General features: G+C 48.4%; 1 protein-coding gene across 1 annotated transcript; it reads left to right on the top strand.

The window, feature by feature from the left end:
• Positions 1 to 12,874: 12,874 nt before the first annotated feature.
• On the top strand, positions 12,875 to 56,879 carry PTMS (parathymosin). Its single transcript, XM_069650654.1, has 5 exons — positions 12,875 to 13,259; positions 44,910 to 44,984; positions 46,162 to 46,231; positions 49,712 to 49,785; positions 54,765 to 56,879. Exons 1-5 carry the CDS (start codon positions 13,215 to 13,217, stop codon positions 54,822 to 54,824), a joined length of 324 nt encoding a protein of 107 aa, XP_069506755.1. The 5' UTR covers positions 12,875 to 13,214; the 3' UTR covers positions 54,825 to 56,879.
• The last annotated feature ends 15,210 nt before the right edge of the window (positions 56,880 to 72,089 follow it).

Below are 72,089 nucleotides of genomic sequence, written 5' to 3'. Positions count from 1 at the left end.
TTTGTATTTCTCATATATTTCTTTTCCAGCTTTTTATTGAGAATTATTCAGAGTACTTTTATCTGGAAAAAAGTTTAAGGCCAAAGATATGAGCCTTACTTAGAATTTGTATATTCTAAATTAAATTATTCACCAAGAATCTGATAGTTTTTAAATGTTATTTCTGGAAGATTTAATTTTTCAATTGTTTCTTTCAGTTCTTTGATCTCTTCTAATGCTTTCTCATGTACTAATGCTGAATGATTAATAATTCTAATCATCATGTCCGTAGAGGTCTTTGTGAGAAGTGTTTCCCAGTCTTGTAATGCTTCTGTGTCTTCTTCCTCGAAGGACGGGAAGATACAGATCCGAAGACCTCGTGTATTCTTCCCACCTCCATATACATTCTTAAGGTTTTCATCTCCCACCATTTTGCTAATTCTTTTTTTGAGACTGCTTCTAGTCTCTCAAACAGGTTTCTTAATGAAGTTGAGGTCTGAGACACTCTTACATCTCCTGGTGTTTGTCTGTGTCGTGAGAACAGCTCTTCTGCTTCTACTTCTCTTCTTTCAAACATGACCGACATTTTTTTATTTTTGATTGATGTAGGATTTAGTTTGCTGGAAGACAAGGCTCTGCAGTTCTACCTCCGGGAGTAGTATCTACCAACCAAGCCAGTGGTCACGTGTTGCTGGCCACTGGTCGCTGTGAGCTGGGACTGATTCAGGCTATTGTGTGACACGCTGGTGAGCGCACTGCGGACAGACAGCCTTCAGCGTGGTAGTGCTTACTAGAACTCAACAAGCCTTTGGTCTATCAAATACAATTCATAGTGACAAACCACAAGTAAGTGCAGAAACGCCCCTTATTCTGTGCCTTATAGATAAACTGCAAAAGGCAGCAGAGGATTGGTATTGGTTGTAGTATAGTACATTTGTGCTGACTGCATTATTATTCTCTTTACCTGTTTTTGTGCGGGTTATTCTCCCACTGGATCACTGCCAAATGTTTTACCGCATGGCTTTCTCCTGGGCACTCTGTTTCAGTTCTTGTGACGTCACGGCTTGGGAGGATTCAGGTATTCAAGCTGTGCTGCTTCTGCAGGTACGTGTGCTTAGTCAGAGAGTCCGAGTGAAAGAGAGAAAGTAGGGGGTCAAGAGAGATAGCTGTAAATCGAAGGGAGGGAAGGAGATACACGCAGTGCGAGAAAGGACGGGAGTAAGAGAGAGAGCTAGAGGGGATGTGAAAGAGAGGGAAGGGCACCTGAGAGGAAGGGGCAAAGACACATGCACGGAGAGATAGTATGGTGGCATCTTGTCAGAAGTGCGTTGGTGCATTCATCTTTTTTGTCTGCGCCTCCAGGCCTTTCCATGGAGAGATTGATTTGCATAATGGAGGCTGGCTACACATGTAAAGGTTTGGGGGTATGGGCACTGTAGGGATTATGGGAACATAGAATTGAGCCTACACCAGCCTGCAGCGCTTGATGTGGATATGGACTGGTGTGGGTGTATTGGAAAACACCAACATCTTTGAGTCCTTGCACAGTCGATCCTCAATTGGGAGCTTTGTTGTTGGCACTGGGCCTCCATTTTGGGTGGTGAAATCTACCATATCTTGCCCAGCCCAGCCAACCTCCTACCTCCTCACTCGGTGTAAAACTCAAAATGGATTCCAGGCCAGTAGAGCCTTAGCCATGCACCTCTTGTCCTGGACAACTTCTTGGTGACGGTCTATCATGAGTTTTGTCTGGGTTGCCAGGCCTGTACAGACCAGCCCGCCAGAGGGGAAGACATTCTCCTGTAACATGGCTTGTAGCTCCACCTTTTGCCCCATTGAACATCTTGGCAAGGTGTCCTAAGCACTCCCCTGGAGAAGGTGTCCTGTGGGGATGGAGGAGGACTGTCCCATGGATATATCTATAGGTGCTGTGTCTTATGATTGCATCCTGTTGTGTATGAGAGTGTAACTGAATCCCATCGGGTGGGGTAAAATGGTACAGATAAATATCTTTCTGAAATCATATGTCATGCCAAAAGAATATCGCAACCATGTACCTTGCTGTGATTGTCTATTGACATCTCCAGCAGCTGCTCAGCAATGGCAACAGGGCAGATTCAAAGGTTGCATGTGCATTTCGGAACAAAGCTACTGGAACACAAAGTTGCACCAGGCAAAGGTGCGCTATTAACTGTCTGCACCTCTCGTTCAACATATTATAATGTGTTTACCCTGGCAGCTTGGTGGCAGTAACTAAAATCTAAATATAAGCCATATCTAGTTATGATATGTTGGCTACACAGGGTTGTCAAATTATACAACACAAGGATTAGAGGTCATATTATCGGCCTGGAGCTGACTCCTTCATGACAGGGCTAAATGTGTATTTTAATTTTAAATTTCTGGCTTGGGTGTAACCACAACAAACAGTTGGGACCCAGTCCAGGAGGTTTTTTTGATTCACCTGCAGAGCGGGAACCCTCCTCTGGGAACAGGTGCTTCAAAGATCGTCTGGACATGACAATGGCCCTTTCACACCAGGGTGGTGGCTACTGGAGTTCTCTTGAAGTAGGCAAACAGAGGAAGCAGGCAGAGATGTCATTTAGGAATCAACAGGGGTCGCAACTACGACCCCTGAGGTCTCGCCTGCCTTGCTACCCCTGAACAAAAATAATTTTTAAACTTTTTTTTTAATTGAGGCTCCGGGCTGTGACTAGTAACATGTGGCTCTTTGTTTCTGGAGTGGCTGGTTTTCTGATAGCTATAGCCGATAAGATAGCTCAGTGGGTTGAGCGCTCGCTGCTGCAATGTGTGTGTGAGGTTTCCAGGTTCGACTCCCTGCAAGGTCAACTCAGCCTTTCATCCTGCTATGGTTGATAAATGAGTACCAACACAGATTGGGTGATATTAACAATAAATATGGTGATCCATTCTTGAATTAAATGTATATCACTTTACAGTGATATCATAACCATATTTTTCGTAATGTACTTAGAAACAATACTATGTGATGCCACTTCTTGTTTTGCCATGGGTGTGTGAAAGGTTGTGTTCCACCACTTCCAGTTATGTCATCAGAGGTCAAGGGTCGTGTGATGTCACATCCGTTATCCCTGGCATTTTTGTGTAATGACATCCCTGGAAGGGGGAACAGTTAAAGTAGGCCAGAGGAAAGGTTCAGACCGCAGAGGGTGCACCATCTTGGATTTGCTACCGTTCCCCGAAATTCCTGTCTCGTCCTTCCCACTTCCTGCAGACAAGGCACTCTGGGTATGACAAGGACATTTGCTAAAGGAGCAAGGATGGGACTCCTAACAACAGGTTTGCTGTGAACCAATCTCATGTAGCATCTTGCCAGTACAGGGGAGGGGAGACCCTCTGCTTAGTTAATTCATCTTTGGACTTCAAGACAAGATTTACCTGGACTTCTGTTCGGTAACAGTCTATTCCAAAGCCCTCTGCCATAGAGGTGAAGACAGAAGGCTCCAAAGAAGACAAAATCTCTTCTCCCTACCCATCCCAAAGGGCACATTTGGGGTGAAGCTGCTGTGTGGAAAGGCATACTGCAACGGATGCACTGGTCCACAGAACCTTGCCACTGGAGGTGATAAGAAAACTGCAAATGCCCTCAACCAACCTTCTTGTTTGGGAATGGCAGTAGGAAAGACTTGCCTTATTGTCCTATTAGGATATTTATTGTAGCGTGGACATAGCTTTGTGAAGCAACAGATCACATTACAAGTCATAGGGGAAGTACACAGTGAGGGAAACAGAGAGATACCGGGCTGCGTCTCACAGCAACCAAAGAACCATGGAAGCAACCCCTGGCTATCCCTGCATATCTGAATGACCTTGACATTGGTTTGGGTACCATCTATGCTGTCCAAGCTCCACCGGCTCTACATCTTCAAGTTCTGCTTGATGTCGATGCTGAAGCACTGCCATCTCTGCATCTTAGACCCGCCGAGTCTTGGAATCCCCAACTAGAAACTGCCTGCTTGGTTACCAGCTTCTTCAAACTCCAAGCTGACGCCCTGCAGTATCCCAGCCCTGTGTTCAGCCAGCCGTGCCAGCTCGCTGTAAGCCAGTGTCTGCTTCTCCACACCTGAGGCTGGCAAGTCTTCCAGTGCCATTGACCTGATATTGTTTGCCATCCTCAGCGTCTTTGACTCGCAACCCATGACCACTGTCGAACAGCACTGCCTCACTGGAACCTGTCAGCACAGCTCCTTGACTTGACACTGGCCTGGTGCCAAAAGCACCCAGACTCCCAGTTCAATGCCAAAAAGGGCCTGGGTTATGCTGTTGGGCCCAAAGACAAGAATATAAGGTATATGAAGTTGCCCTATGCCACTAGTCCACCATAAAAATCCCCACTGACTTTTAAGCCCCCCATCTTTGCCTTTCACTAAACTTTTAAATGCTGCAATCTTTGCCGGAGCCACCCTGTCTACAAACTGGGAGTGTGTAGTATTCCATCTTCTATTATGTTGGCTATGACGTACCTGCATGCCGCAAGGATAGGAATGTTAGTATTTGAAATACTAGGAACGTGAGAGGGTTAGGAAAGAGACAGGGATTAGAGTGTGAGCGGCATAGCAGGGCGCCGGTTTATTGTAGTTAAACACTTTTTATTTACATTAAGTTGTTTCCCTGACATACTTCACTTGGCGACGAGGATTGCCGGCGTCCTTAGGACCCACGGAGACCCGAAGAGGGAGAAGTAACCGAGAGCAGCTGCTCCGAACCCCCGCACAACGTTGTGCTTGGCTTGTGCTGATAGAGAGCAGATGCTCCGAACCAACGTTTGAAGTCACGTTGGTTTGTGCCGTTTTGTTTTTATTTAGTATCTGCCCAAACATGATCTGATTGGCTGTTGGGCCAGCCCCAACACGGATAAACACTGTGTTTCCTGAACATAAGAGAAAAGGACCGCCACACATACACGGATCACGTGATTCGCCCCTTGTGATCAAACAGAGTGAGGAGTAAACACTAGACTCCTCATCCTCTTCACAGTACTATTGTTTTTTTTTGTTTTGCTTAAAAACAAAAGAGACTGAAGTTGAAAAGTTAAAGAAGAAACAAAAGCATAAACCGGAGCAAGTTCATTCTAGTTACTTCCAACACTCACATAATATTAAAGAATAATGCAAGGCATTAGCATACAACCCCCAGCATGTTTCCTCCCAAATGCTGGACAGCCTGTTGTAAATTGGTCAGAATGGAAGGAATTCTGCTTAAACTATGTCCAAACAATTGATCAAGAAGGATTAAATCCTCATAAGAAGAAATTGCTGTTGCTTCATGCCTTAGGATTAGAAGGACACAGGAAATACAGAGAATTTCCAGAGTTGCCAGTGGATGAAGCGGGGGATATTGATGAACATGAAAAAGCTATAAGACAACTAGACAAATATTATGCCCCGGAGACTAATGTAGCTATAAACAGGTATAATTTCTACACCAGGACTCAAAAGGACCATGAATCCACAGAGGATTATGTGTCAGCTTTAAGAGTGTTGTCACGCACATGTCGCTTTGGCAATGGCATCACATTATATGAACTCATAAGAGATCAAATTATCATACACGCAAAAGATAGTTTGGTCCAAGACAGACTTTGGATGGTAGGAAACCCATCTTTGCCGGAAACTATGGCCATTGCCAAGCGAATAGAACACAGCCACTTGTGTTCCAAAGAAATGAAAAATAAGAAACAGGAGGCTGTTATGAATATGCAGCAACAGAATGACAAACCATCTCTAGACCCAGGAGAACAGAGTATGGTCAATGCAGTGAGAACCAGAGAACGAACAGAAAACCAAGCTGTCAAGAACAATAAGTCTAGAGGATTTGAAAACAAAGGACAGTCAGTTAGAGGGAAAGGGTGGGTAAAACCCGAAACCAGGCCAAGTACCGCACAATCCAGAGAAGGCGACAGATGCTACAACTGTGGAAGGTTAGGACATTTTGCCTATGCTAAACATTGTCCTGCAATAGGACAGAAATGTGGAAATTGTGGAGTAAAGGGACACTTCGCTGTCACATGCAGACGAAAAAAAAGAATTTCCGTCATACAAGATGAAGATGAAGATTCAGATGAAGATAGAGTATTTACCATTCGTGAACCACCTAAGGGAGATTTCAAATGCCCGAGTTTCATTGTAACAATTGACAATTGGAAACTCAAAGTAAACGTAGACAGTTGTTCACCATGGACGATTATCACAAAGAAAACATGTAAGAATTTAGTGGCATGTGGCCTTAAAAGCAAATCAAATTCAATTAACCAGATATAAAAAGTGGATTCGAGGGGTCGAAAATCAAGATGATTGGCTGGTTTTCAAGCATCATAGAATTCAAGGACAGGCGAGCAGAAGTTAAAATATACGTTGCAAAAAAAGGAGTTAACATCATTGGCTGGAGAGATCAAGCTGGCCTACAGATCAGATTAGATCCTTGTGAAGATGAAAAAGTCTTGATTGTCAATACCAGTCACAAGCAAAGAGAAGAAACCAGAATTCAGAGAAGAACACAACAGAAGAAAATAGGACTATCAAAATACTTTTCTCATAGAATTTGCTTGAAGGAAGGAGCTGTGCCTGTCAGACATGTGAAGTCTAGACCCATACCTTTTGCCATAGCAGACAAGGTTGAACAGGAACTGGCGAAGTTGAAAGCAGAAGGAGTGATTGAAAAGATTGGATCGTCGGAGTGGGCAAGCCCCATTGTGGTTGTAATGAAGAAAAGTGGAAAATTCAGAATTTGTGTAGACCTCAGAGATGTGAATAAGAACATCATAGTTGACATTTTTCCACTTCCCGTAATATCAGAAATGCTAAATCGCATAGGTAGTGCCAATGTGTTTTCCACCATAGATCTCTCTAGTGCATATCACCAGATATCCCTGACAGAGATTGTAGAGACATAACAGCATTTGTCACCCCACATGGTTTATATAGATACAAGCGCATGCCGTTTGGATTAGCATCTGCCGCGGCAGTTTTCCAGAGGGTCATGGAACATGTGCTGAAGGGGTTGAAGGGAATATTTGTATATCAAGACGACATCATTGTATTTGGCGAAGGTCGAGAAGAACATGATATGAGGTTGAAGGATGTTTTGTTAAAATTGGAGAGTGTGGGTTTGGAAATTGAGAAGAGTAAATGCAAATTTGGCATGAATGAAGTTCGTTTACTTAGGACACACAGTCAATGGCAAGGGTTATAGACCAAAGAGTGATGCTATTAAAGCAATCAGGGAATCGCCCAACCCCAAGAACAAGGATGAACTTAGGTCATTCCTAGGCCTTTGCGAATATTATAACAAATTTGTTAAAAAGTTTGCCAATATAACAGAACCATTGAGGAAATTGTTAAAGAAAGAGGCCAAATTTGTGTGGTTACGATTGTAATGAAGCAGTAAATTGCATAAAGAGAGAAATATGCAATTCCACAGAATTGGGTGGGTATATTTTTGGTAGGTCAACCAAAGTTACAGTGGATGCTAGTGGGAATGGCTTAGGAGCAGTGTTATCGCAAATAGAGGAAGGCGGCAAAGAAAAGACAATATGTTATGCCTCCAGGGCGATTTCAGACACAGAAAGCAGATATTCTGTAATTGAGAAGGAGCTATTGGCATGCTCATGGGCTGTTAACTATTTTAGAAAGTATCTATGGGGTTGCAAGTTTATCATACAAACAGACCACAAGCCACTCGTTGAGGTGTTGACTGTGAGAGGAATGTGTAAAGTATCACCGTTGGCTAGATTAAGCATCAAATTACAGGATTATCATTTTGTGACAAAGTATGTCCCAGGTAAGAGAAATGTTGTTGCTGACTATTTGTCACGTTTACCATTAAAGAATGTAGATTTGGAATCAGATAGCAATGAAGAAATGGTGGCGGTTGTTCTTGAAGTAACCTCGAAGGAAAAATGGTTAAATGAGATCACCAAAGACATGACGCTACAAAAAATTGCAGAGTTTACAATGTTAGGTTGGCCAGATAAGAGATCAGTAGATGGAGAGTGCATGAAGTTTTGGGAAGTGAAGGATGAGTTGTCCATGGAAGAAGGATTTTTGATGAGGGGAAGCAAATTTATACCTCCTAAAGTGTTACATGATGAACTCATAGAAAAAGCACATCAAGGTGTCACGGCTCGCTCCCTTCGCTCCCGTTCCCGCCACTTGGGGGCATGTTTTGGGGTTTCTTCCCTACTGGACATTTCCTCCGAACCTTATGCTACAGTGTCCTGATGAATTGGGAGCGCTAAAACCTTATTTCCCAAATTACTTCCCTTCCGGATCCATTCCAGGTTTTTGGCAGCCAGCATGCTACTGCTACTCTAATCAAATGACTATGCTTCCCAGAATGCCTGGCTCACTGCCTCACTTCCTCCCTTGCAGGACAAGGCTGGGTGGAGGATAGGCAACACCTGTGGCTGCAGGTGCAGCAGGCGACACGCCTGAGGGGTGTGCTCGTTAAGCAGCTTTAAAAGCCTCAGTCTGCTTCAGTCCAGCGCTGGTCATTGTTGCAGCGTTCCTGTCTTGACTGGTCCCTTGTTCCTGGTTCCTAGTTTTTGTGCCCAGTTTCTAGTTAGTGTTTCTTGTTCCTTGTCCTGGAATTCGAATTTGTATGCCTAATTGATTTCTGCCTTTTGGAAATCCCTTTCTCCCTTTCTCTGTCTGCAGGCAGCTTTTCTCTGAGCTTTCCTTTTGCTGTAGCCCAATTGCCTGTGTTCACTGTTTCCTAGAAATTGTCCTTTGCTACTGAAAGACTTGTTGCATTAATCTTTCCTTTACAGGTTTAGTTTCCTGCCTTTTCACCTTGGATGGGTGGGAAGGTTTCCCTTTTGGTATCACTGCTCCTGATCCTTGCCTTCTATTGGGATCCATGCCATGTTTTCCTTTACACTTTTACATTTATTTCCTATTTATTATTAGGTGTGGAAAGCTGTTATAACTAGCTCCTGTGTGATTATCTTTTGTTTTCCACACTGTACTATTCCTTCTTGCCTCTTGACTTGGGCTTAGGTATTTAGTCATCCTCACTCTTTGCCTTTACTGCCTTCTGGGTTCTTGTTTGATTTACAGGGTTGTGGGTTAGTACTGACTTTTGAGTGGTCTTTCCGGTCCTCATGAATACGGACATCCAAGTGGTCTTTTCGGTCTTCGTGAGTACTGGCATTCATGTGGTCATTCCGGTCCTTGTGAGTACTGTTTCCAAATCCTTTATTCAGTACCGTCTAGAGTGTCAGCTTACAGATTCTGTCCCTGCTTGCCCTCTACGTGGGCTTAGCGCTGTCAGTATCTGTAATAGCATAGTGGGTAAGGAGTTTGCCGACTTTCCTTTCAGTCATAAGGAGGTTCTAAGTGCTTACCCTACATTCCTTTTCATATAGTGGTATACACGAGTCTTGGGTATTGAATGCACGTTGTTATATTCAAGGTTGTTTACTGTGTATTTTGTGCACATTTCCCCTGCCATATCCATCGCCTTCTTCCTTTCCTGACACAAGGTCATCCGGGAATCACGGGGACGAAAAATAATGTACGGTCTGCATACTGGTGGCCAGGAATGGATATTTTGATTGAAAGATTTGTTAGAAACTGCTGGCCTTGCCAGAATAGTGATAAAAGTTGTAAAAGTTTCAAATCAGAGCCTATTGTCATAGATAAAGGAGAGGCTCCATGGATGAAGTTAGGTATTGACATTGTCAGGCCATTTGCAAGACTAATAGGGGAAAAAATGTTTTTGATTGTGTTGATTGATTATTATTCAAGTTGGGTAGAATTGAAAGCTGTCAAAAAAGTTGATTCGGGAGAAATTATCAAATTCCTTAAAGAAATTTTCAGAAGGGAAGGTTTTCCCAAAGCCATTATCAGTGATAATGGTGTTCAATTTAAAAGTAAGGAAATTAGAGAGTTTGCCACTACATCTGGGATTGATTGGAAATGTTCTGCCTTGTACCATCCCCAAACCAACGGGTTGGTGGAGAGATGTAATAGGATGGTTGTGGAGACAGTGGAGTTAGCTTTGAGAAACAATTTACCTGTGGATGAAGCACTCATGGAAAGATTGTGGAGCGTAAGAATGTCAGTCAAAAGAGGTTTGGAGTTTTCTCCTTTTGAAATGATGAGGGGCAAAGCTCCCAACACTCTACTCACTCCAGAGTGGGTAAATTACCAAAGAACATCAGGACACAAGGAAATAAAAAAATGTAAATACCATGAAGTTAAAAAAAAATGTCTGTGGGTTACAAATGTAAGGTTGAAATTTCACCAGGTGATATGGTAAGGATAAGACTAGGTCATGGTGTTAGAAAAGGTGAATCTAAATACAGCAAACCGGTTAAAGTTATACAAGTTCTAGGTAAAGCAATAAGAGTAAGTGGTGGATCAGTATAGAATATTGACAGAGTGAGCAAATGGAATTGGAATTTAAGAGATGGCAGAAGGATTCATCCCAGGCAAGTTCAAAGATTTAGTTAATGGATGGGGAATGATGTAGGAGATGGTGTAGTTTGCTGTATACGTAGTGTTTTACCTTTACATTGTTTTATACTACTTTCACATTTTTTGTCTTCACGTATCCTGCTTTAACAGTTTCTGTTTTCTGCACTGTTTCAATTACAATATTAAAAAGGGGGAGGTGGTGTAGTATTCCATCTTCTATTATGTTGGCTATGACGTACCTGCATGCCGCAAGGATAGGAATGTTAGTATTTGAAATACTAGGAACGTGAGCGGGTTAGGAAAGAGACAGGGATTAGAGTGTGAGCGGCATAGCAGGGCGCTGGTTTATTGTAGTTAAATAAACACTTTTTATTTACATTAAGTTGTTTCCCTGACATACTTCAGAGTGCCCCTTCATTTTGAAGTTTGCTTTCTCTGTGTTTTACCTCTGAGGTGGGCCAGTAGTGATTTATGAATTGTGTGCATTTTTATTAGTATAACGACCCTATTTGTGTAGGATCTTGGTTGAACATCCTCTTACTTTGGTGTTACCAGGCTAGTATTGTTTGTGTTGCATCTGTGCCATCTTGCACCCCTCCCGAAGATGATAGCGTGCCCCCCATCCCCGGCACACATTCCCATAAGAGGTGATGTAGGTATGCCTGTTGGTGTGGGCTTGTCTCACCGTTTTGATTGGGATCACTGATGGTTTAGTAGTAGTGCCGGGCTGAGTGCACCAGTTGGGCACTGCTCACCCCTGAACTCCTGCAGAGCAGTAGTCATTTTGCCACAGAGAGCGCCCCCCATGTACTGCCTGTACTTGCTCGTCGCGGCCAGGAGGAGGCCACCCTGAAGGACTGCTTTGGTTGCTGCTTTGTGGATGGAAGGGTTGCCAGAAGGTCAGAAGGTTCTCTCTATGTCCCGCTTGCTGTTGTATCCTCGGTAGCCTAACAATGCCATCCTACATAGAATTTCCTAATGCTGGTGTTTCTATTGTGGGTTATAAATAAATACAGAGTGGACTCTTTATCTCTTCTTGGGTACGTCACTTGAGTGCTTTAACCATGGGTGTAAGGTAGTCCTGCAAGGGATGGGTCGTCTGGAACTTAAGGTAAGGTTGTGGACCAGCAAAGACCCCTCGCGTGACTACATAGGACAGTAAGGGAGAGAGAGAGAGAGAGAGAGAGAGAGGAGAGAGACAGAGAGAGACAGAGAGAGACAGAGAGAGAGAGAGAGGGGGGGGAGAGAGAGAGAGAGTTGTGAGGGAGGGCAGAGAGAGCGAGCATGACCGTGAATTGAGAGAGCGAGAGGGAACCAGTGAGTCGAGGGGTGGGGGGGTGGGGAGCGAAGGTGAGATGGAGGCACAGAGAGCGAGTGAGACAAGGAGAGTGAGAGAGAGAGAGGGGGGCAGAGAGAGAAAGTGGGACGGGACAGAGAGAGAATAAGAGTGAGTTGATGGAGATGGGAGGGATGGGCAGAGAGAGATAAGTAGAGTGAGGGGTGAGAGAGTTGAGAGACAAAAAGCGAGAGGGAAACAGTGAATGAGTTGAGAGAGAGGATGGGCACAGAGCGAGATAGAGAGAGCGAGAGGGAGAAGGAGAGTAAGTTGAGAGAGAGTTGGTAGAAAGAGAGACTTGGCGGGTTGAAAGTTGAGAGTAAGAGAGACTGACAGTGGATTGGGAGGGAGAGCAGAGAGAAAATGAGAGTAAGTTAGGAGAGAGGGAGGGAGGGAACAGGGATAGAGAGATGGAGAGAGGCACACAAGGAGGATTTGGAGAGTGAGAAAGAGAAACAGATAGCGAAGTTGTGTTGAGGGGCTTGACGAGAAGAGAGAGGAGAAAATAAGGAAAGGAGGGGGTGGAGGGGAGAAAGGAGAGGGTCAGTGAGAGAGAGGTGGGTTTACAGAGGAGAAATGAATGCGTGAGTACTCAGGACAAGATGAGAAAGAAGAGGAAGACTATATAGAGAAAGGTGGGGCAAAGGAAGAAAGAGACGGAGACGAAGTCAGAAAAGAGCCAAGAAGCAGAGCGGTGGAGAGGGGAAGAGACAGAGAGTGAGGGGACGGGCGACAGAGAGAGGACGAATGCGAGACGGGGGCTTGTACCAATGGTGGGCTCAATAAAACGTCAATGGAACCACTTGAAAGTGCTCGGACCCCCCTGCTATCACCCACCACCCCCATCTGGGAGGAACCCCAGTCGTCCACGCCCGACCAGCGACGGGCACGCCTGGCAGCATGCCCCTGGGAGAGAGCGGAGTAGCTGGCTGCCAGGGAGACGGTGCCCACCCTTCGCCCATCCTCTTCGGCTAATCTGCTTGGCGAGGCGGGCTTGAGGGCGTGCCCTCGCTAGATGGGGAGAAAGGCAGGCAGGCAGTGTGAGTGCCAGGATCTGCCCCCAGCTCCTCCCTGGCAGCGGTGCGCATATAAATAGTCTGCCCGCCCCGCTCTCTCCAACACCCTGCTTAAACCTCTGCCAGGAGGGAGGATCCCAGCCGAAGCAACCAAAATAGCCCCTCTGCACCCCACGCCCGCCAGGGAGCCCCCGGGGAGGAAGCCACCGTCTAGCCAGCCCTCGGTGGCAGCCAGGATCCCAGCGGTGCCCACTCCCACCTGGACAGGTAGCCCTCGCGAGGATCCGTCCAGCCGCGTGCCCTTTCCAGGGGCCCCTCCACAGCGCCCGAGCACCCGAGAGCAGCGAAGACTCCCCTGGCACAGCATTGAGAGCGGGGCCGCCTTCCAGATCCGTGTAGGGCACCTTGGGAGAGCGCGCGAGGATGTCGGACTCGCCCCTGGAGGCTGTGGTAGAGCTCAGCGCCAAGGTAAACTGAGGGTGGGCACTGGGGGCGTAGAGCCCCTCTCTTCGCTTCATGTCCCCGCGCCTGCCCTTTGCCCATTCTCTGTCCCCAATGTCGCATCCATCTCACTGACTTCCTTCATGGCTGGCCTACTCTTCCCCCCTCCAGCGGACCGCCCAGCCACTTCTGCTTCCCTTCTTCACTCTCCGCTTATGTCCTCTCTCTATCCCCCCCACGCCCCCTCTGCTCTCTCATGTCCCACCTGCTCATAGCCTTGTTTTAATTCCTCTGCCCCCTCTCCATTTCTCCTCCCTACTTCTTACAATGTTCTGTCTTGTGTCGAGTTTGTTTGCTATGTCTTTCTCCTCTTTTCGCAGGAGCTAAATCCGGACCCCCACTCCCCCCTCGCCCTCCACCACTTCGTCTCTGTAATTATGGCGTTTTTTCTCATTAGACTTTAAACAATTAATGGGGTAGGCGCATTAGTTCCCTCGGCTATATTGCCTTCAGTGAACCTGTCGAGCTCTTTTACTAGAACATGTGGCCTTCTATAGCGGGCGCCCCCACCGGACCCCAATACGCTCACATTCAACCCACCCCGTTTCTTTTTTTACCCCCTTAATCTTATACTGGCATTTTACGACCTATATCACCTCCCCAACTACTGTCTGCTCTTTCCGTGCACATTTTACGCCTTCTCTCGCTTCCTCCCCCTCTTCCCTGACACCACCCTCTCCTCCCACTCCCTAGCAGCGCCCCCCACCCCACCTTCCATCTTTCTCCCACACAGCATTCATGCTATTGAGTCTCCAAGAATTGTGGAGTCGGGCAGTTTTGGAGGGTGATTAAGGTTTGCTGGTAATTTAATACCATTGATGTGTATGGTAGGCACTTATGTTGGTTGCTTGTATTATAGTGCTTTAGGCTGCTGCGACTCGCCCTCAAAGCACTGCACTTGAAGATGAAAGAGGGAGAAGCAGAGGGAAGGGCACGCATAGTGTGATTGCTTGTGTAGCCCTGGGCACAGTTGTTAGGCTGTCTCGGCGTTTGGAGGTGGAAGGGACGAATGGCACGAGCGTAAGGAGAGAGAAACGGGTGCAGAGAGACAACCTACCTAACATTGCGTGTCTAGCTCCTCACACTGCTCCAAGTCCACCTCACAGGCTAACGATGAAGAGCCTTGGTGGGGGAGGGAGGAGGCCGCAACACTACAGAGTAGGCCAGTGCGCAAGAGGTGTGTGTGCCCAGGGTCTAATTAGCCACCATCTCAGGCGAGGGCGTCTTCAGTCTGTGGGTTGCCTGGCGAGAATACAGCCCAAAACCTGCTGCCCCGGCAGTCCCCCACGGGGTGCCTGTGGCTGGTAGGCGCTGGGTTCCACTCGACCCTTGCTGGCCTGGCAGCAGCAGGGTGGAGCAGTCAGCGGTGAAAGCTCACCTATCTCACCTTCCTCGTCTACAATTCCCACTCTTCCACAGCTCCCGCTCTTCTGTCGTGGCTATTCTTCCTAATGACACCCCCCCCCCACACACACACACTTCAGTTTTGTCCTTGCACTCTCCTCTCTTTCATTTCCCACTTGGCCTTTCTCTGGTTTCCCTCCCCCAGCCTTTGAGCTCCCATATTCCCCGTCATGACAACAGCAGGCCCCGGCTGCGCTACCCTTTCCCCAACCAACTCCCAGGTCTCCGAGCGATTACACATAGAAACACAAACAAGCGCCTGGCCCGGATAACCCTGGAGCACGCGCGCCGGAGCCGCGAATCAAACGCAGGGGGGGGGAGGAAGCGTCCACAAGAAAAAACACAGAACCAGGCAGCGCAGCAGGTGAAATAGCGAGCGACTGGACGCCAAGGCGGGATGAGTGACAGGCGCGGCTGCCACACCCTAATCCTCTCAGGCCTCCCCAGGCGGAATTATAGGGTGCTATCGCAGGGCAGGGATTTATCCCGCTCCTCGCCGTGGCACCTGCTTGGATGCCAGGTTATTAAAGAGCGGGAAACTGGCGACCAACCAGAGACGAGTTGCGTGATTCCTGTAGCCAGTCACAGCCTAAGCCTACTGCTGCTTGTCAGAGAGAGGCACGTGATTGGTACTACTATTCGGACACAGATTTCGCCTCTCTTCGCCGATCTGAGGCGAGCATGTCCCCTACCCATCACAACATCCTTTTCTGCACCCAATCAGAGGCACGTTTATTTTCTACCACTCGGAAACAAGACCACCCCTATCAATCAGGGAAAGATAGGCTTATTTTCTGCCAATCGGTCATCAGTTTACATTCTACCAATAAGAAGCGCGTGTCTCTTGCTGATCGTCGATTGGTTTATCTTCTACAATCAGAGACTGGCCAATATTCTACCAATAAGAAACAGTATTTTTTTTTCCAATCAGATAAACACTTATTTTCTCCTACTAGGAAAGGGAATTGCCATCTGCCAGTCAGCACATCAGTGTAAGGGTTGTCATGTAGCGATAGAATACAGGCCTATCTTCAACCAAACCGAATAACACCAGGTTTCCTGAACCAGGCATATGTCTAGATTTTCCAGACCAGAAACATGCTGGTATTTCACCAATTACAGAAACATCTGCTTTCAACATATCAGAGACCGACTTTGCGTCTACCTCTCAAAGGGAAGTTTGTCACCAATCAATGAGCAGCAAACCTTCCGTCTACCAATCAGGGACAGACTTATTGTATGCCAATCAGGAACAGGGTTTATGTAGCCTGTTGCCCCACGGGCACGGCTATTGCGGCTACATGCTCGTCCTCTGAGGGAAAAATAAATAAATGAGTGTTTTATTAATAAAAGCAATGTCCCCTTTGGAATCCCTATACAATTCGCGTTGGAGTATGTTTCCAATGGCCATCTAAGAACTCAGGGTGTAGCCCATCTTCTGAACTAACCATTTTATTTTCAGCTTGCTCAGCGCCCTCAAAGAACAGCCCAGAACGTGTGTGGGGGCGGCCCAGACCCGGCTTACGGGCTGTGCTCTCAAAGGCCCACCTCATAGCCAGTGAAGCGGGCACGTCAGGTGAAGCAGAGAGAAGGTGACAAGCCCGCTCCCCCCAGTGGGTGGAGCAGTGAAGATAAAAGCCCTGGGTTGGCCTCCAAGGCCGGTTGAAGAGTCGGTGGAAGCCCCGGGCAAGCAGCCCCGGCGAAGAAAGGCCTGTGCCGCCCAGCAGAGTGGCCTGCGTAAAAGTGAGCAATCCGCCCATGCAGATAGGGTGGGCCTGGAGATCAAGGCTGCAGGAGTGGCGGTGAGCGTGGCGTCATCCCCATGGCAATGGGGATGCTTCCAGATTCCAAAATGGCGATCCGGTTGTGGCTGTGACTTTGGGTGAGCCCCCCTGCCAGTGGGGCACACCAGAATAATAATGTTACTGCAGGCTGCAGAGTGAATGTGGGCAGGTCCATACTCGTGCAGGGGCCCGCCCAGAACTTTAAAAAGAGCGGTGGCTGTATGGTGACCCCATGTGGTGGACGGGGTCACCTTTAAGGAGGAAAAGGGGCCACAGCCCCATTATATAACAACAGAGCTACAGCCTTGCCTCAGCACCAGTGCCCATGGACAGACCAGCAAGGTATTGGGACGGGGTGACTGACTGAAGCAGTCACCGCATTGTGACATAGCGTTTTATGTTGTATATATGCTGTGAGTCAATATATATAGATACATTTTAAGTAGTGAGAGTTAGGGAGTTGGGATAATTATTATGGGGTATTTTAAGTAGGGTAAAAGTTATACCAGCGTAGGATGTAAAGATGGCAGTGGTTTTGAATAGGGGTGGAAGGGAAGTACTCTGACGAGAGGTAGTGGGATAGGTGGCGGCCTGCCAGAGGCCACCTAGAAGGATGGGATCACCCACATAGGCCATCCTCTGACCTCACGCTCCATGTGGGTGGTGCCTGAGGTTAGGAAGGGGATTGGTTGCAGCAAGCTCATCGTAGGGGTCCATGAGACCCCTCCAAGGAAGGGTGAACTGATGTAGGGGTAAAGGTTTTAAAGATTTAGGGTGCTTAATAATGAGGGGTCCCCATTAGAATCGCTATAAAAAATTGACTTTGGTGTTTGTGTCCATTAGTCAGCTAAGAGCGTAGGGTGCAGCCCATCTACTGTACTAACAATTTTAATTGCAGGTGGTTCAGCCCCTCACCAGAACAGCTGTTCTAGCCAGGGGTATTTTTAATACTGTGCGCTGCCGGCCAGAAAGAAAAACAGGGGCTACATTTATACTCCAGAGGTAGGCACAGCTTCTACCAATCACATACAGTCCTAGGTTGTCTTCCACCAATCAGGGCCCGGTCTACTTTCTACTACGCAGGGACTGTACTTCTACGAGAGAGATTATGGATAGCACTCTCACCCCAACAGAAAAGGTGCGTACCTATAAATTGCCTCCCACTCAGTATTCTACAACACCTTTCTGATTCTCCCATAAGGAACGAAGCCCTTTCACACCTGGGCCCTCATGCAGAAATCAAGTACAGACATCTCAGCTCCTACAGAGAAATCCTTCACAAGACACTCCCATTCCAGGGAGAAATCATGGAGAGGCCTCCCACATTTCAGGGAGAAATCAGGGGCATACATCACAGATCGTGTCAGAAATCAGGAGTAGGCCTCTCACATTCCAGGGAGAAATCATGGAGAGACCTCACACATTCCAGAGAGAAATCCGGGGCATACATCACAGATTCCAGTCAGAAATCAGGAGTAGGCCTCTCACATTCGTGAGAGAAATCGGTGACAGACCTCTCTGGAATGTGGGAAGACTTTCCCTGATTCTGATGGCATGCACCAGAATCAGGGATAGTCTTCCCACATTCCAGAGCATAAGGTACGTAGCTCCCTCTCAGAGAGAAGTCACAAACAGACCACTCCATTCCAGAAAACAATCAGGACCAGACTTTTACCATTCCAGAGAAGCTAGAAAGTAATCAGTAGACCTCCCACCTTCCAGGAAGGCTTCAGGGGCAGACCTCTCACCTCCCAGGAAGGCTTCAGGGGCAGACCTCTCACCTCCCAGGAAGGCTTCAGGGGCAGACCTCTCACCTCCCAGGAAGGCTTCAGGGGCAGACCTCTCACCTCCCAGGAAGGCTTCAGGGGCAGACCTCTCACCTTCCAGGAAGGCATCAGGGGCAGACCTCTCACCTCCCAGGAAGGCTTCAGGGGCAGACCTCTCACCTCCCAGGAAGGCTTCAGGGGCAGACCTCTCACCTTCCAGGAAGGCATCAGGGGCAGACCTCTCACCTCCCAGGAAGGCATCAGGGCAGACCTCTCACCTCCCAGGAAGGCATCAGGGCAGACCTCTCACCTCCCAGGAAGGCTTCAGGGGCAGACCTCTCACCTCCCAGGAAGGCTTCAGGGGCAGACCTCTCACCTCCCAGGAAGGCTTCAGGGGCAGACCTCTCACCTCCCAGGAAGGCTTCAGGGGCAGACCTCTCACCTCCCAGGAAGGCTTCAGGGGCAGACCTCTCACCTCCCAGGAAGGCTTCAGGGGCAGACCTCTCACCTCCCAGGAAGGCTTCAGGGGCAGACCTCTCACCTTCCAGGAAGGCATCAGGGGCAGACCTCTCACCTTCCAGTGAGAAGTAAAGGACAAGGCTCATGATCAGGCACGCACCTCTCACATTCCAGAGGGAATCCAGGGGCATGCCTATCACCCATCCTGGAGAAGCCATGACCTAACCATTCCAGAAATAAATCAGGATAAGGCGACTCCCATTCCAGAGAGAACCCAGAGACCGACCTCTCACCTTCTAAAGACTAACCAGGGAACGACTTATCGATTTCCAGACAGACACCAAGGACAGACTCTCCACCCCCCTCCAGAGATAAATCAGAAGCAGAACTCACCTGTCACGTTGCAAAGGAATCCTGGAGCTAACGCTCACACCCCAGACGGAAATCATGGACACTCAGACGGGCATTACACAATTCAGGGAGAAATCAGGCGTAGGCCTCTCGTATCCTGGAGAGAAACCATGGACAGACCTCTCACCTTCCAGGGGAGGAATTGGGGACAGACCCTTCGCCTTCGCGAGATAAATCTGGGACAGACTGCTTGCCTCCAGGCAAGGAATCGGGGAACTACTACCGCTCACCTTAAATAGCAGGTGTTTTAGACTGCAACTCCCATCAGCCCTAGCCAGCATAGTCAATAGCGAGGGAGCATGGGAGTTGTAGTCTAACACATGTGGAGAGCCACACGTTGCAGACCCCTGTTCTATAGATAATCAATGTCAGTGGCATACCACTCTCCTAGAACGAATTCAGGGCCTGATCCCTCACCTGCCATAGAGAGGTCGGTCGGGACAGACTGCTCAATTTCTGTTATCTGTGCTGAAAGAAGAAAGGGGGGGGGGTGGGGGTCGGAGGGGCAGGAGGCATAAGAAAGGTACATGTGGTGCTTAGGAGGTTTGTGGCCATTGCGATGCTTCATGCATCCCGTGGGGGAGTGTCCTTTCGCACCCTCTACCCTTGGAATTTAAGGACCAGATTGTATGTTTTTAAGGCCGGTGTAACACTCTGGGGCCCTCTGCTGATGGTGCCCAGTATAACACTCTGGGGCCCTCTGCTGGTGGTGCCCTAGCACCGACCCTGGGGCGGGTGAGCAGTGAGGCAGGAAGGCAGGCAGCAGCCCTTTAAGAGATGAGCACGAGAGACAGATGAGATCTGACAAGAAGATTCAGTGACCTGAATCTGGAGAGGTGGTGTGAGGGGAGGGGGGCGGGGCAGCTGGAGGGTGGAGGGGAGAAGGGAAGCTCTTGGGATGGGTAGAGGGGATGGGGGTAAACAGATGGCGGGGGACTAGCCTCGAGAGACCCACGAGCAGTGAGGAGAAGTGAGCGAGCAGGGAGAAGGGATGACAAGGAGGGCGGGAGAAGTGGGGAGAGTACTAAGGAGAGTACAGAGAGGGAGTGGGATGAGAAAGCCAAGGGGCGGGAGGAGGGGAGAGAGGCATCAGCTGGCATATCTCCCTCATGGATTCCCTCAGTGGTGGAAAATAAGATCACCCCCTGGGGCGCGTGGCGAGAGATGCGTGTGTTATCCACGGAGAGCGAGCAGAGCGCATAGCGCGGGGCACGAGGGCGTATTCCCCGGGCATCTCTCTCTCGCCCTCGCTTCTTCTCTCCCTCTCTCTCACACACACACCCTCTCCCTCTTCTTCCTAATCAGTAGCCTTGCATTATGCTCCTAAGAAGGCCACTGAGCGGTTCTGGTGGCAGCGTAATAAACACGAGACTGAAAGTCACGTGGTTTCCAAATGTTAGCAGAGCCGAGACATGGCATAACGGAGCCATCATTGCCATGAATTATGTGCTTCAGTTCAGTACCGTTTCTGCGAAACCACAGCGCTATTCGCACAGGAACCGTAGCGCTATGGGACTGAAGTATACATACACATTTAGGGCTTCATTCACAGAAGCGTTTTATGATGGCAAACCCCCATTGGAAAACATTCTGTGAATCAGGTCCTTAGTTTTTTGTTATGTTTAGTGTTTAACCATCCATCATACCTTAACATCACCAGTTCCAGCCTTTATAGACTCCAACCTTTTACAACTACTAACTTTAACTTAAAAAAGGTTTTCCCCACTGATATCTATGTGTATATATATATATATATATTCACTGAAAAAACGTTATTAAAGGTTGTTATGGTTAAGTTGCACTAAATAAAACGTATGAAATTAACGAAAAAACACTTTGCTAAAGGGGCGTTATATTTACAAGTAAAACCGAAAAACCTCTGAAAATTGGCAGTTATGGTAAGCTAAGCAACCATAACTCACGCTACCACCGTGCACTGCTAAGACTAACATCCAGGATATCAAAGATGACATCACAAATATCATTGATGACATTACATATCTAGGCCAGGTGATTTTGGTCACTGACAGTCAGAAGATTACAATTCAAAAGGTGCTATACATCTAGACGTTAACCTTGTTGTATCTTTCTTAAAATACTTTCCTTAGGGTTTGGTCTCAGCTCATGGTGCACATACATGGGGAAATGAGCAGGCATCAAACATACAATTCATTTGTATACATGAAGATAAACTTTAATGTTATTAACATTTTCTGGTGATGCTGTTTCTTTCTCGCCTACCTTAGTTTCCCTGTGTGTACCTTTGATTTACATGCATTGTGGGTCTTCATATGTATTGATTGTACTAGTACAAATGGGTAGTAAGTCTTGAATTGTTCTCTAGTTATTACATGTTTAACCTTACTCAAAACTCTGATAATTTGGCATTCATTATTTTACTATCCAAAATTACCAGATAAAAAAATATTGTACTTCTATGGGGCATGCTGCAGCCATTGCCTATGTGTATGTATGATTAGGTTCCTGTATTAACAACAGCACTGAAATAGAATGTTATGTTTAGATGAGTACAATCTTTAATAGATAAAATAGTTCATAAATAGTTCATGTTATGTCTCCCGATCACCCCCGACATCTTGTCACCAACACTATAAACCTATAAACAGAACCCCTTGTGGGGACTTTTCATATAAATTAATTCCATATGTGATGTCATCAGTGATGTCATCAATGGCATTTGTGATGTCATCTTTGATGTCGTGGGTGTTAGTCTTAGCATTGGACGGTGGTGGCGCGAGTTATGGTTGCTTAGTTTACCATAACTGACACATTTCTGCAGTTTTTCAGTTTTACCTATAACCAACATCCCTGTAACAATGTTTTTCTGTTGAATTTCATAGGTTTTTATTAGTGCAACTGAACCATAAAATCCCTTTAACAAAGATGTTTCAGTGAATTTCATGGGTTTTTATTAGTGTAAATGAACCATAAAATCCCTTTAACAAAGATATTTCTGTGAATTTCATAGGTTTTTACCAGTGTATGCTAATTTCCTACAACTTATTAATATCATACTCAATATGGCAACATTTTTGTCCAATTTACAAAGTTTCACCTTAAAACTCTGCCATTTCCCAACTTCGAGCATCATTTTTAACACTTCTTTTCTATACACTTTTTGCAGCTTTTTCCACTGTTTTTGTGTCTCTGTCGACGTTCGCAAACCTCTGACAGCATCGCTGACTTTTCGTAAAGTGTCATGTGACTGCACGCAAACGCGGCATGATGATGTGTTTGCGAACGTGTCCTCAGTTCACGATTGCATCTGTGCTTTGCAGACAGTTCGGAACTGCGCTTTCTACTGATCTAGTAACTTTAAAGCTCAAAATGTACCCTTGCACAGCTCCTACACATATCCTTACTCATTATCCATTAACAATCTTATACAGAGCATATACTTAGAAGAATATTAGCAACACTGCTGTTTATTTTAAAAATGGCATAAACTATTGCCATCCCTCCTCCCCAAGAGCCACCACCACCAGCTGGAGGACCTACACAAAAAAAGTGTGCAGTACTTGCAAAGACAATGAAGAGGATCGAGAAGATGATGTAGAGGAAGTACCTAACTCTAGCACCCAGAGAGAATCAAGGCTGTGGCAGTTCTTTACCACTGTTTGGAATGTACCAAAGGCTAAAGCTACCAAAGTGTAATGCACTGAGTGCAACGTTGTACTCATTCGCAGACTACTTGGACAGTACTCCTACGGGACCACCTCCATGCGCCACCACACCCAATCCAACCACCGCAATGCTCTCGGAAAGGCTGTTCCTTTCTTAGCAAGTCGTAGGCTGTCTTCCGCCCACCTCAGCTTCCTCAACCAATACTATAACCACACAGCCTACTTCTGTGGGACACAAAATCCCACCAGCTACCTCGCAAGCAGTGAAAGATCCATATCTATCAAAATCCTTTTCCAAGATGGCCACCATGGAAAGGGAAGGTGGGGCTCCATACAGAGCCCCCTTCTCTTTCCATGGCAGCCTGCAGAAGGCGAAGATAGAACCCTATGACCATACTACCAATAGCCCATTCCCTGGTGCACATGGCCACTTTATCCCCATTGTTCGTCCCTTGTGGTAATGGCCAGTAGCCAAATTGTCCGGGTCATGACCTTATGCCATGACCCAGACAATCTGCCCACTACCCATAGCCTCAGGCTGTACTTCAGTCACAAAAGGTGCAATGCTATTTTTGATACCTACACTATGACACTACCATGCTTTCAGGTCCTTGCCAATACTCCTTACTTGAGTTTGCTGGAAATCCGCCCATGTTTTTATTTAGTGTCAAAATATACATACAAACAATAGTCATAGAACTTAGCCCCCACTTGACAAAATCCATTCAGACTTTGCACAAACATTCATGGTTGTGTCTCCAATCTTCAATTTTTCTGAAAACTTTTGTCCACATTCCTTAAACGGTAACAAAGTTATAAGCCACCTAAAATGTTGGGATCCCTCTCTAATTTAGCCCCCTCTCGACAAAATACCGCCACACTTTGTAAAAACATTGATATCTAGATTTGCAATCTCTTTGAAAACCTTTGTACAAATTTGTCAAATGGCACCACATTTATAAGCCTTTACAATATTTTGGGATTCCCCTCTAATTTTGTTCCCTCTTGACAAAACAGCACCATACTTTGGGAAACCATTCAGAATCCGGCCTAGAATTAAATTCCAAACTTTCATGCAGTTTCATTGAGTGGCTCCAAAGTTATAAGCCATCCAAAAGCTGCTTTTCACCAACCCTGTAATGCACAAATAAGCATAGGTGTCCCCGAAGATCTGAGATGTTTGTGACCATTCCAGGGCTGTCCCCGAACTGTTCGTGGACATCGGAGAAGAAAAACCTAGGCCTATTCCATCCCATCCTCACCACCCCTTATCTCCCCAAAGATTGTTTAATAAGTTTGACAAGTGCAATGTTGTGTTTTTCAATATGCTTTTACCGCAATGTTCGCAGACACCACTGCCTATCCGAGAATCCAACATGGCGGGCGTCTCCAAAAATCTGGCGCACTTCATGCTTTTCACTATCCCATCAGCGGGCACGTCCGATGTCCGTGGACCTCATGTCAGCCCCTGGGCCAATCAGAGGCCCATCCGCGGACCGAAAAGGGAAGTAAGTCTGCAGCCCAAACCCAAATATGACTAATTTGTATTACCTACTTTTTGGTTGTTTTTAAAAAAACTACACAATGGATTTACACCAAATTTACAAAAGCAGGGATGAAGCCACGGCTGCTGCTCCGGCCGAAAATTTGGTGAAAACCCGTCCAGCGGTTTATTATTTTCCATTGCGTCTATGGTAAAAACTACACATTTTGGAACACCCCTATAACTTTGCCCCCCTTGACGAAACCTCACCACACTTTGCAGGATCAATCTGACGGGGCGGGTCATATACTTTCTTTGCAAAGTTTTGTGAGGATCGGTTCGGGGGCAGGGGGGCGAAGTTGTAAGCCGTCCAAAAAGTGCTCTTCCTATGTGTTGAGCAACTTAACCATAACCACAGGGCCTCTACCGGTTTAGACAGCCTTGAAAAATGTCTGTCCTGGGTTGATCAAGCCATGTATAAAGCAGCACTACCCTCTTAGACAAAGACAATTTCCTGGAGAAAAAGGATTGCATTTGGGCTAATTGGCACTCCCATAATTCCTTGCTGTTGTGGCTCAGAACTGGAGGTGAACCTCCAGCGATGGCTACTTGGGGCGCTGTAGAGTGTGCGAATTAGCTCCAATGGATTTTCCTTTTATATATAAGCACACACACATCCACGGCTGAGGACATGACAAATCACAAGGCCGAATGCGTAGTGGTTTGTAATTAGCAGCCAGAAGAGTAAAATGCCATTGTTGGGCCATTATTAATATTACACCCACTCAAAATATCTAGGTTTCCCATTGGCCAGCACCCGTGTGTTCCATGCTGTGTATTATCATAAGCCTAACATGCAATCTATAATTTTCTAGAAAACGCCCACGTAACAGGACATTAAGAATGCAATTCTAAACCTACAAAGCCCCCAAAAAGCCCCAGTTAAGGTTTGTTTTGCAGCCATAATTCTACTGTAATAAGGTGTGCATGACCTGACAGATGACATCATCCATGATATTTCTGATGGTAGCATATATAATATCCCCTTTCACATCACTCTGCAGTGGGTGTGCATGCACCACTCGTGTCTGCAGGCCGTCTTTAGTTCATGTGGATGGTGCACAGAGTACACACCTGCTGTGGCCCATACACAGTACACAGCCGAGGTACACACCAGGCCTTATCAGCTGCCATTCGCTGCGAGTACCGTTAAGATGTACCGAACATAGCCCACAACCCCAGACTGTGTTTTTTGCATTTGGATGTAAACACACACTGCATAGGCTGCATCTGTACACTGTGTATACCACTCAGAAACATCGAACGTGCCCAGTTTTGTGCATGTGCGTGCGTCCTATTCCCTGTGCATGACATGCTACCTTGCAGGCCACACATGACTTCTTTTTAGCGGCATGCAACATTGATTTCATATGTGTGTGGTACGGGGGCGTTGTTAGGGGGGGCCAAGGGGGCTATAGCCCCTGATCTTTTGTTTGTAGCCCCGGATAGAATCTCAGGAGCTACAGCCAAAAGACTAGCTCGCCCCCAGTCCCGACAGTTCCGACATCAGCTTAGCCCCTGATCTTTTCCAGACCTAGCTACTCCCCTGGTGTGGTACCTGACATACCAAGCAGGGCATGCAGACTTCGACTTCAGCACTCAAACGTGACACCTGTTACATTGTTTTCATTTTAGCCTCCCTATTGGTTGAAATCTGTATATCCTAGCAATAACATCACTTCTGTGAATTACACAAAATAATTCACCTATTTGATATCACACCTTTGGATAAGTGCGAAAGCCTTACGTTTGAGCTACACAAATAACCGGATTTTGTGTTTTTTTAAATGTTTGCACTGATTCGTCGTCACTCCTTAGTTTGCCCTCCTGCTCATGACACTGGCTAAATAACTGCCCCCTGTGCTCTGCCTGTGGTCTGATGATGTTACACTTGCTGATTCCCATCGCTCTCTGGGCTTCTCAGAATGTATATAGCTCAGGAGGATTGTACAACTATGGGCCTCCAGGGCCAAAATCCGGACGGGCTTTCAGGATACCCCTCATTAATATTCATGAGAATAAATTAGCATACACCGAAAATCATTGTATGCACATTTGTATCCTGAAAAATCTTCATGTTTTCGGCCCCTGAAGCTGAATTGTCTAGGGGTTTGGGTTCTAGATGCTCTCCCCATGGGAAGGATAAAAGACTGCATAGTCCGGCTGGCATTTCAACCTGTATCCTACAAGGCTCCCAGAAAGCGCTGCACCCATGAGGCTATTTTACTGGGTGTGATGATGGTCCCTTGTGCTAGACTATTGTGTGATGGTAAGTGGGTGCCACACCTGTGCCAGGGCTTTGCTCCGCCCCCTCTCTCATAAAATGCACATCATTAATTTGCGAAGAGAAACATTGCGGCAAGAAATAATAGGAACTGAAACATAACAATGAAGTGACACCCTCTCTTGGGTTTAATATTGGTCGCAATTGACCTTCTATTCAAATTTAAATTGGGGGGGGGTTCCTGATTTGATGAGGTAAAGTGCCTATTTACTAATCTAACTCCAGTCATAGAATACTTGTTGAAAGGTATTGGATGGTGGTCAGAAAACACTTGTTTTGTGTCTTCGATATAGTTTGATGTTGGGCTTCCCCAGTGGCCCTCCCCACCAAAGGAACCATTACCTCAGGGTCAACACAGCAGCTGAGGGGATTACTTGTTCTCAGGGACTGGACCGCCCTTCAACTTCTTTGGTAACGCGACCGCTCTGTCCTGGGTCGAACCGCAGCAGCTCCTTTAGACTCCCCATGGGCTGTATCCGCTCAGGTGCAGTGGAGTAACTTTGCTGAAAATGTTGGGGGGGGACATGACATCTGAAGAAAAGGTGCCCCAGCCAAATGAATGGGGACAAAATGGTGTGCCATGAAGGTTGTGGGGGACAAACACCCCTGTCCCCCCCTAAAATTACGCCCATGCTCAGGTGGGATGCCCCATGTGGCCCCAAGCCTCCCCTTGTCAGAGACTGCCAACTAGGCCCTATCAGAATGCTGTCTACGTTGGCGCTGCCGTATGGCCGTCAACTGATTACCCCTCGTTCTGATGGGAACAGGGTATATCCATGGTGAAACAAACTAGTTAGAAGTAATGCGGGTGGGCAGGGAAAGTGGCCTTTCTCAAGTTGCAAAAGTGGCAGAGGAGCCCGAAACAGAGACCTCTGCATCACCGCGCATTACTAAAATGATGTCATTGCAGTAGTCTCTGTGCACTGTGACCCCTTCCTGAACAAAGGCGTCCTACCTTAGATGCCTGCCCCGCGAAACCTTTTACCAATGTCCCTATATTTACCTGCCCTTTGTATTTTACTTTCACTCTGGTGATGTCATTTCTCCGTTATGTCTTTCCTGCTGATGTCACTACCAGCCCTTTGCGCTGTATTTTTAGTCTGATGAATACAGACCTTCCATCTGTCCCCATCTGACATCACTAACCAGACATTATGGTGTCATTTTGACTTTGATGTCATTGTTAGTATGATTTCATGGTGACTGAATTGTTCCCTGCTCGTGGTATTAGCTCCTGTTTTAGCTCTTTTTCCTGGTAATGTCCTCATGCTTTTATTACCTGCTCTTGACATTGTCTGACGTATTTCTACCTTGCTGCCGTTGTTTATATACTTTCCCCTGAACATTAATTGGAACATTGTATCCTAATGGATATGCCAGAGTCTTGCACAAAGAACGTGATAAATCAAAGTGTTTCGATCCCTCCCGCGAAGTTTGACGAGTGAGCCTTCATCAGGATCATCTGGGTAGCAGGCGTAATGTCTCAGGCATGTTTTCCTGTACAATAACTTCACAGGGACTACTTCTGGAATAACTTTAGCTAAGGACAATGTAGCTGTTGCCCAGCCCACAGCACGGCCCCCTCAACTCTCGAGCATTACAGCATTACTTCTTAAGGGTGTTTGTCATCACTGCCTGCACCAACTTGTTCTATTTAGCCAGCACTTGAGAGTCTCAGCCGGGTAAGGTAGAAGAGTTTGTAAAATAACATGCAGTTTGATGGCCCCACAAATATGGCATTATTTCACATTTACCTATCGCCTCTGAGACCCCCTGGGAAAAGGCGTGTGCAGAGACCACTGGGCTATGAAGCTGCCTAGATACTTCAGGGGTTTGTGTGTGAGTAGAGGCCCCACTGTCATGTGAACCTCCTTGAGACTACAGTGGAAGAGGCCTCAGTGGAGGCCCCTGTAGGATATGAATCGCCCTGCACTTAGACACCAACCGAACACTGAAAAGATAACAACAAACAAAATCGGAAGCCTGCTAATAGCTTAAGAAGGCTGTTATGTGGGGCTGCAGCACCAGGGGTAGGTGTCCAGAATGATAAGATGACATGTGGTCGAGCAGGTGGTCTTGTCTAGTTAGTACACATGAGATATCCCCGGGGATAGGCTGCCATCCATGGCTCCATGTCTCAAGCTAATGTCACTGCCCTCTCATGCTGTCATTTCGGCTGTATTTCTCGCTTCCTGACGTCAATCTGGCCCCTTTGCGGCTGTGTTTTTTTCTCATGATGTATATTCCCCTGGTTGCTACTGCATATAACTGGAATGAATGCATGCATGTGTCTATTGTCTTCAATGCCCCAGGGCCAGGCCCTTCCCACACCTGCATCACATCCGCCTCACTCACCACCACCACCAGCTATAATAATAATAATTTGGCATTTATATAGTGCTACGAACCCTCAGGTATCTGAGCGCTGCTTATTATTACCCACGGTGTGTGGTGCTCATTTATCGACCTCGGAAGGATGAAAGGCTGAGTTTGGCTCTGCCGGGATGCGACCCTGCATCAGCAGGCTCTGCACGGATGTCAAAGCGAGCGCTCTACTCGCTGTGCCGCTTGACCGGCTATTGTAAAGCGCCTGCTCAGGGAATGCTCCGCTCAGCGCTGTTGTCCTCGTGCACAGTAAATAGCTTCCCTTTGAGCTGCATGTGCATGGCACTTGCATTATTGCCTTGCTGCTTCCCCTGACAGTCGCGCTGTGATGATGCCATTGCCCGTCTAACCCCTTCATCATGCCCTCTGTTGTCTTCTAGTAAACATCCCATGAAGTCATCGGCTCTACATGGCTTCTATTCTGAAGTCACTTTGCACTTTTTGGCGTGTATTTGCGCTGATATTGCTACTGTGCATAGGGCGCCAGGGGGAGACTGGGGTCTCACTGGGCACGGGGGGCGCGTGGGGAGTTACAGGGGGGCAGCCACCCTCTCTGCCCCCCCACATAGCTCCGCCACTGTGCCTGCCTGACGTCTCCACCTGCTCTTTCTGTTGTAGTCTTACCCTGATGATGTTACCACTTTTATATTTCCTTCCTGACGAAGTCTCTGCATGGGCCCTATGTGCTATTCTTACCCTGATGACGTCATTGTGCCTATACTTCCCTCCTGATGAAGTCTCTACCTGCTCCGTGTTCCATTGAGCCCCCATGAGGTCATCGTTCCTCTACCTGTTCTCTGTGTTCTAGTCTTACCCCGATGACGTCATCGCTCCGATGGCTCCCTCAGGATGTCCCCACCTGCTCTTTGTGTTCTATTCTTACCCTGATGACGCCGTCGCTCCTATAGCTCCAACCTGAGGATGTCTCCATCCTGCTCTCTGCGTTCAATTCTTACCCTGATGACGCCATCGCTCCTATAGCTCCTTCCTGAGGATGTCTCCACCTGCTCTCTGTGTTCTATTCTTACCCTGATGACGCCATCACTCCTATAGCTCCTTCCTGAGGATGTCTCCACCTGCTCTCTGTGTTCTATTCTTACCCTGATGACGCCATCGCTCCTATAGCTCCTTCCTGAGGATGTCTCCACCTGCTCTCTGTGTTCTATTCTTACCCTGATTACGCCATCGCTCCTATAGCTCCTTCCTGAGGATGTCTCCACCTGCTCTGTGTTCTATTCGTACATTGATGACGTCATCACTCCTATAGATCCTTCCTGAGGATGTCTCCGCCTGCTCTCTTTGTTGTATTGGCCCCCTGATGATCTCATAGCTCATATATTTACTTCCTGGTGACGTTTCTACCTGCGCTCTGTGTTCTATTCTTACCCTGATGACGCCATTGCTCCTATAGCTCCTTCCTGAAGATGTCTCTACCTGCTCTGTGTTCTATTCTTACCCTGATGACGCATCGCTTCTATAGCTCCTTCCTGACGATGTCTCCACCTGCTCTCTTTGTTGTATTGGCCCCCTGATGACGTCATCGCTCCTATATCTCCTTCCTGAGGATGTCTCCACCTGCCCTCTGTGTTCTATTCGTACCTTGATGACGTCATCGCTCCTATAGCTCCTACCCGAGGATGTCTCCAACTGCTCCCTTTGTTGTATTGGTCCCCTGATGATCTCATAGTTCATATATTTACTTCCTGGTGACGTTTCTACCTGCTCTGTGTTCTATTCGTACCTTGATGACGTCATCACTCCTATAGCTCCTTCATGAGATGTCTCCACCTGCTCTCTTTGTTGTATTGGCCCCCTGATGATGCCATCGCTCCTATAGCTCCTTCCTGAGGATGTCTCCACCTGCCCTCTGTGTTCTATTCGTACCTTGATGACGTCATCACTCCTATAGCTCCTTCATGAGGATGTCTCCACCTGCTCTCTTTGTTGTATTGGCCCCCTGATGATGCCATCGCTCCTATAGCTCCTTCCTGAGGATGTCTCCACCTGCCCTCTGTGTTCTATTCGTACCTTGATGACGTCATCACTCCTATAGCTCCTAGCTGAGAATGTCTCCACCTGCTCTCTTTGTTGTATTGGTCCCCTGATGACCTCATAGGTCATATATTTACTTCCTGGTGACGTTTCTACCTTCTCTCTGTGTTCTATTCTTACTCTGATGACTTCATCGCTCCTATAGCTCCTTCCTGAGGATGTCTCCACCTGCTCTCTGTATTCTATTCGTACCTTGATGACGTCATCACTCCTATAGCTCCTTCCTGAGGATGTCTCGACCTGCTCTCTTTGTTGTATTGCCCGCTGCTTATATCATAGTTCATATATTTACTTCCTGGTGACGTTTCTACCTGCTCTGTGTGTTCTATTCTTACCCTGATGACGTCATCGCTCCTATAGCTCCTTCCTGAAGATGTCTCCACCTGCTCTCTGTGTTCTATTCGTACCCTGATGACGCCATCGCTCCTACAGCTCCTTCCTGAGGATGTCTCCACCTGCTCTCCGTGTTCTATTCTTACCCTGAGGACGTCATCGCTCCTATAGCTCCTTCCTGAGGATGTCTTCACCTGCTCTCTGTGTTCTATTCGTACCTTGATGACGTCATCACTCCTACAGCTCCTTCCTGAGCATGTCTCCACCTGCTCTCCGTGTTCTATTCTTACCCTGAGGACGTCATCGCTCCTATAGCTCCTTCCTGAGGATGTCTACACCTGCTCTCTGTGTTCTATACTTACCCTGATGACATCATCACTCCTATAGCTCCTTCCTGAGGATGTCTCCACCTGCTCTCTGTGTTCTCTTCTTACCCTGATGACGTCATTGCTCCTATAGCTCCATCCTGAGGATCTCTCTACCTGCTTGCTGTGTTCTAGTCTTACCCTGATGACGTCATCGCTCCTATAGCTGCTTCCTGAGGATGTCTCTACCTGCTCTCTTTTTGTTTTGGTCCCCTGATGATCTCATAGTTCATATATTTCCTTCACGGTGATGTCCCCACTTGCCCCTTGTGTTCCATTGGTCCCTTGATGATGTCATAGTTCATATATTTCCTTCCTGGTGATGTCTCCACGTGTTCCATATGTTCCATTCGTCCCCTGATGATGTCATTGTTCATATATTTCCTTCCTGGTGATGTCTCCACTTGCCCCTTGTGTTTCACTGGTCCCCTGATGATGTCATAGTTCATATATTTCCTTCCCGGGGATGTCTCCACCTGCTCTCTGTGTTCTATTCTTACCCTGATGACGTCATCGCTCCTGTAGCTCCTTCCTGAGGATGTCTCCACCTGCTCTCTTTGTTGTTTTGGTCCCCTGATGATCTCATAGTTCACATATTTCCTTCCTGGTGATGTCTCCACTTGTTCCCTATGTTCCATTGGTCTCCTGATGATGTCATATTTCCTTCCCGGTGATGTTCCCACTTGCTCTCTGTCTTGTATTTTTACCTCGATGATGTCATCGTTCGTCTGTTTCTCCCCGCTTATGTTACGATTTTTCTTTTTGCTCTTATATCATCGCTCCTCTGCTCCTCGAGGATGTCAGTGTATGGTGTATGTCCTGTGAGCTGTATATTCACTCTGAATGTTTTCCCTCTTGTTTACCACATGTCCATGCCACTGCTCGCCCTCTGTGCCTATGTACTCTGATATGTTTACCATTCCTAATATTTCCAACTTGGCATCACTACCCACCCACAGGTCAATAGTATTACTCTCAGGATGTCATACGCAGGTTGTAACTGCACTATTTCCCACCCTTGATGTCATTGCTCCCCGATGACGTCTCTAATGCACGCCGTTGTGCTTATCTGTATCCTGGTGATGTCATCGCTCCCCGATGACGTCTCTAATGCACCCCGTTGTGCTTATCTGTATCCCGATGATGTCATCTCTCCCCGATGACGTCTCTAATGCACCTCGTTATGCTTATCTGTATCCTGGTGATGTCATTGCTCCTCAAAGACATATTTAATGCACCCCGCTATGCTAATCTCTATCCCGATGATGTTTATTGCTCCCCCGATGACGTCTCTAATGCACGCCGTTGTGCTTATCTGTATCCTGATGATGTCATTGCTCCTCGAAGACATATTTAATGCACCCCGTTATGCTTATCTGTATCCTGATGATGTTTATTGCTCCCCGATGACGTCTCTAATGCATGTCGTTGTGCTTATCCGTATCTTGATGATGTCATTGCTCCCCGATGACGTCTCTAGTGCACCTCGTTGTGCTTATCTGTATCCCGATGATGTCATCTCTCCCCGATGACGTCTCTAATGCACCTCGTTATGATTATCTGTATCCTGATGATGTAATTGCTCCTCGAAGACATATTTAATGCACCCCGTTATGCTTATCTGTATCCCGATGATGTTTATTGCTCCCCGATGACGTCTCTAGTGCACCTCGTTGTGCTTATCTGTATCCCGATGATGTCATCTCTCCCCGATGACGTCTCTAATGCACCTCGTTATGCTTATCTGTATCCTGATGATGTAATTGCTCCTCGAAGACATATTTAATGCACCCCGTTATGCTTATCTGTATCCCGATGATGTTTATTGCTCCCCGATGACGTCTCTAATGCACGCCGTTGTGCTTATCTGTATCCTGGTGATGTCATCGCTCCCCGATGACGTCTCTTATGCACCCCGTTGTGCTTATCTGTATCCCGATTATGTCATCTCTCCCCGATGACGTCTCTAATGCACCTCGTTATGCTTATCTGTATCCTGGTGATGTCATTGCTCCTCAAAGACATATTTAATGCACCCCGCTATGCTAATCTCTATCCCGATGATGTTTATTGCTCCCCGATGACGTCTCTAATGCACGCCGTTGTGCTTATCTGTATCCTGGTGATGTCATCGCTCCCCGATGACGTCTCTAATGCACCCCGTTGTGCTTATCTGTATCCCGATGATGTCATCTCTCCCCGATGACGTCTCTAATGCACCTCGTTATGCTTATCTGTATCCTGATGATGTCATTGCTCCTCGAAGACATATTTAATGCACCCCGTTATGCTTATCTGTATCCCGATGATGTTTATTGCTCCCCGATGACGTCTCTAATGCATGTCGTTGTGCTTATCCGTATCTTGATGATGTCATTGCTCCCCGATGACGTCTCTAGTGCACCTCGTTGTGCTTATCTGTATCCCGATGATGTCATCTCTCCTCGATGACGTCTCTAATGCACCTCGTTATGCTTATCTGTATCCTGATGATGTAATTGCTCCTCGAAGACATATTTAATGCACCCCGTTATGCTTATCTGTATCCCGATGATGTTTATTGCTCCCCGATGACGTCTCTAGTGCACCTCGTTGTGCTTATCCATACCTTGTTGATGTCATTGCTCCCCGATGACGTCCCTAGTGCATCCCGTTGTGCTTATCCATATCTTGATGATGTAACTGCACGGGTATTGTCCTCCCAGCTGATGTCTCTGGTGTTATAATCCTGTCAGCACTCTTCTGTTCCCGCCTTCGGATTCACTACTGCTCAGGTGACACCCCTGTGTTCTTGGACTCTTTTCACTCTGATGATGTCACCGCCCCTAGTGTCACTGCATGACATCATTGCCCTAGTATGTCCCACCGGCTCCTGTTTCTGCGTGTATAACCTGATGACATCACCCGGCCCGTTCTTTCCCTCCTCCATGTGCTGTATTTTGATGGGATGATGGAATCACTCATATTTTCAAGATTGTTATTTTTCACGGTACACAGTAAGAAACAAAACACTTCCACATAAAACCTGGGGAATTGCTGTATCCCAGCGGGGTGCAGGCTGCGAAGGAGTGAGAGGAGGTGGGGCGCAGCGCCACTTTAGAAAGATACCCTCCCACTTCAGTTCGGAGGAAGAGGTTGAATGTAGCTGTTGAGAGGTGCCTTTGCCACAGCCAGACTCCAAACCGCGCTTCCTTACTACTGTTAGAGCGGCCATTGCTTTCCCCCTTATGATGGAAAAATGGCATCCCAACACTCACTCACTCCTTCCTTCCTTCCTTCCTTCCTTCCTTCCTTCCTTCCTTCCTTCCTTCCTTCCTTCCTTCCTTCCTTCCTTCCTTCCTTCCTTCCTTCCTTCCTTCCTTCCTTCCTTCCTTCCTTCCTTCCTTCCTTCCTTCCTTCCTTCCTTCCTTCCTTCCTTCCTTCCTTCCTTCCTTCCTTCCTTCCTTCCTTCCTTCCTTCCTTCCTTCCTTCCTTCCTTCCTTCCTTCCTTCCTTCCTTCCTTCCTTCCTTCCTTCCTTCCTTCCTTCCTTCCTTCTTCTTTTTTCTTCCTCCTGCTTTCCTCCCTTTAACCCTTCCTTCTTTCCTCCCTCCCCCTCCATTCCTTCCTTCGGCTCTCTATCCTTCCGGACAGAGTGATACACCGATTATACAATATAAAAATGAGAACTGAAGGCAGATTCTAGCACTGTGAAATGAGGGGAGCATTGAGGTAAAGGGGGAGCAGTGTAATGGTGGGGATAGCTATATAAGTGTTTATATTGCAAAGGATACCACAATTCCTCAGAGGAAATAGCTGGACACTCCACGCTGGCAACCTCATGTCATGTTTTGTTGGGTGCTCATATAGTGCTTTAGGAGGCAGGAGAATTCGAGAGAGCGAGAGAGAGAGAGAGAGAGAGAGAGAAGGAGACAGCAGTGTGCTTTGATAGGTTGATGGTAGTTATGTACATGCTGCCAGGAAACCTGAAACAGCTGAGGGTTAAGCCTAAGAACCCAGACTTCCAGACAACATTTTTATTATGAGTATGGTGGTGCAGTGTTGATAACAGAAATACATCCAATTTACGGCACTGCTGTACTGCGAGTTTGGCAGTAGTGCAGCTTAGGTACCCCAAGCACTTGACTGGAGATATTTATTCGATATTAGTGGTAAAAACTGGAGGAATTACCATGTTGGAATTACCACCCATAATAATTCCTACAAAATCACCATGGAGTCCTATGGTCTCTAAAAATCGCGATTGATGTTGCCATGCTGTGACTTGCAATAGTGAGGATTTTGCTCTACTACAAGTGGCGGTAATGGTAAACGAGTATGGCAGTAATTCCACCAAAGACGCAAGGCCCAGTGATCTAGACTTCAGCATGGAAGACAGAGCTGGAACGGCGGCAGACAGAGACAGGCGCATAAAGACAGAAAGAGGTGGAGGCGGGGAACAGGGGCAGGATAAAACAGGCTTACGGGGTGCAATGGGCTGCCATAACAGACAGGAACGCTAGCTAGGCAAACAGGGACAAGAACCTACAGCCAGATACAGGATGAAAGAGACAGAGTGAGGCATGTGCAGATGGAGGGACAGACCAACAGATAAAGTGAGGGACAGACAGGCAGATAGCGACAAGAACGTATAGCTGGACAACAGGAAGAAAGAGCTAGAGCAAGGCACAGACAGAGGACCAGACAGGCACATGCAGCCACTGACCAGCTAGAGCAAGGCACAGACAGAGGACCAGACAGACACAGGTAGCCACTGACCAGCTAGAGCAAGGCACAGACAGAGGACCAGACAGACACAGGCAGCCACTAACCAGCTAGAGCAAGGCACAGACAGGGGACCAGACAGACGCAGGCAGCCACTGACCAGCTAGAGCAAGGCACAGACAGGGGACCAGACAGACACAGGCAGCCACTGACCAGCTAGAGCAAGGCTCAGACAGGGGACCAGACAGACACAGGCAGCCACTGACCACCTAGAGCAAGGCACAGACAGGGGACCAGACAGACAGACAGACACAGGCAGCCACTGACCAGCTAGAGCAAGACACAGACAGACGACGGGACAGACAGACACAGGCAGCCACGGACCAGCTAGAACACAGGCAGCCACGGACCAGCTAGAACAAGGCACAGACAGAGGACCGGACAGACAGACACAGGCAGCCACGGACCAGCTAGAACAAGGCACAGGCAGAAGGCGGGACATACAGACACACGCAGCCACTGACCAGCTAGAGCAAGGCACAGACAGAGAACCAGACAGACAGACAGACAGACAGACACAGGCAGCCACTGACCAGCAAGAGACAGACAGACACAGGCATCCACAGACCAGCTAGAGCAGGGCACAGACAGAGGACGGGACAGACAGACAGAGGCAGCCACTGACCAGCTAGAGCAAGGCACAGACAGAGGACGGGACCGACAGGCAACCACTGACCAGCTAGAGCAAGGCACAGACAGAGAACAAGACAGACACAGGCAGCCACTGACCAGCTAGAGCAAGGCACAGACAGAGGACCGGACAGACAGACATAGGCAGCCACTGACCAGCTAGAGCAAGGCACAGACAGAGGACGGGACAGACAGACACACGCAGCCACTGACCAGCAAGAGCAAGGCACAGACAGAGGACGGGACAGACAGACACAGGCACCCACTGACCAGCTAAAGCAAGACACAGACAGAGGACGGGACAGACAGACACAGGTAGCCACTGACCAGCTAGAGCAAGGCACAGACAGAGAACAAGACAGACACAGGCAGCCACTGACCAGCTAGAGCAAGGCACAGACAGAGGACCGGACAGACAGACACAGGCAGCCACTGACCAGCTAGAGCAAGGCACAGACAGAGAACCAGACAGACAGACAGACACAGGCAGCCACTGACCAGCAAGAGACAGACAGACAGACACAGGCATCCACAGACCAGCTAGAGCAGGGCACAGACAGAGGACGGGACAGACAGACAGAGGCAGCCACTGACCAGCTAGAGCAAGGCACAGACAGAGGACGGGACCGACAGGCAACCACTGACCAGCTAGAGCAAGGCACAGACAGAGAATAAGACAGACACAGGCAGCCACTGACCAGCTAGAGCAAGGCACAGACAGAGGACCGGACAGACAGACACAGGCAGCCACTGACCAGCTAGAGCAAGGCACAGACAGAGGACGGGACAGACAGACACAGGCAGCCACTGACCAGCAAGAGCAAGGCACAGACAGAGGACGGGACAGACAGACACAGGCACCCACTGACCAGCTAAAGCAAGACACAGACAGAGGACGGGACAGACAGACACAGGCAGCCACTGACCAGCTAGAGCAAGGCACAGACAGAGGACTAGACAGACATCGGCAGCCACTGACCAGCTAGAGCAAGGCACAGACAGAGGACCGGACAGACAGACACAGGCAGCCACTGACCAGCTAGAGCAAGGCACAGACAGAGAACCAGACAGACAGACAGACACAGGCAGCCACTGACCAGCAAGAGACAGACAGACAGACACAGGCATCCACAGACCAGCTAGAGCAGGGCACAGACAGAGGACGGGACAGACAGAGGCAGCCACTGACCAGCTAGAGCAAGACACAGACAGAGGACGGGACCGACAGGCAACCACTGACCAGCTAGAGCAAGGCACAGACAGAGAACAAGACAGACACAGGCAGCCACTGACCAGCTAGAGCAAGGCACAGACAGAGGACCGGACAGACAGACACAGGCAGCCACTGACCAGCTAGAGCAAGGCACAGACAGAGGACGGGACAGACAGACACAGGCAGCCACTGACCAGCAAGAGCAAGGCACAGACAGAGGACGGGACAGACAGACACAGGCACCCACTGACCAGCTAAAGCAAGACACAGACAGAGGACGGGACAGACAGACACAGGCAGCCACTGACCAGCTAGAGCAAGGCACAGACAGAGGACTAGACAGACATCGGCAGCCACTGACAGACAGGGACAGATGAACCCACAGTGACAGGCCAGCAGGGACGGAGATAACAGCAACAGACAGGGACCGGCGGGCAAGACGTACGTGGACAGGTGGGCAGGAGACAGGGACAGACACAAACAGATGGGGCTAAATACTTAAGCTCGCTCAGCCTCTGTCTATTTCCAGCAGATCCTCTTTAGTACTTAATGTCAGGATTACCTCTTGCAAAGGGGTGAGAGGGGCAGACGGCTGCTCCAGACCGCCCCCTCCCTCCCTACTCTATGTATAACCTTTCCTTCGTTTGCAGACCTGCAGAAAGATATTCTGCCTCCCTTTTTGGAGATCCCACCTCCAATGGGGTGGGTTAGGTTGTCCTCTTCACCTGTTTTTTTGTTGGAAAGATCCCTCCCCCAGCTGACAACTCATGTTGCTTGGCACTAGGGGCAGCAAAGGGTGGGATACCTCTGGCGCAAGGTACCCTCTCACCAAGCTGTGTGTGGTCTCATTTTCACTTACTAGTGTACACAATGTTTATAAAGTGGTGGTCGTTCTGGTACCTCCTCTTTACCTGCAGATTACCTCGCTGCTGACTCACGAGTGTGGAGGTCAAGTAGAGGGTTCACCTGTAGCAAAATGCTGGCGGTAAGTCCTCCACTTTACCTCCCGTAATTGGCGGATTTACTGCACAGAGTTACCGCTCACGGTAAATCCACCAAAAATCCCCATGGATTAAAAAAATGACGATTTATACCGCAGTGCGCCACTCGTAAACCCTTGATAATGGCACGGCAGCAGGTGGAAGGAACAGTAAATCAGTGGATTCACTGTCGATTTACCGCCAGACTCATAATGTGACCCTATGTTTGTTAAGCTCGCCATCAGCTCACCACAGAATTAAATGATGGTATTTCCCATTAGGATTGGCCATAGGTGACCCTACATCACTGTACGCCTGCACCGCCAAGGATCCCATAAATATTGGGTGGCAGTTTACAGCACCCATATATTATCAGATAATCTTGAAAAAATGGTAGGCCACTGCCACGTGCCTTACGTCGGACATGTTGCAAATAGGTCTCAACCATTTCCTCTGCTGCTTGTTATAGTGCTCATTAAAAAAGTGGATGACTGACTCAAAGTTATGCACACTACATGGGCATTATTGAGAAGCGGTGCCCGCTTGACGCGTAGAGCCAGTACTGGAAAACTCTGCAAGTGGAGTTTCAATATGTGAGGTTCAAGGCCAAGATACAATCGCTATGTTTCAAAATCCTGGGACCATCTTATAGCGATTTTGCGATCACGCAAAATGCTGCGAAAACGGCCGTTTTGCGCAAAATGCAGCAAAAACTGCCGTTTTGTGCAAAACAGCATCTTTAAAAAAAAACTTTGCAAAAATTACTGTTTTAAGAAAAATGATACTCGGGGTGCCAGGGTCTCAACTTTTTTTTTTTTTTTACATAAGAAATGAAATGCGCTAATGCATCTCATCACTTGCGCCCCAAAAAAGTGCAGCCCAATCCACAAGGGACACATGAATGGGCACATTTTATATGCGTGCCCATTCAGATGGCCATTTTCGCCTCCTTGATCAAATAAAGTGGCGTTTCTGTCAATTTAAAAGCGCATCCCTCATTTCCAAGCAAGATGCACTTTTAAATGTGTAGAAATTGTAGGCAACCCTACGCGCACGGGATGTGGGGCTGCCACTGCATGTCAGGGTCTTTCCTGACCCTGTCATGCATTTCTTTTAAGGTATGAACCGCTGCTGTGTCGCTTGCATTTCTGTTCCTCAAACAAGATAAAAATGAATTTTTGTGGGTCGCATTTTACAGCGGCAGGCACCTGGAGGGCCTGTCCCTGTGAAAGGCGCTGGGAGCTTGCAGAACACTGTCGGGAGAGCGATTCTATTCAAAGTACTGGCCATTTTGATGACAAAAATCTATCGAATGTTCCAATTTGACCTATTTCGTCCAGTACTATTCGATCGATTTTTATAAATACTGAACATGTGTTGCGGGGGTGTCACCCGCTCCCCATGTTCAGTATTTTTGGTCTAGGGTGGTTGCAGAAATGTTTTCCCCTTTTTCTTCAAAATTGGAGGCGGGGACAGAAAAAAAGAAAGTAACGAAAAAGGGACTCTGCGGAGTTGGATCCAACCCACGTTAGAGGGACGGATCTGGCACCGCAGGGTTGCAGGGGAAGCGGCAGCAGTTAAGTAGGGGAGGGGGCGGGGTGGTAGTGAAAGGTACATTTTGGCTTGTTTGGCAGAAGTGCAAATCAATTTTCAGCGAAATTGACTACGGTCAATTCCGCCGCAAATAATTACACTTCGGTCAAACAACCCAGATCACCATTCAAGGCAGCTAGCCAGCGCACAATTTGCGCTACAGCTCAAGCCTGTGGAAATGCGCCGGTCACCTTTGAGAATAAGGTGAGCTTCTCATTTCCAAAAATGGGTTGTCTAAAAATAGCATATCCTCCGTTCTTTTTTTAAATGCCACATTATTTGAGGAACTGGGTCAAAATGTACCATTCAAAAAAATAAAAAAAATGGTTACACTATGAGAGAGAGGGAGAGTGATGGGTGAGATGTGAAGTGATAGGCAAGAAAGCAGAGGGAGAGCAGTGGGTCAGAGGAGGAAGCGCTGCACAAGAGAGCAGAGGAAGCAGTGATGCGGTGGGCCAGAAGTCTGAGAGCGAGCAGAGGTACAGAAAGTAGAGGGAGCGTGTGGCCAGTGAGCCAGAAAGCAGAGAGGAAGCGGTTGGCCAGAAAGAGGCAGTGAGCTGCAGATTGGGAAAAAGGATGAGGGAAGAGTGTGATAGAATGGGAGAAAGGATGCAAGATGCAGAAGCAGCACAAAAGAATGAAGGACTGTATATTGCGGGAGGAATTGTAGAGTGTAAGGTGTGAATTGGGAGTATGATTTGGCGTGTGGCAGGGGCTGGGCAGTGTAAATTGTGACTTGACAGTGTGACATAGCATGTGAGCATTTGTATGACAGAGTGAGAGGTTAAGGAATGCAAGTTGTGATGGAGAGTCGGTGAGATGTGTGTTGGTGAGAGAGGTGTGTGGGTGTTTGGGGGATTGGAGAACATAGAAGGGGAATATTTTCAGCATTATAATTGATAATGATCAATTTAGTTAATACTATTAAATAGGCATGAACATTAAACCAGAAATGTAGCCAAATCAAACACTGTTGTGCCAAGCCAGAGACATCTGGGACTCCTCCTGTTAAATTAATACAAAGGATACATAATATTGATACCCTGGCTCTCTTGTAGCCTTGCACTATGCCTATTTCCTGCAATGTGGCAATCTTACACCCTCCAGTTAATGCAAAATGTCCCGCAAAAATGCCGCAATAAATAAAGGTTTGTGCCGCAAAATTTTCCATTTCATGCCGCAAAATTTGCCATTTCATGCCGCAAAATCCTGGAAGGTCTGCTTTTAATAGTGAGGTGATCAGTGGAGGCACGAGATGCCATGAAAGCACTACCACATGTGGTAACTTCCACAGGCACTGATACAAAGTCCCCATGGAGCCCTGTGGGACTCCAAAATGGGGAATAAGAGAAAGGCCGGCAGGACTTTGAATGATGCAGACATTTCCACTTGCAGTTTACCTGAGGGAATACCGCCTTACTCTTGATCTGGCCCTTAGACTTGTAACCCCAAATCCACTCCCTGTGCCATTTCCTACTCTTTCAGGTAGCAATACTCACAATTGTGTCCTCAGCTATGGTCCTGTTCTATTATCTCACGAAGGCAATCCCATTTCTTCAACGCAACCGAGAAGGACAGTGGTCTGTGACCTTGCGTTCTACAGTTGTTTTGGCCTACAACTCCCATCAGCCCCAGCCAGCACAGTACATGGGGCGGGATTGTGAATACTGCAGCTTTAAAGATCTGGAGAGCCACATGTTGCAGGCCCCTGCAGTAGGTCCTGAAGAAATCATACATGTATTCTCCTGCCCTCCTGTATGCCTCCCTGCACCCCCTCTCTCCTCTATTATTACCCTCCTCTACACCACTTCCTTCTTTTCCTCTACTCCTTCCACTATCCCCCCTGCACTCTTCTTCCCCCTCCTTTTCCTCTGCAACTCTATCCCACTGGCCATTTTCCAATGTCCCACTCAACTTCCTAACACTTCTCTTCTCTTGCCTCTTTTTCCAGTCTTGGTCTCCTCTTCTCCATCCTTTCCCTTCCTTCCTCCCTGTACTTCTTTGACTTCCTGAAGACTACTCCTTTTCTTTGAAAGTCTCCCTGTAGCCCTCAGCCCTCTGATTGTGGCCATTTTAAGCCACTCTCAAACATCTCCGGAGGACAACAACCCGTCCCTTTAAAAGGTGTTTTTTCTGATCCTCTGAGGAGCAAACACTAGGTGATGGTCCAATAGAATCTGTTATGGGCCCGGAGAAAACCAAGCCCTTTTTAAGCAGAGAAAGGGCCAAGATCCGGTGGTCTTCAGCACGGGCTACAATACTTTCTATTATGGAAGACTTGTCCCGAGTGCCCGCCCACTGCCAGCCACCCCAGGATCTTTCTTCGTATATTTCTTGATCTAGATATTCCTAGATTTAAAGGTGATCTTAGCAAGACTACCACTTCCGAAATGATATACGAGTGAGATCAAAGCAGAGTGTACCTTTGCTTTCCTAGGAACACGGAGTCAGAGTTGCCTTTCTGTTCCCCTTTCAGGCAAAGGCACGCGTGCAGGGTCGGACTGGCCTATAGTGCACTAGGCCCATGGCCGAAGCAAAAACACAAAATGCTGGTGTGGCGCAGTTTTTTGGGTCAAAGTGGGCCAGTTTTTGGCCAATTTGGGCCAGCTTGATTTAATTCACTCTGTAGCTAGTAGTTTTGTCCAGTGTTGCTGAATACATATTCTTTAAAGCACAGTTTGCATCACACTTTATCAAGACACTCCCGCTTGGTTACTATTGAAACAGTGTTACAAAAGGAATAATAGTAATTTGAAACTGCGGGCCACGTTTTCATTGGTGCCCGAGACAACTTTATGGCCCATTCCGACCCTGCACGCCTGTGACCTCGCTCTTAACACAGTAGTGTTGGTTTCAGAGCATGACTAGTCCTAATGGGGAGACAACTTGAATTTCCATTGATCTTTTCCCAAAATGGTTACCAGTGACCACTATTGGTCCATGCTTTACTGTCTCCCCCCCCTTCCATAGTGACATGAGTTGCCGGTCATGTCGGATCGACATGAAAATACCACACCCATCAGTGCGTATCTGAAAATGTCACATTTTTCACAACTACTTTATGTGAAAATAAATGCGGGGGGAGACCCCCCAGAGATCCTCCCTGCCCCACATATGCCCACTCCAATGAATACTCTATATTTTCACACACATTAGTTGTAACCAGTTCAACATTTTCGGATTCACGGTGATGGTCTGGGCAGTAATGGGATGATACCGTCATGACTAGGATAGCTCACAGAGTTATGCGCTTGTTTCAGAGATGTGCATGCCGCCTACTTTCACAGGTGTGACTGCAACATCCCGGCAAGGTCAATCAACTGGGTTGGATGAAAACAATATCTATTCTTTGCCAAGAACTTAAAACATTGGAGTAATCGAGCACAAAGCGTTATATAGAAACGTGCTCGTGTTCGTCCTATTGTCCTCGTGTGATTTTACACAAGCACAGCCTGCTTCCCAAACATGAACACATCCTTCTTCGCATTTTCCCAGCCACGCGGGCCAGTCTAGCCACTTTCCACCTGGAAAGTTCTGGTTTTGGCAGAGGCGTAGACAGGGTAGGTCCTGAGTGGGCAAGGCCCATCCAAAATCTACAAATGCCCACTCAGCAGTGCTGTGCGGGCATTTACAGATGTTCATGTCACTGCAGTGGGCCCAACTACATTAGCTTCAGGCCCCACTTGTTAGACAATACTGGCTAAGCCTCTGGGTTTTGGCTTCTTGCTGTTTCTGTGTTTAGGGAAAGGCGAGGGGCCTGGGAGTGGCTCAGCACCCTTTCTATGAAGTGGAAAGGAAAACAAAAAGAACGAAATGCATTAGAGACTGTCTCTAAAACCCCACTTATGGGGGAAAGGATTTCTCCGCCGTTATCATTCTTTTCCTTCCCTGTGCCTCTCATTCTCCTCCCTGCTCGTTTGCGTTTAAATCTCTTCCTGCCTTCCCTCCTTCCCTCTCTGCAGCGCTATATATCTCACCCATCTTTCTCTCTCCCTCTCTCCCCTCACAGGACCTCAAGGAGAAAAAGGAAAAGGTGGTAGACAAATCCAGCAAGAAAGACAAGAAGAAGCAGCTGCCACGTGAGGTAAGAGGGCACCCAGCCCTTCCCTTCCCAGCTCGCCTGGATGATGAGAGTGCCCTCTAGCGAGGCCTCCCGAATGTTCCTTTGTGGCTCTGGCAAGTGTAATGTGGAGAGTTGCACAGAGCCATTTTCTATGTGCAGTTCTTGTGTGCCGCTTACAAAAATCCAATGGGCTCAATTCATTTCAACGGAGTGTTCGATTATGCTTTTACTTCCAACCCAAATATGTGTGACTAAACCTACTTCGTCAGCACATATGCAAACACTATACGGAACAAGTAAGAGACGCCCCAGTGATGTATAGTTGCCAACATGACCCATTCCAATCTGCAGTTGCTTATCCAGTCTTGTTTTTTTTCTCCTTTGCATTGTGGGACATGTAGTTCTGGTTTTCCCCGTTATAAAACTCTGACAGGTCCCAGAATGCAAAGATAAAAACAGGACTGGCTGAGCACCTACAGATTGGAATGGGTCATATTTCAACTGATGCACCATTGTTAACAATGCAGCATCTAACTGTACAATAGGCGACCTTTCGCTGGAGGTTATCCTACCTAGACGTACATTGCACTCTGGTAGCTTTGCACCTTGCTGACGATTAATAACAGCTGTGTTCTGGTACATAATCTGGGCCTTGGGACCCAAACAGGAGGCCCTCAGCCTGCAATCTCAGGCCACACACTCCGGATGCTCCTCAGGGTCTATAGACATAGACTATGGCCTGCATTACAAGTGTGCCGGTCCGGAAACGTGCTGGTAAGCCTACCGGCACCGTTGTTTCTGTACTGGCACACTATGGGTTTGCCTGCCAGAGCTGCTATGCCCAACAAGGCTGGCCCTGCTGGACACAGCGGCCACTGTAGGCAAGCCGCCACGGAAGCACCGGCACCGTTAATAAGGCAGTGCAGAGGCTTCATTTTTCCATCCCCAAAATGAGAGGTGAAATGTTTTCTTGACATGCATACGTAAATAAAGATATCTCTGTTTATTGGTCAAGTGGAAAGTCATGATCTCCTTCGTGATAACAGTGCCCCTTTGAGACTTGCAGGACTGCTCTCTGATTGGGTGTCTAGTAGGAAGCTTCCACCTGCCCGCCCTATGTCCTTCATCTCTCTCCCTATTTTCGGGGGCTTGTACATTACAGCCAATAACTAGGGTCTTCTCTGCTCTTGTTCTGCAGGAGGAAGAAAATGGAGCAGAGGGTGAAGATGACGAACATCCGGAGGAAGAGGAGGACCCAGAGGAAGAAGGTGAGGATGCTCTCCGGCTCGGCCAGACGGGGTAGAACGACCAAGGACTTAGAGGTCCACTCAGGCACCTTCCAGCAGGGAGTGTATGATGACAAACGGGTCTGCTGCTGTCTTTGCTGAATCTTCTGTGTGTTTTAAGGGAAGCTTATCCTGATCCTGACTGGTATGATTATGTCAGGAAGATAGCTCAACGGGTTAAGCGCTGACTGTTGCAATCTGTGTGTGATCTGCAGGTTGCAGGTTTGAATCCCAGCAAGGCCAACTCAGCCTTTCATCCTTCCTACGTCGATAAATGAGTACCAATTTCATTTGTGTGATATTGTATGTAAATATGTTCTATGTAAATAACACATCAAGCGACACCTGCGCTAGATTCAATAGAGAGAGCTCATAATTTTTATGGATTGAGGATCAATATTTTTTTCTTTTTTACAATTGTGATATTTTTCGATTTCACATTTTATTGATTTGCTACTCATTCATTAAACTTGTTGCTCTGTAATCAGTATAGTCCCCTTGGAAGGCTAATGCATAGTTTTGAATTTCCGACCAAATTGATTCATTGGCCCTTATTCCAGTTTGGCATGGATACCGGCGGTACATCCGACGGGATGCCGGCAAAACTGCTTTACCGTTTCCACTACCCGATATCCCAGTATTACCGGGATATTACCGGCGCAGAGACGCCAGTAAATTCCCATTCCATGCAGTCGCATAAGACCAGCGATTCTGGCATATATTTGCCGGTACATCACTGCCCCCAAAAGAAACCAGGTGTTTCCCTGGTCCGGAAAACATGCTGGTGTCGGAATTACAAGCATTTGCTCCAGACCGGGGAACTTCTAATGAGCCCAATTGATATGATTTTCTCATAACCCTGCCTGCACTGTGATGCTATAATGCGTTGACGTCATAGCAACATACATAGCATGATGAAGTCATGTGTCGACCACCGAGAGACATTAGGTTTGAGCATAAAATGACACACAAGTGAACTCAGGTTCTTTTCACAAACCGGTCCTGTGAATGCACCAGTAAGTTCTCCATAGAGGTCAATCACAGAAGTTGATGAAACAGGAGTATCTTTGTACATTTAAGTGGTAAGACGTTTGTTCACTTAGGGCCTCATCACGAGTCTGGCGGTAACACTTAAATGCGGCAGTAGTGCTATTACCGCCGCATTTAAGGGTCTGCCAGATCATGGCTTTGGCGGATTTCCCCCCAGCTCAGAGCTGGGGGGAAATCCGCTCAGTGCTATGCTTTCTCAATGCGTGACGGACGCTTGCACTGCTGCTGCACGTGCTATGCTTTCTCAATGCATGAAGGATGCTTGCACTGCTGCTGCACGTGCTATGCTTTTTCAATACATGAGGACTCTTGCACTGCTGCTGTACGTGCTATGCTTTCTCAATGCGTGAACGACTCTTGCACTGCTGCTGCACGTGCTATGCTTTCTCAATGCGTGAAAGACTCTTGCACTGCTGCTGCACGTGCTGTGCTTTCTCAATGCGTGACGGACACTTGCACTGCTGCTGCACGTGCTATGCTTTCTCAGTGCGTGAAGGACACTTGCACTGTTGCTGCATGTGCTATGCTTTCTCAATGCATGAAGGATGCTTGCACTGCTGCTGCACGTGCTATGCTTTCTCAATGCATGAAGGATGCTTACACTGCTGCTGCACGTGCTATGCTTTTTCAATGCATGGAGGACTCTTGCACTGCTGCTGTACGTGCTATGCTTTCTCAATGTGTGAACGACTCTTGCACTGCTGCTGCACGTGCTATGCTTTCTCAATGCGTGAAAGACTCTTGCACTGCTGCTGCACGTGCTATGCTTTCTCAATGCGTGACGGACACTTGCACTGCTGCTGCACGTGCTATGCTTTCTCAATGCGTGACGGACACTTGCACTGCTGCTGCACGTGCTATGCTTTCTCAATGCATGAAGGACGCTTGCACTGCTGCTGCACGTGCTACGCTTTTTCAATACATGGAGGACTCTTACACTTCTGCTGTACGTGCTATGCTTTCTCAATGTGTGAATGACTCCTGCACTGCTGCTGCGCGTGCTATGCTTTCTCAATGCGTGAAAGACTCTTGCACTGCTGCTGCACGTGCTGTGCTTTCTCAATGTGTGACGGACACTTGCACTGTTGCTGCATGTGCTATGCTTTCTCAATGCATGAAGGATGCTTGCACTGCTGCTGCACGTGCTATGCTTTTTCAATGCGTGGAGGACTCTTGCACTGCTGCTGCACGTGCTATGCTTTCTCAATGCGTGAAAGACTCTTGCACTGCTGCTGCACGTGCTATGTTTTTTCAATGCGTGAAAGATGCTTGCACTGTTGCTGCCTGAGCTGAACCTGTTCTATGCTTTACTGTTGCAGTTGCTTACCTGTTTTTTGCGTGAGAGAATCTTGCACTGTGGTAGGAGGTGCTGTGCCTATACTAAAGATGTGGGGCTGGCACTGTTGTTGTTAATGTGGTGCCAAACCTGTGCATGTGGGAAGCTTGAACAGCTGTTATCCATGCGGCACCAGTTATTTTGCATGAGGAACTATTGCAGGTCTGCTGCTTCTGCTGTATAAGTGTGTGAATGAAGCTTGCACTACTTCAGCACATGCTGCGCATGTTCTATGTGCATGGTAAGCTTAAAGCACTGCTGGATGTTCTGTACCTGTTCTGTGTGCAAGGGAAGCTTGCTGTGCTTGTAATGACGGTGCACTTCTGTGTGTGAATGAAGCTTGCACTACTTCTGCCCATGCTGCACATGCTCCATGTGCGTGGCAAGCTTAACGCACTGCTGGATGTTCTGTACCTGTTCTCTGTGCAAGGGAAGCTTGCTGTGCTTCTGTTAATGCTGTATTTTAAGTGTAGGCGATGGTTGCAGTGCTGCTGTCGGTTCTGTACCCTCTGTGGGAAAGTGTAGCATGCACTCCTCCTGCGGTGGAGTACCTGCTCAGTGAGTGACGCTTACACTTCTGCTGACTGCACAGTACCTGTTATCGGCAAGGGAATCTTGACACGCTGCTGCTCATGGCGTACCTTTTCATGGATGTGAGTGAAGCTTGACCTGCCTCTAGATCAGAGATCTGCAACCTTTGGCCCTCGCCAGCACGTTCAATGGTGAGGGATCATGGGAGTCATAGTCCAAAACATCTGGATAGCCACAGGCGGCAGACCCCTGCTCGAGATGTGTTTTCTCTCTAGACACATGGAGAGCGTCATGTTTAGTCTCCATTGCTGTTCCTAATTCCCATCTCTGTGGTGGATGCATGTTATGATATGATAGGTTATTTATAATGTGCTTAATACCCAGAGGTTTCTAAGCGCGGACCCGGGGATCGAACCTGTGTTGCTTTGTGTCGCCTTGCTCCCATAGCGAGCACGTTGCCCCTGAGCTATCATCCCGAGACAAAACTAAAAATGTTGCTGGCCAAACTAGAGCTTGTGCCCTAATCTGCGGTTTCTCACTTTCAGATGATGACGTAGACGATGACGACGATGACGATGTATATGAGACCCATGCAGTGAAGAGGTCGGCCGAGGACGAGGTGAGAGCCTGGATGCGGCCTTGTGGCAGTCGTCCCCACGCTGCGTGTGTGGCGAGGTGTCCCAGGGTGGCCCAGAGCATTCCACATACTCTTCTTACACATAGAAAAGACAGAAGCCCCAGTCCTTGCTGTCTTTCCAAATCATTTTGGTTCTCACCTGGGGATGATTTGATCAAGGCCCCCACTGGTTTGTACAGAGTTAATTGCTTATTCATATATAAACTGCACCAGCTGAGTATGTACATAGTATAGCAAAGCAGGGCGTTCCTTATCTTTCTGGTAGGGCTAATTCTCTTTCCTTCTCATTCCCCGTCTCCTCTCGTCCCCTGGTGGAGCGCGGCAAGGCACTGAGTCCCTACCTTTGCCGTCCCACATCCTCCCACACTCTCTTTGAAGAGGTCATGAAACAGCCGTCCTTTCTCTTCTCTGTTCCTCCCTGCTGGGGCTATTACACGGCATACCTTACTTCATGATTACCAACTTAGTTCTTTCCTTTCCCCTGTTTTCCTACCATCTCTTCCAATTGCTTCCATTCTGCCCACTCTTTCCAGCTGCACAAGTCGGAGTGCGCTCCATTTATTCTGGGTGGTAGGAGCTGTACTAAAACATCCACATTCCACTTAGCACAGTGGATGCAGATGCTATTTTCCGCACCTTGATGCCTACGGGCGTAGGGCGCTTTCCAAATGTATAAATAAATAAATAAATAAATGGATGACATTACCTGGAGTTATCCTAAAGAAGCAGCTTGCGGCCAGTCTTGACCAGCCTCCAGTGCTTTAAATGGGATGGTAAATTGAGGGGAGAGGAGGCTCTCGTTAGGCGACGCTGCCCTAAGTATGTGTGCATTTAGGTCATGCCACTAGCGAGAGCCCCTCTCAACTAAGGGGAGGGGGCTTTTGAAAGCTGGGGAGCTAGGGCACACTGGCAGTATTACCTTCATTCTGCCCTAGCCCTCACTTTTAACAAAAGGAGGGGCTAGGTGTACCAAAGGTGTGACACCGGTGCACCCCAGCTCTCACACGCAGCAGGCAGCCCTTAAACTCAAGGAGCTGCGTGGCTAAAAACCCGGGCTCCTTGGGTGAAAGGCTTGTCTGCTGCATGACGTCTCTGAGGGCTGGCATACTGTACCTGTTCTGTGTGCAAGGGAAGCTTGCTGTGCTTGTAATGACGGTGCACTTCTTCTGTGTGTGAATGAAGCTTGCACTACTTCTGCCCATGCTGCACATGCTCCATGTGCGTGGCAAGCTTAACGCACTGCTGGATGTTCTGTACCTGTTCTGTGTGCAAGGGAAGCTTTCTGTGCTTGTAATGACGGTGTACCTGGTCTGCGTGTGAATAAAGCTTGCCCACGGTGCACATGGTCCATGCGCGTGGCAAGCTTAAAGCACTGCTGGATGTTCTGTACCTGTTCTCTGTGCAAGGGATGCTTGCTGTGCTTCTGTTAATGCTGTATTTTAAGTGTAGGCGATGGTTGCAGTGCTGCTGTCGGTTCTGTACCCTCTGTGGGAAAGTGTAGCATGCACTCCTCCTGCGGTGGAGTACCTGCTCATTGAGTGACGCTTACACTCTCCTTTTGTTTCTGAGTAAAGAGTCATCACGCAGCATGAAGCCCTTTAACCATGCGGTCACGCAAATTCTAATGTTATTCCTCATTTTTAAATGCAAAGGACCGTAGACAGGTGATATACCATATGTGGTAATACAACATGTGGTGTTTCCAAATATTGCATGTTTACTTAATTGCCAAATGCGTAGCGACCCCATAACAGACTTTGCATTATGTGCTTATACTTTGAGGTAAAGGGTTGCCACCGAGCAGCACACAGTGTAACAGTGTTGATAAAGGGCAAAGTGCAGACATCTCAAAGTGGGAAAAGGCAATTTCGGGTGAGAGTAGCAGGAAGGCATCTTTGAAAGGTCTATGCCTGGTTGTTGTTCATGCTGTTCACCCGCCAAACCTACTGAATGCGAATACATTTTCAAGATGACATCTTCAAACTGTAAATCACCAGGTGTCTGCACTCATCATGCCTGCAAAACACACCAAATGGTCCTCCGAATTCCACAATATATCATACAGTTCATCAAGAAGCAGCTGTAATGCATTGAAATGGAGATAGATGGTGGCCAGGGTTACCACTTGTTCATGGTCAGAGGTCAAATAAGCATGGCAACCAGAAACAAGACCCCCAAACCCTGTGCCTCTTTTACACCCCGAATAACCAAACAAAATCCCATTGAAGGGGGACATCAAAGAGTCAGTGGATAAGGCCCTTTCCATAGGATCAGAGCCCAATTAAAAATGAGACAGACTTCTATTCTGATCACCCACCAGACCTTCTGCATAGAAACAAAGCCCCTGATTGTATCAGGTACCTTTAACAGAACCCCACTGGCAGGACATATGTTTGCCCAGCATTGGATCGTTGCTAGATTCCCATGCTGCTTGAATATTCCCAGTCATCAAGCAAGGAGCCCTCGTCTTATCGCTTTTAATGCCCTTCTTTACCAATAACCAATGGAGATGTTAAGTATTGAGAATGTTGTCACTGCTAAAGGGTCCCAAGTCTTCTGGGTCACCTTTCGCAGGCTCTTGTGCCGGGCAAGCAATTTCGTTTTTGTCATTAGAAACATGAGTCTACAAGTCCCGGCATGCAAAGTGATGTTATCTAAAAAGCCAGGTCTGGACTAAGGTGATCTTGGTGACCTAGGGTCATTTGGCAGCACAGATCGTGTAATAGGGCTTGCCTGCAGGTCCGTTCAGATGCCTGCCCCATAATCCGTAGTACGCCATATGGATCTTCTGATCAAAAGAAACAGGAACCTATGTGTGCACACAGTTTGTACACACATCTAATACTCCACAGCAACCATCAATTCTGCGTTTTCCGATCTCCAATGGAGACACGAGGCGGGGGAGTCAGAGCACCCAATAGCAGATCTGCATAGGGTTGGCTGGACCCAAGCTGCACGGGAAATAGATGGGAATGTATTGGTTGTTTTCCTCTCTTGAAGATGCATCTTGCATAGAGCACACCTGTTCCAGTAGGTTGCCCACTGCAGAGAGAAAAGGCGTTACTGGATGAAATTCAGAGCATAGACATAGATTATGTTGCTTGATTTCTTCTGGGATGGCCACCGGGCCTGGCTTTTATCCCGGTAGCACGGCAGCCCCATCGCCTCTACTTCTTGGGTCACCCGATTGTCTTTGGAGGGTACTCTGGGGTTGCCTGCCTCCTTCTTTCCTTCGTGGTGACGCAATGGCACCCCCCAGATCACACGTTTCTCTCTTCATATTCCCCTTTCGCGTTCTCTTCCTTTTTCTGACTGCGGCTCTCTGATCCGATGAGCTGCAAGGCGCTGTAGCTGACATTCCTGCCTTGTGATGTAGACGCTGCGGGCCAGACGGGTGGTTCTCATAAGCCGCGCCCCACTTCACGCACTAGATGAAATCGCCACATATAACTTTCCCTTCTCCAAATAGAAAGCTGTCCCCTTGGTCTCCCGGCGCTGTCTGCCAAAGCACGCCTGACATTTCCACCTCCTGCTGCGACAGTGGCAACCCGCAACTTGCCCTTCTCCCGAAGACTGACCTTGCTGCTTCCACACACTGCCAGGTGCCCCCATAACCAGCCAACTCCAGGCCTATGTCGCCAGAAGGAGACGCAGAGAACAGGCCTGTGCTGTGCAGGGAACAGGTGCTCACCTGCCATGTGTGTATGCCACCAGGGGTCAAGTCCTAAAAATTAAAGTGGGGGGACTCATCAACAAACGCAATGGGATGTGATGTCGCCAGAAATTTGCATATCAAGGTGACATGTGCGCATTTAATTAAATTGGCTTTGCATAACCACCCAAATCGAACTGGACGAATGGCGTTTGCCTTTCATAAAATGAACACACGCACAAAACCAAGACAGGATATTTTCTTGTAATAGTGTTTTTGAAAACGTTAAAAGGTGTGCTTGTTTTAAACTCCAAGAACCACTACAAATGTTTCCCCTGGGACTTGCAGTACCGAAATGGGATATTTCACCTTTAGTTGTTTGTTATTTTTGATCGGTTATATAGTGCAGTGGTGAAATGTCCGGCTCCAAACCTAACGACTGCAGTCAAGGTCTGCTTTAATTCATGAATTCAAAGAGTACATCCAATGTTTCTCTTTTAGCTGGGGGGGACGGAGTCCCCCCTCTGAATAAAGTGGGGGGACTCCGTCCCCCTGCGTGTACCCACGACTTGAGCCCTGTATGCCACCGAGTCTGAGTGCCTGACTGCATGTCATACGGTTATGTGCAAAAACAGTGGATTCTTGGAATATTCTCGATGCTCTGCACAATTATGGGGTTTAGCACGCATGTACCAAAAAGCCAAGTTTTAAGTGGAAATGGTACCTCTACATCCAGTATTCCAATCAGAGACCAATGGGACTCCAAGATGGCGAATAACCACAACTCTAACGAGTCCCGTGACTTACTGGCCCTGCGTGCTGCCATTCAGCCGAACCTGTAATGACTTTCCGTGCTAGCTTTAGCGAGCTATGTGAGGGTGCCATGTGTGGTCAGTGTGTGGTGGCTGGGTGCTGCATGCCTTTCTCCACAGTCATGCCCCAGGGTGTCTTTGAATTACAGAGGTTTGGTGTTAGCCTCGGTCTATCTGTGCCAAACCAGCTAACAGAGGCAGGCAGGCAACACAGACACAGTCAGACACAGGTACACATTCACAAGCATGGCCAGGCAACCACAGGTGCAGATACAGTGGCATGGAGACAGGCAGACATGAAGGATGGCTTTCACCAAGACCTGCTGCCCGACCCACACCCAAATGTGCACACACACACACACACACACACACCAGCCACAGAAGGCCCTTTTTGGGGGTGGGTGGACTGGCTACAAGGCTCGAAGATCCTCACTGTGGTGGAGGCTCCTGCGTCTGTGGTTTAAACCAGCCTCTTCTTTCTCTCTCTTTCTTCACAGGATGACGTGGAGGACACAAAAAGGCAGAAGACAGAGAATGGGGACTCCAGCGACGCCTGAGCTGCCCCGAGCACCCCACCCGTCGCTCTCCCCCACCCCCCTCCCCCACACACACACACCCTAAACCTCCACCCTGATCATTTGAGCTGTATCCCCTCCAACCCATATTCTCATGTCACAAAAAAGCCCTGCACAGATATTTCAACACAGCCCCCCCCCCGCCCCAAGGACATCATATCCACCGAGCACATCGCGTTGTCAGACCCCCAAACCCTGATACCAGCAACTGACCCAAGGCTCATACTCCGACCCGTCCCACACCTCTGCCACTGGACATCCTGCCAGTGCCCCACTATCTCAGATCCCTGCGTCTCCCACACGCCTGCCGCCTACTATCACACTGGTGGCCCCCGTCATAGCGCACAGTGATGCCCCATAGCCTCGCACTCATGGCCGCCATCATGTTCCATTCCCAGCCCGCTCTACAGTTCCTTGCTCCGCACATCCCACCCATGAGCCGTCTGTGGAGGGCCAGTGGAGTTTAGCTTAGGCAAAGAGGCAGGGAGTGGACCCAGGACAGAGGGGCGAGAGACTCATAGCACAATCAGATGCAAGATGGCAGCCAAGGCTGAGTGAAGGACCCAGGAGAGCAATTGATAGGCACAGAAATAAGACAGTAGCAAAGAGATGCAGCCGGAACAAGACATAACATTACAAGGCTTTGAGCATCCTGAGTACCGAGCCCTAAATCCAGCCCACTGGGCTAGAAGAGCAAGAGCATACAGCCTACTCTGGCATCAGAACCGGGTCTCTAAAGCCATGGTATAGCGTGACGACAATCCAAGGCCTCCAGGCCCTCGTGTCCAGTCGCCCTTCATGTGCAACTGCCAGAACTCCTGTGCCTTTCTTGCCTTCTCGTCAGGATCAATTCCCCTGATATACAAACGTCAGAAAGTGACCCGCTGCGCCTGCGTACAAAAACAATGCTATCAACAACAAATTCCTTCCAGCCCTCCAGACCCTTTGCTTCCTAGCTCGTGTTGGCAATGTGGGATGGGTGGACTAGACAGTGCCGCATTATCGCAGGCCCAGCATCATTGATAAATGTTTAGCATTCTGGTACCATTTTTTTTTTCATAACCGTGGCTGTGGGGAAATGTACGTCATCTGGTCAGTTGCAATAAAGGAAGGCCAAAGGAAGGAGGCTTTCAAAAACAAAGACATTTCGATCTTTGTGAGAAGCAGAATTCTTTGCAAAGTGTCTGACTCATCCACGGGTGAAAAAAAGGCGCTATTCTGGCTGTCTATTAGCTTTACTGCAAAACAGATGGGCTAGTTGAAACCCTACATGTATCCATTTGATTGGGGCCAGTCAGACTTCTGTGAGGACATTGCTTGAGGATATTGAAGGCAGGACACTCAGCTAGCTCTGTCATACTTAGATAACTTCATTCATAATCCACGAACAAGTGGATTCATTGAATGTACTAGAAGGACAACCTCTGATATCTGCTCTGATAGTCAGAATGCATGCAGCCATAAACGCAGAGATTGTAAGGTTCTACCTGGACAGGAAAGGATAAATTGTAAAAAAAAAAATGAGTTCATCAAGTACTTTCCTTAAAGAGCTGTGTAGATTCTCAACCATGGGTGGGGGAAGATGCAGCTAGTCTGGTAAGAACATGTTGTAATAAATACTCTCCAGTAATCACGCCCTGGTGACTTCCGAGTGACTTCATCACCCCAGGCCACTCTCCCTTTACTATAAACCTGTCTGTTCAAGTACATCCTCACGCTGCCCTCATGCAGGATTTCCAGCAGAGATTAGAAAAGTATTTTTACTTAGATGAAAAAGTTGCCCGTAGCACCACCCCTCCTATGCCCTTTCTGTCTTCCTCTTTCTCCTGCAGGAACTTTAGCTTGGACCTGCATAAACCAGCATCCACAAACCGGATCGATCTGCTTTTTAAACAATGGACCAAACCTTTTGAATTTCCACTTTTTTGTAAATTCAGACACGGGTGCATTTTTTAATAATATATATATATATATTATATCTGTCATATATATATATTGTTTCAGCACTGTAAATAAAACAAAAAGGTACAAAAAATAGTTTCCAATTTGTGTTGGTGGTTTGCTTCTTGCTTCATCGCTGGGACACATGCCTGACATTGTCCCACACAAGATGTTGTTAAGTGACGTGGTGGAGGGTTTGCGTGAAAAAGTGCACCAGGGCCATGGTAAGTCTGAAAGGCTGTCACTGCTAGCCAAGTACAGCAATTGCAAGGGAGCTGAAGGAATGCCATCTGCTGTTCTGGCTGTGATTGGCTTTAGACATGTTGGCGGTTTCGGGGGCTCAGACACTCAGGTGGTAAGTGTTCATGGAGCCGATGACTGATTCCCCTCCAGATGATGTGATTTTGTGAGTTAAGTGAAGACAGAGGGTGGTGTGGGGTTACAGTGGGAGGGGCCTCTGGTTCACTAAGGCGCAGGAGTGATACACTGCAAGGACCTTTGACCGGTTGGAACAAATCATGTTTGAGATTGGTAGTCTTCAGTTCTACAGGCCACATTTACACTTGTGCGCACACACACGCACTGCGATCCCTGGGTGGTGGATTGGGAAGGCACCCTTTAAGGCATTCCCTAAGGCAGGTGGTTGGGGTTTGTTCTCATTGCAATTGCCAGCTGGTTCCTGACTTTTCACGTTTTGGAGGTGAATGTTCTCCGACAGAATGGCTCTAATCTGGCATTGAAGTGGAGGCTGGCTTGCACGGGTTGGACTCAATCTTCGTGAGAGATATGAAGTTGAGATAAAGGCCCTGGAACTACCTCCCACTACCACTACCCACAATACGACCTACCAGTAGACTTCAATGTGGGCTTCACCTAATGGGTGTTGGCCGCCTCTTTTCTCTTGCGTAGTCCTATGGATGTGCACGGTCTAGTTTGGCATTAACCCGAGTGCCCACAAGGGCTGTGCCAAGATCAGATGCAGTGTGTGGGCGGAATGCCTGGGCACAGTCTATATTCGGAAATGCACTCTTTACGACAGCTAGGGTGTTGGCCAAGTTGGCGAATGATGTGTAGTGTGGCGTTGGCCCTTTAAGGGTACGCACGCGACGGGGTGACGTTCACTCTGTCGCGTGCGCAGTTAAATAAACGGGGCGTTCCCCGTGACGACACAGTCACCGGGGAGCCCACACTGGTAACACCGCTGTCTCCGTGTCTCTGTGTCACGGGGGGTGGGGGCTCACGGACGGCGGCATCCGGAGACCGCCAACATGTGCTGTCTGTGGAAGATGCTTAGAATGGACCTAAGAACTTACTAACAAAAAATACAATAACTCACCCCAGCAGGTGTTTCTCAATCCTGATTGCTCAATCTGCGGGCTACACGAACTGGTATAGCCCGCAGATTGATTACAGCCCGCACATCAGGTTGTAATAACTCACGTGTTCCCAGGGGGCTGCCGGCAGCCGTGGAAGCCTGCAAACTGGACGCGTTGGTCTCCGTGTAAGATCGGGACAGACAGAGTTAACTTTCCATTTCAAATGACACGTGGAAGACCAACGTGTGCCACATAGCCCCGCCCACAGAAAGGAAGCCGAAAGAAACGCTTTCTGCTTTCAGGTCGGAAGGAAAGCTTTTCAACAAGTGTAAGAGCCATATTTTAGCTTAATGTGGATTGTAAACAGATCTTTTTTTCGGGCAACAAAGTCACAGGGAACCTTGCCCTCACCTCCTCACGTTCATTGGTGCATGGAAAGGCTAATGGAAAAGAAGGGCACACAAAAGTAAGTTGATAGCCTGCTAAATTAGTGTATATGCAGATGCTGCTCGCAAATGGCTTGTAATTGCATGTTAGTGTGGAATATTTGGAAGCTTACATTTCTGTAGTGTGGGGAAAAACACACAACATGACCTTAATTAGAACAGTGGGCAGGCATACCCACACCTGATTCCTCTTATGGCATACTCCTCCCACCAAATCACCTTCCAGCACCCTATAAAAAAAAGGAGACATGTTTAATTGAAGTACAAAAAAATGGCAAAACGGTAAATAAATGTCTGCAACATTTATTGACCATTTTGCAATTTTTTGTACTACAATTAAACATGTCTCATTTATTGTACTTTAATTGGACACTCAGGGTGTTTTAATAGCTTTATAGACCTGCAGCGAGGGCCGTACCGGGCGTTATGGTCCCTCATACCTCGTTAAAGGCCCTTGCTTCCTGTGGGCCATTAATTCGGTCTTCAGGGCCCATAATGCCCGGTACGGCCCTCGCTGCAGGTCTATAAAGCTATATTAAAATCAGGAAAAAACATCCCACAACCAACCTTACCACCGATTCTGAAATTGAGGGACTTCTATAACCATTCTATAACCATTCTTGGGATAGCAGGAAGTAGATTGTACGGTGTAAATACATTCTAAGAGAAGGAACGAGCAAAGGTAGATTTGAATGAAAAATAGGCACCTCTAAAATCAATGGATCCCTGCGCTGCAACCACCAGGAAACAACTAAAATCCTCAGTTTGCCTACAAGACAACAGAGAGTTAAAGGGTAGACTGCTTGATGAGGAGAAATCGAGCTCGAAGTGGCCATGCTTTGCCAGTGGAGCCCAGAGTAGTTTCATCCTAGAAGCAGTACAATGTCATGCATTAGTGATTAGCTCTGAGATCGCATAGAGGACAGCCTTCCAATGGGGCCGGCCAGTCAGTACAGCATATCCAGCGTCAAGTCGTGATACCACAAGAGCCGGCATCAAAAATCTAAATTCAGGTGCGAGTATAATAAACTTAATATTTCAGTTTCTTAACAATTGAATATTATGTTTTTCCAAATCCTATAATATATATTAAATAAATTCACAATAGTTAAATAATATTTTTTCATACTGTATACTGCGCAAAGCCCCAAAATGCCTTATAGGTGGCCTATTGGCAAAACTCTGCAGGCCTTAAACAATTAAACTAATCTAGAGTTTGAAACTTCAATCTGAGCAGAGAACAGTTTGAAAAGTGCTTTACATGAGTATAGATGCAGTTAGATCCACGCGGGACCAAATGGGAGTCAGAGACTTTGGCAGTAGCCTCGTCGGCATGATGGCTTGATGGACCACAAGGGATGCAGGTGGAACTTGCGAAGGACTCATGGTTGGGGGTCTAATGTTTGTGGTGATGATACCTAGTTGTACCCACAGCTCATCAATATTAACACAGGGGACTGGTCGCGGGCGGCCTTCCTGTCCAGCTGCGCTCTACAACAGATGATACTGGATAATCCAAAATCAATCCAAGACATATCCTCTCTACACCTGCTCCCCCAGCCGTCCCAGCCGCCTCCCAGTGCCACACTATTGATCCTAGATATATCTTCTCTACACCTGCTCCCCCAGCCTCCTCCCAGTGCCACACTATCGATCTTAGATATATCTTCTCTACACCTGCTCCCCTAGCCACAACCCAGTGCCACACTATCTATCCTAGCTATATCTTCTCTACACCTGCTCCCCCAGCCTCTTCCCAGTGCCACGCTATCGATCCTAGGTATATCTTCTCTACACCTGCTCCCCCAGCCTCCTCCCAGTGCCACACTATCGATCCTAGATATATCTTCTCTACACCTGCTCCCTATCCACAACCCAGTGCCACACTATCTATCCTAGCTATATCATCTCTACACCTGCTCCCCCAGCCTCTTCCCAGTGCCACACTATCGATCCTAGGTATATCTTCTCTACACCTGCTCCCCCAGCCTCCTCCCAGTGCCACACTATCGATCTTAGATATATCTTCTCTACACCTGCTCCCCCAGCCGCCTCTCAGTGCACACTATCGATCCTAGATATATCTTCTCTACACCTGCTCCCCCAGCCCCCTCCCAGTGCCACACTATCAATCCTAGATATATCTTCTCTACACCTGCTCCCCTAGCCACAACCCAGTGCCACACTATCTATCCTAGCTATATCTTCTCTACACCTGCTCCCCCAGCCTCTTCCCAGTGCCACGCTATCGATCCTAGGTATATCTTCTCTACACCTGCTCCCCCAGCCTCCTCCCAGTGCCACACTATCGATCCTAGATATATCTTCTCTACACCTGCTACACCAGCCTCTTCCCAGTGCCACGCTATCGATCCTAGGTATATCTTCTCTACACCTGCTCCCCTAGCCACAACCCAGTGCCACACTATCTATCCTAGCTATATCTTCTCTACATCTGCTCCCCTAGCCACAACCCAGTGCCACACTATCTATCCTAGCTATATCTTCTCTACACCTGCTCCCCCAGCCTCCTCCCAGTGCCACACTATCGATCTTAGATATATCTTCTCTACACCTGCTCCCCCAGCCGCCTCTCAGTGCACACTATCGATCCTAGATATATCTTCTCTACACCTGCTCCCCCAGCCCCCTCCCAGTGCCACACTATCAATCCTAGATATATCTTCTCTACACCTGCTCCCCTAGCCACAACCCAGTGCCACACTATCTATCCTAGCTATATCTTCTCTACACCTGCTCCCCCAGCCTCTTCCCAGTGCCACGCTATCGATCCTAGGTATATCTTCTCTACACCTGCTCCCCCAGCCTCCTCCCAGTGCCACACTATCGATCCTAGATATATCTTCTCTACACCTGCTACACCAGCCTCTTCCCAGTGCCACGCTATCGATCCTAGGTATATCTTCTCTACACCTGCTCCCCTAAGCACAACCCAGTGCCACACTATCTATCCTAGCTATATCTTCTCTACATCTGCTCCCCTAGCCACAACCCAGTGCCACACTATCTATCCTAGCTATATCTTCTCTACACCTGCTCCCCCAGCCTCTTCCCAGTGCCACGCTATCGATCCTAGGTATATCTTCTCTACACCTGCTCCCCCAGCCTCCTCCCAGTGCCACAGTATCCATCCTAGCTATATCTTCTCTACACCTGCTCCCCCAGCCTCGTCCCAGTGCCACGCTATCGATCCTAGGTATATCTTCTCTACACCTGCTCCCCTAGCCACAACCCAGTGCCACACTATCTATCCTAGCTATATCTTCTCTACACCTGCTCCCCTAGCCACAACCCAGTGCCACACTATCTATCCTAGGTATATCTTCTCTACACCTGCTACACCAGCCTCTTCCCAGTGCCACGCTATCGATCCTAGGTATATCTTCTCTACACCTGCTCCCCCAGCCACACCCCAGTGCCACACTATCTATCCTAGCTATATCTTCTCTACACCTGCTCCCCTAGCCACAACACAGTGCCACACTATCTATCCTAGCTATATCTTCTCTACACCTGCTCCCCTAGCCACAACCCAGTGCCACACTATCTATCCTAGCTATATCTTCTCTACACCTGCTCCCCTAGCCACAACACAGTGCCACACTATCTATCCTAGCTATATCTTCTCTACACCTGCTCCCCCAGCCTCTTCCCAGTGCCACGCTATCGATCCTAGGTATATCTACTCTACACCTGCTCCCCCAGCCTCCTCCCAGTGCCACACTATCGATCCTAGATATATCTTCTTTACACCTGCTCCCCCAGCCCCCTCCCAGTGCCACACTATCAATCCTAGATATATCTTCTCTACACCTGCTCCCATAGCCACAACCCAGTGCCACACTATCTATCCTAGCTATATCTTCTCTACACCTGCTCCCCCAGCCTCTTCCCAGTGCCACGCTATCGATCCTAGGTATATCTTCTCTACACCTGCTTCCCCAGCCTCCTCCCAGTGCCACACTATCGATCCTAGATATATCTTCTCTACACCTGCTCCCCCAGCCTCCTCCCAGTGCCACGCTATCGATCCTAGGTATATCTTCTCTACACCTGCTCCCCCAGCCGCCTCCCAGTGCCACAGTATCCATCCTAGATATATCTTCTCTACACCTGCTCCCCCAGCCTCTTCCCAGTGCCACGCTATCGATCCTAGGTATATCTTCTCTACACCTGCTCCCCTAGCCACAACCCAGTGCCACACTATCTATCCTAGATATATCTTCTCTACACCTGCTACACCAGCCTCTTCCCAGTGCCACGCTATCGATCCTAGGTATATCTTCTCTACACCTGCTCCCCTAGCCACAACCCAGTGCCACACTGTCTATCCTAGCTATATCTTCTCTACATCTGCTCCCCTAGCCACAACCCAGTGCCAAACTATCTATCCTAGCTATATCTTCTCTACACCTGCTCCCCCAGCCTCTTCCCAGTGCCACGCTATCGATCCTAGGTATATCTTCTCTACACCTGCTCCCCCAGCCTCCTCCCAGTGCCACACTATCGATCCTAGATATATCTTCTCTACACCTGCTCCCCCAGCCTCCTCCCAGTGCCACGCTATCGATCCTAGGTATATCTTCTCTACACCTGTCCCCCCCCAGCCACCTCCCAGTGCCACACTATCGATCCTAGATATATCTTCTCTACACCTGCTCCCCCAGCCTCTTCCCAGTGCCACGCTATCGATCCTAGGTATATCTTCTCTATATCTGCTCCCCCAGCCTCCTCCCAGTGCCACACTATCTATCCTAGATATATCTTCTCTACACCTGCTCCCCCAGCCTCCTCCCAGTGCCACACTATCGATCCTAGATATATCTTCTCTACACCTGCTCCCCCAGCCTCCTCCCAGTGCCACGCTATCGATCCTAGGTATATCTTCTCTACACCTGCTCCCCCAGCCGCCTCCCAGTGCCACAGTATCCATCCTAGATATATCTTCTCTACACCTGCTACACCAGCCTCTTCCCAGTGCCACGCTATCGATCCTAGGTATATCTTCTCTACACCTGCTCCCCTAGCCACAACCCAGTGCCACACTATCTATCCTAGCTATATCTTCTCTACATCTGCTCCCCTAGCCACAACCCAGTGCCACACTATCTATCCTAGCTATATCTTCTCTACACCTGCTCCCCCAGCCTCTTCCCAGTGCCACGCTATCGATCCTAGGTATATCTTCTCTACACCTGCTCCCCCAGCCTCCTCCCAGTGCCACACTATCGATCCTAGATATATCTTCTCTACACCTGCTCCCCCAGCCTCCTCCCAGTGCCACGCTATCGATCCTAGGTATATCTTCTCTACACCTGTCCCCCCCCAGCCACCTCCCAGTGCCACACTATCGATCCTAGATATATCTTCTCTACACCTGCTCCCCCAGCCTCTTCCCAGTGCCACGCTATCGATCCTAGGTATATCTTCTCTATATCTGCTCCCCCAGCCTCCTCCCAGTGCCACACTATCTATCCTAGATATATCTTCTCTACACCTGCTCCCCCAGCCTCCTCCCAGTGCCACACTATCGATCCTAGATATATCTTCTCTACACCTGTCCCCCCCCAGCCACCTCCCAGTGCCACACTATCTATCCTAGATATATCTTCTCTACACCTGCTCCCCCAGCCTCTTCCCAGTGCCACGCTATCGATCCTAGGTATATCTTCTCTACACCTGCTCCCCCAGCCTCTTCCCAGTGCCACGCTATCGATCCTAGGTATATCTTCTCTACACCTGCTCCCCCAGCCTCTTCCCAGTGCCACGCTATCGATCCTAGGTATATCTTCTCTACACCTGCTCCCCCAGCCACACCCCAGTGCCACACTATCTATCCTAGATATATCTTCTCTACACCTGCTCCCCCAGCCTCTTCCCAGTGCCACGCTATCGATCCTAGGTATATCTTCTCTACACCTGCTCCTCCAGCCTCCTCCCAGTGCCACGCTATCGATCCTAGGTATATCTTCTCTACACTTGCTCCCCCAGCCGCCTCCCAGTGCCACAGTATCCATCCTAGATATATCTTCTCTACACCTGCTTCCCTAGCCACAACCCAGTGCCACACTATCTATCCTAGATATATCTTCTCTACACCTGCTCCCCCAGCCGCCTCCCAGTGCCACAGTATCCATCCTAGATATATCTTCTCTACACCTGCTCCCCCAGCCTCTTCCCAGTGCCACGCTATTGATCCTAGGTATATCTTCTCTACACCTGCTCCCCCAGCCTTCTCCCAGTGCCACACTATCTATCCTAGATATATCTTCTCTACACCTGCTCCCCCAGCCTCTTCCCAGTGCCACGCTATCGATCCTAGGTATATCTTCTCTACACCTGCTCCCCCAGCCACACCCCAGTGCCACACTATCGATCCTAGGTATATCTTCTCTACACCTGCTCCCCCAGCCACACCCCAGTGCCACACTATCTATCCTAGATATATCTTCTCTACACCTGCTCCCCCAGCCTCTTCCCAGTGCCACACTATCTATCCTAGATATATCTTCTCTACACCTGCTCCCCCAGCCTCCTCCCAGTGCCACACTATCTATCCTAGATATATCTTCTCTACACCTGCTCCCCCAGCCTCCTCCCAGTGCCACGCTATCGATCCTAGATATATCTTCTCTACACCTGCTCCCCCAGCCTCTTCCCAGTGCCACGCTATCGATCCTAGGTATATCTTCTCTACACCTGCTCCCCCAGCCTCTTCCCAGTGCCACGCTATCGATCCTAGGTATATCTTCTCTACACCTGCTCCCCCAGCCTCTTCCCAGTGCCACGCTATCGATCCTAGGTATATCTTCTCTACACCTGCTCCCCCAGCCACACCCCAGTGCCACACTATCTATCCTAGATATATCTTCTCTACACCTGCTCCCCCAGCCTCTTCCCAGTGCCACGCTATCGATCCTAGGTATATCTTCTCTACACCTGCTCCTCCAGCCTCCTCCCAGTGCCACGCTATCGATCCTAGGTATATCTTCTCTACACCTGCTCCCCCAGCCGCCTCCCAGTGCCACAGTATCCATCCTAGATATATCTTCTCTACACCTGCTCCCCTAGCCACAACCCAGTGCCACACTATCTATCCTAGATATATCCTCTCTACACCTGCTCCCCCAGCCGCCTCCCAGTGCCACAGTATCCATCCTAGATATATCTTCTCTACACCTGCTCCCCTAGCCACAACCCAGTGCCACACTATCTATCCTAGATATATCCTCTCTACACCTGCTCCCCCAGCCGCCTCCCAGTGCCACAGTATCCATCCTAGATATATCTTCTCTACACCTGCTCCCCCAGCCTCTTCCCAGTGCCACGCTATCGATCCTAGGTATATCTTCTCTACACCTGCTCCCCCAGCCACACCCCAGTGCCACACTATCGATCCTAGGTATATCTTCTCTACACCTGCTCCCCCAGCCACACCCCAGTGCCACACTATCTATCCTAGATATATCTTCTCTACACCTGCTCCCCCAGCCTCTTCCCAGTGCCACACTATCTATCCTAGATATATCTTCTCTACACCTGCTCCCCCAGCCTCCTCCCAGTGCCACACTATCTATCCTAGATATATCTTCTCTACACCTGCTCCCCCAGCCTCCTCCCAGTGCCACACTATCGATCCTAGGTATATCTTCTCTACACCTATCCCCCCCAGCCACCTCCCAGTGCCACACTATCGATCCTAGATATATCTTCTCTACACCTGCTCCCCCAGCCTCTTCCCAGTGCCACGCTATCGATCCTAGGTATATCTTCTCTATATCTGCTCCCCCAGCCTCCTCCCAGTGCCACACTATCTATCCTACGTATATCTTCTCTACACCTGTCCCCCCCCAGCCACCTCCCAGTGCCACACTATCTATCCTAGATATATCTTCTCTACACCTGCTCCCCCAGCCTCCTCCCAGTGCCACACTATCTATCCTAGATATATCTTCTCTACACCTGCTCCCCCAGCCTCTTCCCAGTGCCACACTATCTATCCTAGATATATCTTCTCTACACCTGCTCCCCCAGCCTCCTCCCAGTGCCACACTATCTATCCTAGATATATCTTCTCTACACCTGCTCCCCCAGCCTCCTCCCAGTGCCACACTATCGATCCTAGGTATATCTTCTCTACACCTGTCCCCCCCCAGCCACCTCCCAGTGCCACACTATCGATCCTAGATATATCTTCTCTACACCTGCTCCCCCAGCCTCTTCCCAGTGCCACGCTATCAATCCTAGGTATATCTTCTCTATATCTGCTCCCCCAGCCTCCTCCCAGTGCCACACTATCTATCCTAGGTATATCTTCTCTACACCTGTCCCCCCCAGCCACCTCCCAGTGCCACACTATCTATCCTAGATATATCTTCTCTACACCTGCTCCCCCAGCCTCCTCCCAGTGCCACACTATCTATCCTAGATATATCTTCTCTACACCTGCTCCCCCAGCCTCTTCCCAGTGCCACACTATCTATCCTAGATATATCTTCTCTACACCTGCTCCCCCAGCCTCCTCCCAGTGCCACACTATCTATCCTAGATATATCTTCTCTACACCTGCTCCCCCAGCCTCTTCCCAGTGCCACGCTATCGATCCTAGGTATATCTTCTCTATATCTGCTCCCCCAGCCTCCTCCCAGTGCCACACTATCTATCCTAGGTATATCTTCTCTACACCTGTCCCCCCCCAGCCACCTCCCAGTGCCACACTATCTATCCTAGATATATCTTCTCTACACCTGCTCCCCCAGCCTCCTCCCAGTGCCACACTATCTATCCTAGATATATCTTCTCTACACCTGCTCCCCCAGCCTCCTCCCAGTGCCACACTATCTATCCTAGATATATCTTCTCTACACCTGCTCCCCCAGCCTCCTCCCAGTGCCACACTATCTATCCTAGATATATCTTCTCTACACCTGCTCCCCCAGCCTCCTCCCAGTGCCACACTATCTATCCTAGATATATCTTCTCTACACCTGCTCCCCCAGCCTCTTCCCAGTGCCACACTATCTATCCTAGATATATCTTCTCTACACCTGCTCCCCCAGCCACACCCCAGTGCCACACTATCGATCCTAGGTATATCTTCTCTACACCTGCTCCCCCAGCCACACCCCAGTGCCACACTATCGATCCAAGGTATATCTTCTCTATACCTGCTCCCCCAGCCACACCCCAGTGCCACACTATCGATCCTAGGTATATCTTCTCTACACCTGCTCCCCCAGCCACACCCCAGTGCCACGCTATCTATCCTAGATATATCTTCTCTACACCTGCTCCCCCAGCCTCTTCCCAGTGCCACGCTATCGATCCTAGGTATATCTTCTCTACACCTGCTCCCCCAGCCACACCCCAGTGCCACACTATCGATCCTAGGTATATCTTCTCTACACCTGCTCCCCCAGCCACACCCCAGTGCCACACTATCGATCCTAGGTATATCTTCTCTACACCTGCTCCCCCAGCCTCACCCCAGTGCCACACTATCGATCCTAGGTATATCTTCTCTACACCTGCTCCCCCAGCCACACCCCAGTGCCACACTATCTATCCTAGATATATCTTCTCTACACCTGCTCCCCCAGCCACACCCCAGTGCCACACTATCTATCCTAGATATATCTTCTCTACACCTGCTCCCCCAGCCTCCTCCCAGTGCCACACTATCGATCCTAGGTATATCTTCTCTACACCTGTCCCCCCCCAGCCACCTCCCAGTGCCACGCTATCGATCCTAGATATATCTTCTCTACACCTGCTCCCCCAGCCTCTTCCCAGTGCCACGCTATCGATCCTAGGTATATCTTCTCTATATCTGCTCCCCCAGCCTCCTCCCAGTGCCACACTATCTATCCTAGGTATATCTTCTCTACACCTGTCCCCCCCCAGCCACCTCCCAGTGCCACACTATCTATCCTAGATATATCTTCTCTACACCTGCTCCCCCAGCCTCCTCCCAGTGCCACACTATCTATCCTAGATATATCTTCTCTACACCTGCTCCCCCAGCCTCTTCCCAGTGCCACACTATCTATCCTAGATATATCTTCTCTACACCTGCTCCCCCAGCCTCCTCCCAGTGCCACACTATCTATCCTAGATATATCTTCTCTACACCTGCTCCCCCAGCCTCTTCCCAGTGCCACGCTATCGATCCTAGGTATATCTTCTCTATATCTGCTCCCCCAGCCTCCTCCCAGTGCCACACTATCTATCCTAGGTATATCTTCTCTACACCTGTCCCCCCCCAGCCACCTCCCAGTGCCACACTATCTATCCTAGATATATCTTCTCTACACCTGCTCCCCCAGCCTCCTCCCAGTGCCACACTATCTATCCTAGATATATCTTCTCTACACCTGCTCCCCCAGCCTCCTCCCAGTGCCACACTATCTATCCTAGATATATCTTCTCTACACCTGCTCCCCCAGCCTCCTCCCAGTGCCACACTATCTATCCTAGATATATCTTCTCTACACCTGCTCCCCCAGCCTCTTCCCAGTGCCACACTATCTATCCTAGATATATCTTCTCTACACCTGCTCCCCCAGCCACACCCCAGTGCCACACTATCGATCCTAGGTATATCTTCTCTACACCTGCTCCCCCAGCCACACCCCAGTGCCACTCTATCGATCCTAGGTATATCTTCTCTACACCTGCTCCCCCAGCCACACCCCAGTGCCACACTATCGATCCTAGGTATATCTTCTCTACACCTGCTCCCCCAGCCACACCCCAGTGCCACACTATCTATCCTAGATATATCTTCTCTACACCTGCTCCCCCAGCCTCTTCCCAGTGCCACGCTATCGATCCTAGGTATATCTTCTCTACACCTGCTCCCCCAGCCACACCCCAGTGCCACACTATCGATCCTAGGTATATCTTCTCTACACCTGCTCCCCCAGCCACACCCCAGTGCCACACTATCGATCCTAGGTATATCTTCTCTACACCTGCTCCCCCAGCCTCACCCCAGTGCCACACTATCGATCCTAGGTATATCTTCTCTACACCTGCTCCCCCAGCCACACCCCAGTGCCACACTATCTATCCTAGATATATCTTCTCTACACCTGCTCCCCCAGCCACACCCCAGTGCCACACTATGTATCCTAGATATATCTTCTCTACACCTGTCCCCCCCAGCCACCTCCCAGTGCCACACTATTGGAATGTTAATGGGATGAGAGCAGCCATTATATGGACACTATATGACAACTAGTACAACACAACCCCCCTCTTTCCAAAACAATGAACACACTGAGAATATGAGACAATTATCAACTGCTTATTTGTATATCCATCAACAATGTGTTGATTCATTTTAATAACTTCACCAACCTATCACTCCTTCCTCTATCTACTGTCTCTGCATCGCCAACACCTGCACTTGCATCTGGATCAACACAACCTCCAGATCCTTCGTTCCACACTGCCGCGTGATCAACAACCTCCAGGCAGCACAGACTAGAATCGCCCACTGTGCAAATCCCTATGTTCTTACCAATGCACCTACAGACCGTAAAGATTCTAGATACAGAATAGCACACGTATGTGTTAGCAGATGTGTTTACTCTGAAACACGTTTTTTACCACGTAACGGAATGTGGTGAACAGGTGAAAGATGACTACGTCAGGAGAAAAGTGTCAGTCTCCAGTCTTGGGGAACTACAAACTTTGGACCTAAAACAGAGTGGAAACAGAATGTCCTGATTCTGTGGTTATTCTGTTTTATAATGCATCCGTCGCTATTTACATGGCCTCCGGCACTCTGGCATTAGTGAAAGAGAGCGGGCTGGATTTAACTAGTGTAGAGCGGGAGACGTATAGCTTTGCTGTTGTCTTAATGCATGCATTTTCAAAGCACCATGTCTCTTGGGAAGGCTGTTCAATTGCTATCCATGTGTGGGTACTGGAATGTAGAATGTGGGCGTTGTATTGCATGGAGCAGTAACTGGGGACCTTTGCGGGCCCTTGGAGCACTCGTACAGTGTATCTGTACCGACGACCTGGCAGTGGTACACCTTGGGCAGGGCAATTGGGAGGATTGCCGAGGCGCCCTGGAATGGGCTGGTGTTTCTAGCAGTGGATAGTCTGCCTCACCTTGCCCTTAATCACTTGGGAGAAAGATTGGTGAAGACATAGGGGAGCAAGCAGCAGCGGGACAGAGATAACAGGGGAGAGAAATTGATCTAGGGGGAAATCCCTGTATGGACACCTAGGAGCTGATTTTCAATGGGGCACCTGCGAGCACTACCACAGTGGGTCAATATTACAGAGTGTCACCTAGAAGCAAGGTCAACGTGGGAAAATCTTACAGTGGGATACCTAGAAACAAAATATCAGCGGGACACAATCACACTGGACGCACAAGAGACAAATGACAGGGGACCATGTGGGTGTAAATTCCACTGGCCAGATCCTAAAAAAAACGATATCAATCAAATACAGCGGAGTAAGAATCAGTGGGATACCTAGGAGCAGAATATCAATGGGACACCTGGGAGCAATATAATATAAGGTAGAAAGGATAGTGGTGAGCTGGTTAATGAGAGTCACAAACACTATTCCATATATAACAGGGCATGGCATAGCAAGACATGAACAAGTTATAAGAAGACATAAAAGGCACAACACGCACAGCGAAGCAAAGGAAAGACATAGCAAGGGGAAAGAAATGGCTCCCATTTCACGATCGCACTGTAAATCTCTCTCTCTCTCTGTTTTTCTCACTCCCACCTACCCCCAGCAGACACACATGCACCCCCCCCTCTCTCTCTCTCTCTCTCTCTCTCTCACGCATATATATAACCCACGGTGCAATGCTCACTAGGCTTACATGGAAGGAACAGTTTGAAGGGAACAAGCTGTGGCAAAGCCAACAGTTTGGGCTTTGGTGTAGGCATGGAATAGGCACTTGCAAGGCACTGCCATAATGGTGCTACTTGGCCATAAAATGACAACAGCTGGCAAAATAGAGTGATTACCGTGACATATGATAGGAGTGCCCCCCAAAACAACGGGAAAAAAAGAGTTATTTTTTTATTGATGTTTTTTGTTCGTTCAAAATTCATTCTTTGTTTTATAACTCGATATAATCACATGTAAACCACGGGAATGGTTAATATAGTAACTGAAGCTGCAGGAGAACTTTGAGGAGAAGGTGCTGAACGGTCTGGTGAGGAGCTGCAGGTAGAGAACCACAGCACAAGACTCACAGGAAAGGGAAGGAGGAAGGAGACATCAAGAGGCAAGGGAAAATAAAGAGCAGGCAAAACAAACATAAAGGACAAAGAGGGCCGAAAAGGAAGTGAGATGTAAGTACACACAAAGGGTAGGCTAGGTCCGAGCAAAAGTCAGGCTGGAAAGACAGTGTTTGAAGTGGTAGGCAGAACCAAGCTCTCTTTAGGGGGCGTGGCCTAAGTATGGGTGGGTGTACTTAGGCCAAACCCCAACTAAAGCGCCCCTGCCTATGGGGGTTGGGGCCTGGTAATTGCTGGGGC

This window comes from Ambystoma mexicanum, chromosome 3p (genome assembly GCF_040938575.1).
Source record: "Ambystoma mexicanum isolate Mex_15411 chromosome 3p, UKY_AmexF1_1, whole genome shotgun sequence".
Lineage (NCBI taxonomy): Eukaryota > Metazoa > Chordata > Amphibia > Caudata > Ambystomatidae > Ambystoma > Ambystoma mexicanum.
This window is presented reverse-complemented; position numbering and strand designations above follow the sequence as displayed.

Excerpts from the sequence above, each read along its gene's own strand:
- PTMS (XM_069650654.1), top strand. The coding sequence starts at position 13,215 with ATGTCGGACTCGCCCCTGGAGGCTGTGGTAGAGCTCAGCGCCAAG. Across the intron at positions 44,985-46,161 it reads AGAAGCAGCTGCCACGTGAG|GAGGAAGAAAATGGAGCAGA; the intron begins GTAAGAGGGCAC and ends CTTGTTCTGCAG. Across the intron at positions 46,232-49,711 it reads GGAGGACCCAGAGGAAGAAG|ATGATGACGTAGACGATGAC; the intron begins GTGAGGATGCTC and ends TCTCACTTTCAG.